The sequence below is a fragment of the Melanostigma gelatinosum genome (genome assembly GCF_949748355.1).
Source record: "Melanostigma gelatinosum genome assembly, chromosome: 14".
Lineage (NCBI taxonomy): Eukaryota > Metazoa > Chordata > Actinopteri > Perciformes > Zoarcidae > Melanostigma > Melanostigma gelatinosum.
The window spans coordinates 5008824-5073070 of NC_136647.1; the positions used below are offsets into that span (position 1 = coordinate 5008824).

The 64247-nt window shown below is 42.0% G+C and overlaps 4 protein-coding genes across 5 annotated transcripts; 1 reads left to right on the top strand and 3 right to left on the bottom strand.

The window, feature by feature from the left end:
- Window positions 1-10629: 10629 nt before the first annotated feature.
- Window positions 10630-12515, bottom strand: LOC306788185 (cornifelin homolog B-like). The gene is made up of 4 exons (XM_079283585.1): window positions 12466-12515; window positions 11849-11962; window positions 11365-11519; window positions 10630-11142 (listed from the first exon to the last, which is right to left on the bottom strand). The coding sequence occupies exons 2-4, from the start codon at window positions 11952-11954 to the stop codon at window positions 11020-11022; spliced, it is 384 nt and encodes a 127-aa protein (XP_079139711.1). The 5' UTR covers window positions 11955-11962; window positions 12466-12515; the 3' UTR covers window positions 10630-11019.
- An 8485-nt stretch (window positions 12516-21000) lies between these two features.
- pgrmc1 (progesterone receptor membrane component 1) lies at window positions 21001-25283 on the bottom strand. Its single transcript, XM_079283212.1, has 3 exons — window positions 24983-25283; window positions 23507-23662; window positions 21001-22925 (listed from the first exon to the last, which is right to left on the bottom strand). The coding sequence occupies exons 1-3, from the start codon at window positions 25275-25277 to the stop codon at window positions 22828-22830; spliced, it is 549 nt and encodes a 182-aa protein (XP_079139338.1). The 5' UTR covers window positions 25278-25283; the 3' UTR covers window positions 21001-22827.
- Window positions 25284-26656: 1373 nt separating this feature from the next.
- rab24 (RAB24, member RAS oncogene family) lies at window positions 26657-36795 on the top strand. Of its 2 annotated transcripts, none has more exons than XM_079282962.1 (9): window positions 26657-27016; window positions 28110-28231; window positions 29520-29588; window positions 30460-30538; window positions 30876-30943; window positions 31034-31133; window positions 31781-31831; window positions 33170-33229; window positions 33681-36795. In XM_079282962.1, exons 2-9 carry the CDS (start codon window positions 28115-28117, stop codon window positions 33749-33751), a joined length of 615 nt encoding a protein of 204 aa, XP_079139088.1. In that variant the 5' UTR covers window positions 26657-27016; window positions 28110-28114; the 3' UTR covers window positions 33752-36795. The 2 variants fall into 2 exon arrangements, with proteins under 2 accessions (XP_079139088.1, XP_079139089.1); XM_079282963.1 differs by having other exon boundaries at window positions 33684-36795.
- Window positions 36796-37522: 727 nt separating this feature from the next.
- On the bottom strand, window positions 37523-59092 carry nsd1b (nuclear receptor binding SET domain protein 1b). The gene is made up of 24 exons (XM_079283305.1): window positions 58959-59092; window positions 57134-58029; window positions 53334-53475; window positions 52467-52639; window positions 49199-52250; window positions 48306-48418; window positions 47905-48148; window positions 47032-47132; window positions 46277-46319; window positions 45758-45984; window positions 45353-45490; window positions 45123-45246; window positions 44421-44621; window positions 44158-44337; window positions 43640-43796; window positions 42979-43184; window positions 42775-42887; window positions 42417-42563; window positions 41758-41880; window positions 41521-41637; window positions 41203-41344; window positions 40963-41069; window positions 40405-40606; window positions 37523-39756 (listed from the first exon to the last, which is right to left on the bottom strand). Exons 2-24 carry the CDS (start codon window positions 58010-58012, stop codon window positions 38969-38971), a joined length of 7719 nt encoding a protein of 2572 aa, XP_079139431.1. The 5' UTR covers window positions 58013-58029; window positions 58959-59092; the 3' UTR covers window positions 37523-38968.
- Window positions 59093-64247: the final 5155 nt, after the last annotated feature.

Genomic DNA, 64247 nt, shown 5'->3' on the forward strand with positions numbered 1-64247 from the left:
TTACTGGTCTAGTTTATTTTATCACTCTCCCTCTGTGCCTTCTTTGCCAGGTAGAGTTTACACATTTAACATCAATCCGGTTGTTCCACCGCCTGCCATTTCCCCTACCTGGGCATCGCTACTGGAGGCTATTTTGTTGCCTCTTAGCAAAATGCTCTTTGGAGATCAGTGATTTAAGCCTATGTCGAGGGCTTTTATTGTGAAAGGTAAGAACGGAAAGAAGTATAGCTGTAATGCTTTGCCGTTGACCATGTGCGAGGCAATAAAGAGTTTGCCGTCCTGGTTCAGACTACAGGACCTCTGTGTTACTACATTTGTAAGTTTAGACGCGATCCTCTTCATCTTAAATCAAGCCTTTATTTCAGGAGGGAGCAGAAGGGAAGAGGCATGAGATATTGTTATTGTACTTCCCCGTGGTCACCTGTAGAGGCTCACAGGTCACAGATGTATGGTAAAGTTCCTCTCCCTCTTTCATCGCTCTTCCTCTCTCACTGCCTCTCATCTCTTTCCCACGACTCTCTTACCTCATCTTCTCTCCTCTCCTTTGCCCCCTCCTCCTCCTCCTCCTCCTCACTCCAGCTCTTGTCATCTCTCCGTCTCAAATCACCTCTTCTAACCCTCATCCCATTCAGCCTCTGCACCGTCTCTGCTTGCTCATTGTCTTTGATTTAACTACTTTTCCCATAACCAAGAGGAACTTATTCATGTATTTATTTACCTTGTTGTACTGATGGGAGGGCAACACGGCAATCGAGAGATAATGGCCTGAATGAATGTGTGTATGTATGTTTTGGGTTGATTTCCTTGCCGTTTTGTGTCCGATCATCCTCTCACCAGAAAAAAAACATATATAAAAACTCTATCTCAAGTTCTTTAAACTGTTGTCTGTCGCTCTTTCAGATGCTGTAGCCTACGGATTGCAAAAACACATGAATTTTGTGGGAGTGTCTTTGGAGCGAGGCCTGAAGGGACGGGCTGTCAGTGTTGCCGACTAGATTTAGCAACTTTTGGATCTAGTCCTGCTGTCTTTGGAACAGGGTTGGCAACACCGGGCTGGGTTTTTTGGTTGGATGATTTTAAAATGTAACGTTTCTCAACATTACCAACCTTCAGGTTCCTTAGTGGAGTCGTAGTACGTGGACTTCAACACGAGGCCACATTCAACCTACAATAAAGCGGTGTGTCGACAGTCGCCGTGTCAGAAGGTGGCCGGGCATCAGAAGAGGAGAAATAAAAAGGTGAGAAACCCTGTGACAAGTGTGTTTAAAAGAGAAACACACACACACACACACACACACACACACACACACTCCTCTACCTCTATCTATCCCTCTCCCCCCTTCCTCCCCCCTCATGGTTCTCTAACGTCACTCCTGCAGTGCAGATAAGACCGAGCCGGGCTGTCAGCGGACGCCATGTCTGTCACCGTTGACACACACACACACACACACACACACACAGAAAACCTGGCACTGACAGTCAGTTGAGGGTTGGAGTAATATGTCAGTTCATCAATTATGGGTCCGCTCTTGTCCTTTTGATTCGAGTGTAATCCGATATATATCTGAGCAGTCCGGCTGACTATACCCTCAGGATGCACTTAGAAAGGACTGTAGTCTGATTGTCTGAACCACTCTTAACCAAATCAGCTGCAAACCGGAAATGTAATGTGTCTCCAGTACATCCAACTTGGAGGCAGAGTCAGCAGGCAGCTCTTATGTCTTTTCCAGCATATTTTACATGGTAGTAGATATATGAAACTGTTTGGAAATGATGACTTAATGCGACTAATTATCGTTGCCAAACACACTTTGAGGGAAACATTATGTCACCTGGATTCTGTTCAGTAGCAACAACATCGGTTTAGGTGACAAAAGCAGAAAATGATCCACTTTTTATGTGGATGTACAAGCAGTGTTGATGGTTAATGTAGTCGATTGAAGCAATACATTCCTCAGAGCGTGCTATATTGACCCATAAAGAATTTATCCAACCAGAGTATACAGGCGAATTAATGCAGCCGAGAGAGGCCGAGGAAAGAGGCCAGCAGGGACCCTCCAGGCGCCAGAAGCTTGCACGCAATGCATCCTGGTACATGTAGGCACTGCCGGCATTTCCCTGCAAGCAGGAGAACCTCGGCTTTCTCAGTCAATTCAGCACTCATTGAGAAATGTATCGCTTTCATAGACTAAATGTACAACACTGATTGGACAGCAACTTAAAATGTGCTGAATTTTCCGTTTAGAGTGGGGAAAGATCATGGTTTCTTTTAAATGTTTAGACTAAAGACACACATTCACATGCATTAAGTTCATTTTGCTTCTGCAAAACAGAGCCATTTATTTCCATTGATCATACGAGGTCGTTTAAGATCGGCCTATGTTCTTTAATATTGCCTTGCTTTTGCTGCTTTGTAAACTCTGTTTTTAAAGGTGCTTCACAAATAAAGTTATTGTTATTAGTCTTATGTACAGATTGGAGTTTGTGGTTGGTAAATTGTACGCACACAAGTTATTGTATGCATTCCACCAGGACACACACACACAAACACTGGAGTAGAGGAGACATTATACCATTAAGGCGCTCACCAATCATGCCCAACATTTTCCTCCACATGTCTTCATGTGTCTCAACGAAACCCCCCCATTAGTGGGTCACACACACACACACACACACACACACACACACACACACACACACACACACACACACACACACACACACACACACACACACACACACACACACACACACACACACACACACACACACACACACACACACAGCCTTCAAGCATAGCAGCTCTGGACAGTTTAAACTCCTGCTGACTGTGAAAGGTAATTCACAGTCACTCTTACCGTTCTCAGCTGTCTGCAAACATTGCCGTTGCTTTGGGATGTCACGTGTCCACAGAATCTCTTGGGATGTTTCAAAGTCTCGGGTTCGGGTCGACCGACTCGACTTTTGATTTGCATCGTGTTACTTTGCTTTAAACAGAGCAAGGACATCGAGGGCATCTGAGGAGGACGGATGCTACACGCTAAGATCAAGCACTTCTAACGTCATCCTAAATAATGTGGATTTTCTATAGTTATAGTTATAGTTGGCTATAGTTGGTCTAATCATAAATCTGAAAATGTGTATCCAGGACATTTTTTCATCTATTTCTCCCTCTAAAACATTTGCAAGTGTTGACCTTGTCTCATCGTCATCATCTTAATACAACATTCTGACGTATTCGGACCATTTTTACTGTCATATTGAATGAAAGTGTCAGAATAAGAAGGTTTTAGGCTGTCGGGGGTAAAGAAATGTGTACAAGACGATTCAAATGTAAACATTTCAATCCCTTGTGCTGTTTTGATGACTCATCAAAGACTCAGATGAGGAGATTTCAGATTTAAAGACAAAAATATAATCACGAGTTCATTCATCTTTAAATTAAAACATTTGAGTGCTTGAACATCAAAAACAACTGCTGTTAGTTGTTCACAAATGTTTTTTATGGTTTCTTTTTAGGCCACTTCATGTCTGTAAGGTCGCTGTCCGACACAACAGAGGACCGACGACATCCACTCAAGAGTTATCGATCTTATTCACCCTTTCAATGAACCTTGAGATGCACTCAGGGGTTGTTTCCAGCAGCCGTATATCAAGGCTAACAACGGTGGAGATCCTCCTCACAGGAAGCCTGGCATGAGTTTAACCCCCAGTGCTGCCCACTAGTGGAAGAGGAGTTTGGTGTAGCTACACGACGCCTCGCATGGCTCCACCTAAATATACCTAAATATATATAATATGCATGTAGTTTAGGCTTCATTTGACAGTTTCGTTGGTTAATTCATTAATTGTTTAGCCCATAAAATTGCAGAAAAAAATCTTGTTTTCTCAAACTAACAGTCCAAAATCTAAAGATATTAAATTTTAATGATATAAAACAGCAGAAAATCCTCACACTTTTGCAAAGATAAATAAATAGATCAATCGACTGTCAAAATTCTTCTTTATCAACTCGATTTTTTATCATCTTTATGTCGCCCTAAACGTTCTAAGGAGACTGAAACATTACAGTGAGTCAACAACAAAGTAATTGAACGTTGTGACCGGCTTCAGCAGACTTAGGAGACTGTGACATTGCTGAGTTCGCCAAGTGTTCGAGCCCTCTGCTATCTGAATGACAAGGTTCAGCAATCAAAGAATTTGTTGACCCTGCCTCCCCTCCGCTCACCTCTCCTCTGCTGCTACACCTCCCATCCCTCTCCTCCCTCATTTGTCTGCATGTGTCACAGCACGTATAACTGCATAATGCACCACGTCCACAGAGATGCAAATACAATTTTACAAATGAATAACAGTTATGGGGATATGTGAGTCAGACAAGCTTTGTGTTGAATGCCGTGTTTATGTTTTTTAACTGGTTATTCCCTAAAATGTCTCTCTCCTCACCTGTGCAGGGATTTGACTCTGATCTGTCTCTCAAACATATGTCATTACAGTTACACACCCTTGCACATCTTTTCTCTATTATTATACACATGACACTTTAATAATATACTTGTTTTAAATCATGTTTTGTGTTTGCTTGTTTACCATAATATATTGCAAATTTTCATATTTTTCCATTTTTTGATTGACTATTGCATTGTGTTTAATGTTATGCACCATTCATTTAGCCAAATGTATGTGTAACATACTTGGAAATTAACAGTAAACAAACACCCCCACCCTATTTTGGGCTATTTTGCTTTCACTAGTGGAAGGAAAACATCCAATATACACATTCACTGTTTATTTTTTACTACTTTGTCCATTTGTTCTTTAGGTTTCTCTTAAGTTCACCAAAACAGTGCATTAGATACTGCCTCATTTGCATATTGTAACATAAAATCTCAGAGAACTTGTGTTGATATAAGTAACTGGGGAAGTTTGATGGTGATATCTATTAGTTGTTATTTTTACCCCATTCAATAGTTTCTTCAAAATGAATGAAATTAAACAACAAATAGCTTGAACGGCCGTTTTGTTATCCGCTTTAGTAGCACTTACATACTTTTCCAGTCTCAGTCTTATCTATATTCTGAAGGTTATTAAAGAGAGATTTGTTCATATATTAATTAATCAAAGCCTGATTTATTCAACAGTCTTTTCCTAAAAACATGGCAACATTATTTTTTTTGATACATGATCATCTCAGCAGTTCCTACATGTTGCTAAATAAGTGATAAGTTTGGATTGTGCTGGCGAACTCCACAAAGTCATAAATCTAGAGGAATCAGGATGTTCTTCGTGGAACAAGATGTTGCTGTTTGTAGTTTTTCTAATGCAGTTCTCATTCCCATGGTGAGACTATATATATATTTTTTGTAGTTTGAGTAAACTGGCCCTTTAAACGTTTTTATACTTTTTCAACATTTCGATGCAGATGACACACTTTTAGAACAGGGGTGTGAGTTTGTATGACAAACTGTGACGATGTCAAAGACCTGGCTGCTTACGTGGATGTCAGCTCCCCCCACAGGAACCTCAAGGGACACAAAACGTCTCCAATGACTGAAACCAGGGCTGAAATCATTTTCAGTTTTACATCACTTAAAGACTCACAAAGCGTAAAATAAATCACACACACACACACATCACGGAGGGATCAGATAATTCTTGCCCTGCATGCCCTTTTGCCCCAGCCCTCTGCCTCCCCTACACACACACACACACACACACACACACACACGCTGCAACATCACCGACCTCCACCTATCCGTCTCCCGCTATCAGCTGCTCCCTGCTGCCGTTGTTTTGAGAGGTCAGAGCTGTTTGTTTGCCCGGAGGCCTTGCCGTTCTGATAGTGTGTGTGTGTGTCGGACTACGCCTCCCTCCTCAACTTAACCTGAGCTGTTATCAGCCGACTCCCCGGCAACTCCAACCGTGTCTTTTTAAAAGGAACACTTCCCCCTGGAAATTATGGACAGATAGACGGTGTCTCCATCTGTCATGGTGGAAACCTCAGGACAGACAGGATGACACTCGGGCAGATTCCACGTACACCAGGTTCAAATCCATCTCATGACCTCTGATTTACATCTCATAGGATTCACTCGTTAAGATAATCAAGGCTCATCTGCACTTTTTACAATTTCTATGGAAAAATTAGGGCTGGGCGATAAATCGATTTAATCGATTAATTCGAATGTGTGCTTTAAGGCGATGTGTTTTATTGAAAATCGAGAAAATCGCCCCCACCCCTCCCCCCCGTTCGGTTCCCGTAGTAGAGTGCGCGCGCATTGTTTACAAACTAAAACAATGGCTGGCCGCCGCCGCCACCTCACAACAACAACCCAGCATTTTGGAGACATTCACCAACTGTACTCCGCATGCGAAGAAGAGTGCCCGGTGGAAAGCCATCACGGATGCAGTCGCGATGTATATCGCAAAAGATATGGTCCCCATATACACCGTGGAAAAGCCGGGGTTTATTCACCGTCTCAAAGCTTTGGACCCCAGGTACGTGCTACCAAGCCGTAAACATTTTTCTGACGTTGCCTTGCCTCGGCTGTACAATAGTACACGCCAAAGGATCTCTGCGGAGCTGGAGGGGATGTCATTCTACTCCGCAACAACTGACCTGTGGTCCAGCAGGTTGACCCAGACACCGATCCACTTGACTGGTGGAAGCGTCACCAACTTAACTTTCCAAGGCTAAGTACTTTAGCAAAGAAATACCTCTCTGTGCCAGCTACAAGTGCCCCCTCTGAGAGGCTTTTCAGTGTGTGGGGGGGGCATTGTTACATGCCACTGTGCATGCCTGAAGCCAGAGGTAGTAGACAGGCTTGTCTTCCTGGCAAAAAAATTTAGAAAAAACATGCACTACTGTTTAATACTGTTGGTTATGTTGTGAATGCACTTGATTTTGTTTACATGCACTTATTTACTGTGCAAAATATGTTATGTTGATGTTAGATCAGATGTTGCACTTTTGAAAATGTGAATGTTAAAGGGTCACATACATTTTATTTCATGCTGTGTTTGTATCAGTGTATTCAGTTAGAAAAGCTTACTGTAAAAAGTTACATTTGCACAGTTGTTTACAATGGAAGGCTACTATTTAATGCCATTTAATGTTATGTTTAATTTAATTTTATATTTAAATGATTCAGGCAAACAAAAGAGTGACCAAATACTTTTTGTATACTACAGGCACCTTTCTACAATGTTCAGGTTTTGTTTGCACTTTATTTTTATCAACCTACTTGGGAAAATCATCACAAAATAAAAGAAAATTGTTTTCAACAGCTTCTGTCATCTGCAAAAAATTTTGGGGGAAAAAAATCGATTTAAATCGTGAATCGGATTTTTTGTAAAAAAATCGGAGATTTTTTTTTTAGGCCATATCGCCCAGCCCTAGGAAAAAATACATCGATTGTTTCTGAAAGGAGCAGGTTTAAGATGATTGAGTGGACATTTTGCACCCCCGCTTCCTCCACGACCCTGATGAAAGCGAAACGTGATGGTCTACACAATAAAGTTGTTCTCTACACTACAAGTGTCGCTGGAGTTTTGACCTCTTCCCACTCTTTCCCTGCACCCTGGAGGTATACACTTATTTTTCCCCAAACATCTAAAGGTTGCTGTGTTTCCTGCGGACACACTGAGTGGAGTTCATATGGGAGGTCTTGTGGCGAGAACAGATCTGGAAAATCTCTCCTCAATAGAAAACTAGGAGAAAAATAATGAGAAAACCCAAATGAGCTGCAGACATTGAACCTGAATCCCTCTGCTGCGAGTAAACAAGACATGCCAGCGACTCTGTGACGCTCTTCCATATTAGATGATGTGTGTTCTGTGCCGGAGTGCACTTGCGTCATCATCTATGGGACATTTGTGCCAAGTTGTCGCTTAACTTACCCTCATGCAACGGTTTGTATGGTATCTTACGAAACGTTACTCCTCATAATGAATGCGTTTTCCTAAGAATATGTGTATACAGTCTTTTCGACAACTTTGTTCGGTTTAGGCAACAAACTACTTCGTAATGTTTAAGATTGTGGCTTTGGTTAAAATAAGTCATCTCCTGTACAAAAGTCCAAATGATGGGGGGAGTGCCAGCCACCTGATCAAGCAACATGGAGGAAATGAGAGAAGCAAAGGGGTCCATTTTCTTCAGGAGATGGAAGGAAAACCTGAGAAGAAAGAATGGGAGGAGATGACCAAGGAGGGGGGACGGGTTGTAGGTGGGATAAGCGTTGCACATATGTGTGTGTGGGGGGTGTTGGAGGGTGTGCGGGGTTAAAGTCACAGATTTTAAATCAGTTCTTTGGCCTTTAACGGGCGCAACAGAAGCCCACTATGAGAGAGCAGAACAAAGAAGGGCAGCAGTGGCCTCGACCAATTAACATTCCTGCAGCCTTTATGAGCCGCCTGGACCCGCCCCTTCACTCACACCTCCTAAAAGTCACAAACATCAATTCTTGCAAACCATAACTGTCATTATAATCCCATTTAAAAACAACCCACTGAGCAATTTACAGTGAACACCAGGGCCAAGTGTGCCAGCAGAGGGGAGGGATCGCCTCCACCCGAACGCAAGCTGGACTAATGGGGAAGTTTATTGGGAGTAATTTGACAAACTATGACATGATAGTGACTCCATAAGTTCACAGCGCAAACTGAACACAAACTGAGCTCTAATCTCTTATTCGCCGTCCTCTGTGCAAACAGCTGACCACACAGTATTGATGTCATTTAAAGCTGCAGCTGTCAGGTTTTGGCCACTAGGGGGCAGAAATACACTAAATACACAAAAACATAGCCACTACTTTTATAATTGCATATGCAAGTACAATATTTGCTCTCCACGAAGTTCTGATAAAAATGTCTGTCTCTTTAGCGGCTTAATTCCAACTACTCGCTCACTTTGTCTGTTTTTTTCTGCTGGAAACAGATGGCTATAAAAGTTAGGTGTCTGAAACTCTCATGCTGATTTTAAAACAAAACCAAAAAGAGTTGTGAGATTATTCTGTGTGATTTCAGCACAAATGCATATCGTAATATCAGCATGCAACTAAGTAGCATACACCTGAGGCATGCCAACTGGAGTCAGTGTTTCTACTTCATGTATTTTGTTTTCCTTGAGAAAATGAGCTGAGTTAAGTCTGAAGAATATTATAATTGCCACCATACAGAGGGTGGACAAAATAACAGAAACAATCTAATTGAACAGCCCTGTAGCGAAGTTGAAGTCATATCCTGTTGTTTTTGGTTGAGACCTGATTGAGACACGATTCAACTCGTTCCTCAACACTCAACCTGTGATTTAAAAGGGGTGGACAAAATAATAATGGCATCAAAACAATAAAAATGTGGAAGTGAATGAACTGGTAGTGCATTATTTTACATGTGCTGTTATTTTAATGTGAACTATGTCATTTGTTACCAATTCTAGAGGAAACAGGAATTTCCCAAAGAAAAATACGTATCCGTTATTTATTAATTACTGGAAATTGTCCTTCATGTAGATATGGAATTACCGGCCTGTCCACACATTTGAATTTCTTTCTACGCTAGCAAATAATCGTAAGTCACTTCTTCTCTATTTTCCCTTAATAGGAAACTGTGTCACCACTAAATCATAATACAAAGGAAGCTGCTGAGTGCCACTTAGCAGTGTGTGTCAGCTTTAACAGGTCCGAGGGTCCCTCATCGTCATGACGAGGGATTTCAAAGCAGCGCGTGAGCTGAAAACTTACAGAGGCAGAAAGACGACAGATATTCGGCGTCAGTGCTGCTGGAGCGTCAGTCTCTAACACACACACACACACACACACACACACACACACACACACACACACACACACACACACACACACACACACACACACACACACACACACACACACACACACACACACACACACACACACACACACACACACACACACACACACACACACACACACACACACACATTTTGTGATGCAGAGTGCAGAAAAGCTTCATTCGCTGTAAGGTGTTGTTATTTTGTCCTCCTGCCTGGTTGACAGGGCCAGTGAGGTGAGCTGTGACTTAAGATGCTGCACATCACTGGTCTGATGCACTGTGACCCCACATGGCCTCAACCAGCTGATTGTGAAGTGTGTGGCTCCCTCTAGCTGTGTGATGCTTTACATTAGTATTTAAAGTGAACTGAAGGTAATTCAAGTTAAAGGTGGTTTTCTGTACATTTTCCCTGCAGTAATGCCCTTTGTGTGTTATACATTTGTAAATGTATACATATAAACATACACACTTATTTTTACCGTCTCCAAATAAAGGGCTGCGGATATACAAAAAAAACACATTTTATCAATCACTTATTTAAAATGAATCAATAATTAATGAAACTCAACTTGTTAAATGGTGACATGAACAAATTTGCCAAAAAACAGAAAAATATTTAAAAAGTAAACGTTTAAATTGAGATTTATTTCAAATTGCACTTTTGATACATTGTAGCATTGCCAGTTACCAATATTAATGATGGAATAAAGCAATACAAGCTTTTACAACATCTATAAAGCGGGCTGCCTGATAATAAAACAATGCTGTGAAAATGAAACAAAGCACGAGAAAATTGCTTTTGAAACTATCAAAACAGACTTTTATACTGAATCCATGAGAATGCATCAGTTCATCAATGTTCTTCAAGAACCGTTGACTACAAGTCAGAGGACAGTTATAGGATTTTCCTGAATGTAAGAGCTTTATTCTGGAGGTGGAAAAATAAAAACACAAGGGAAAGACTTCAAAAAACTAACACATCTCTTGCAGTTATTTCATGATGCTGGGAGTTATAGCTTAACCTAAGCCAACCTCAATAGATTTGCATTACAGCGCGCACATTTATGGCTAGAGTGTTTCAGTCTTTTTGCGCTTTATTATTGTCTCTCAAAGGTCTTCAGTCTAGAGTGTAGTTATAACATGTTTCAGATAAAGCAGGTTGCGGTGAAACATGCGACAGCCCTGGTTGTGACGACGAGAGGAGAGAGGTCATGTGGTCTTGGCGCTGATTAGAACGATGGGGATTTTTCTTCTGCGCATCTCTCTGGACATCTGACACCAGCTGCAGGACGAACAGCAGGTGGCGTACAAGCAGTCCTTCCACATGGTGTCCTGCAGGAAGAATACAATGAGGTCTGGTGAACAAGTGCATAATCTGATCTACAAGGGGAATTATACACAGCCTGTTGCGTGGGGGAGGGGGGGATGCGTGATGAACCACTGGTTTAAATAAAAAAATTCTCCTTCTGTTCAGTAATTCAGGAATTACAGATGGGGATGGGCTCGAACCCTTCTGCCAACAACAACAACAACGACACAGAGTTGTGGCCTTACTTTGATGCCGTAGCGGTGCCGCATGGAGACCCTCATGGACATGGTGATGGGAGGGATGAGCCCGAACATGTCCAGCAGGGGGAGACAGGTGCACTGGCCGTATTTCTTGGTGGTTTTACAAGCGAAGCAGGGACAGCACCAGAAAGCGAAACAACCTGAACCAGGAGAGACATGAACAGAGAGCCAATCAATAAACGACGAACACGTTGTTTTGAGATACAGATCAAGATATGAGGACGTGAACGGATCACCTGATCGTACTCGTCTTATGTCTTTCCAACACTAATGAGTCATTCTCTCACATCAGATTTGTTGTTATAATCATAAACATGGATTTGAGTCTGTATCATTTTGGAGTTTCTTTCGTGTTCAAATTAACAAAGTAGTTACAGAATGGAATTGGTGAAGAAACCAGTAAATATAATACCATGTGTTTAATATGATAAAATAAGATAAAGTTAACGAAATAAAGATACAAACTTACACTCGGGCACGTCTTGACAGCAGTCACATATCCCAGATCCCCACTCATCAGATCCTTGGGCGTCCATCATAGGCTGAGGCTGCCTGATGACCATCTTGGAAGTCATGATGGCTTCTAAAGGAGGAAACCAGGAGGTAGAGTTCACTTTTACACGTGTTTACTAATCCCACTGGTGTGTGATTTCATGGGAGCTGAATGTCAACTGTGTGTTTGTAGTTTCAGTGCGAAAACCTCTGGAAGTTTTGAGATTTGTTTGTGTTGTGTCGCTTTCCGATGTAGAGGGTCTAACATGAAGACCGAGACAGTCCACACAAGGTGGGAGGCTCACACTAACACAAGACTCTAGTCCAAGAGACCGCTGTTTGGGTCTCATGAAAAACTAAAAGTTAGGCTAAATAGCACACATTAGACTGCCCTATGGACATACGAATAAAAAAAAATCCAAATTCTAATCATATTTCACAGTAAATTGCTTTCAAGCGAATTTCACGAAGTGCTCTACAAAAAATACAAACATAAAATCATTGCATGAAAAAAAAGAATTTGACACAAATATGGACAGGTGTCTGTGTAATATAATGGAGGTGTGCTCCTAAAAAGCACAGGTAATGTCTCACCTGTGTATTTGTGCGCTGAGAAAGCTCCGAGTTTGATGTCTTGTCACAGCTGATATCTGCACTGTTATGCTGTCATTTCCCAGTCTCTTCTCAAATACCTGCAGACAAACTGAACACCTGAGAGAACAAACTGGACGGACCGGTCCGTCCTGTGCTCTTCCAACTTTTCTGTTATTTATTCCAACAAGCAGAGGGTGGGGCCATGACACCAGCGCCGCCCAAACACACGTCATGGCATTGTTTTCCTGCAGCAGAAAGTTCATGATGTGAACTTCTTGTGATTACAGGTCAACATGCAATCGAAGACAACCGGTGAGCAGGGTTTCAGCATATTTTCATTGCTGAGGTTTGTAAGAGGGCCGAGTACGCCCAAAGCCCCACCCTGACCTGCTAAGAGATTATACACCGGTATAAAACCTTCACATGTCTTTTGTATTTTATCTGGCAGGAACAGGCTCTTAAACTCAAAGCTTCGTGGTGAACTTTGGTTTATAAACACGGGGTTGGGGAGCAGCTACATTTATTTTTTATTTCATGATCATCTGAATAATTGAACAGGTGGAAGTGATGCAACTTGTGGTTTTGGAACCTGTTTGTTCTCCATCAGGAAGTCTAGGCAGGAATCACGAACTCAAGAAACCTCTCCCATCCTTTAACAATTAGCGTTAAAAAAAATAAACTTTTAATGACGCACAACAGCAACTGCGAACCACAAACCACAGTAAAAGGCTGTGGCTTTACAAAACCCTCGGGAAGATACAGGCTGTGGTGAACTGAACAAAAGCAGCAACACAAAGATGATGAGAAGTATAGAAGGGCATTCCAGAGCCTGGAAAGATTTAAGAATGTTGCCTCAATACTTCCTGGAAAATGGAATGTCCAACAAACAAAAAGGTAGAGATTCGAATTCACATCAGTTGTCAAAAACAAAAGGTCCTCTCTGTCGACACACGCCCTACCCTGCATTCCTGTTCAGCTGACAAAGAGAGCCGAATGCCTAAGTGATGACCTGCGCAAAATCATTTAAAGTAGAGTGACACATTTAGTGTTTCTCACTGGAGCATTCTGGCAATAGAAATAAAATAGGCGTGGAACCGATATTCCAATAAAAACCAAAGTAGCAGGATGGTCGGAGCGGCGGCCATTTTAATGTGAATTGTATGAGAGGGTTGACTTCCTAAATCGACGTGCAGCAAGTCACGTACTCACTGAGGTTAGGTTTTTGCGGTGACGACTAAAAACAAACTACTTTAACCACACACTCTTGGCACAGCTTGGGAAAGATCAATGCTGTTGCCAAACTGTGTTCAGTAACCAGTGTAGCATTAAAGCGTGGTGGAATTAGCTAGCTAGCTTGTTGGTGACTGTGACAACTTTTTCAAATCACTTGTAGTCGAGAGAGAATGTCTTTGCACAAAGGGTTCAAGCATGAGATCCAATGTGTATTGAACCACACAGAGGCGATGACCCGCTGAAACCTGCTCCTCTGTTGCAAAGAATGCTTGTTGAGTATGTGGTCACTCAATGGAAACGCACACCTTATTAAAGCTCGTTGGCCGTCGGCTAGTTAGTCAATTCCACCGCGCTCCAACGCTACTCTGGTAACAGAACAATCGTGCTGCTGGTCAGCGGCAGCGTTGGGTCTAACGGTCCCTCTAACCTGCCTTGTTAGATTTGTTCTTTTCCAAGGGATTTGTTGACAATAAGACTGTGTGTTCAGCGGCTTTCCCATTACCTTTGACCCAGATCGATGACTACTGTGAGCCAGCATAAACTGAGTGAACTGTACTATGACATGACTTTCACTTGTTCCCTCTGTCGACTTTTTTATTTGAAGAGGTCTATTAATGGAGGGGGAGCCGAGTCAATATGTGAACAGTATCTTTTTTGGTGAAATCCTTAAATAGTTGGAATAAAATAATAATGCCACACATTCAAACATATAGACTAAAGAATATAGCTGAAAAAAAACAAATGGGTGTCTCAGGAAGGAGAGAGGGACCAACTGAGACTAAAGAGGGTTTTTAACAGAGTGCACTGGCACACAGGGTCCATGTGTTTCCAGTGTTGCTGATGAGCTCAGGTGTTTCCACTCTGCTGATGACCCTCTGCCACGCCCACCTCCAACACCTGCAGGGAAAGCAGCCACACCAACGGAGCAACAAGCAGACAGGGTCATCACATAATAATGCTAAAAATAATAACAATAATTAAATCAAATTTAATTTAATTGAATAAATACATTCTCAGCTGTCGTTTAAAAATGTTCACACACAAATGTTCAGCCCGTATATCTGTTATAACTCGGGAAGTATTCCATAATACATTTTTTTTTTTAAGCTGTGTGGCCTGCGTATATAAATGTTGAACCCAAAAACCCCATAAGAGTAAAAAGAAGAACTTAATGCTGCGGAGCTTGAAGTCCTGCAATTGGAAAATGATAATATAGGTGTCCGCTGTGTCATAGAGGGGCCTGACCACGAGGGACTTGTTTGACGTGGAGTTAGATGCCAAAACAAAATGGTCCACGACTAAAATGGGAGACTATCAAGATTGTTTTTCATGTCTAAGGGGAACTTTTAAACACAAGAAAATTGGTGAATGTGACAACTCCTCTCAAATCACTTGTAGTTAAGAGATAATCTCTCTGTACAAGCGTTCCAGCATGGAGTCCATTGTGGACATTGAACACATACAGGCAATGATTTCTGCTTGATGAATATGTGGTCCCTCTAGAGACACGCACACCTTAAACCTTGGTGTCCAACGGTCCCCCTGCTTTGTCCACAGCAGATGAACCAGCTGAACTCAGGAGGTGAAGACCAAAGAGCGAATGTTTGAACAGTGCAAACAGACAGCAGAGCAGCAGCCCCGAAGACTGAGGTCACTGTCCATCCACAGTCAATATAATCTTAATCTTTTGTCCAAAATCCAGGGTTGGCCAAGTTCAGCAATAAACCAGACGAGTGCAGATAAAACAGGAAGATTGCACGATTTTTTTAATTAAAAGCTGCATGTTCAGCAAGCCTGTCTTCTAAGTGTTCTGCTTATTAACAACTAATTTACAACAAATATATTTTAAAGAAACGCAATGGCGCTCTAAATAATATCGGGAACGTTTTCACTGACATTTGTTTTCCCATAATATCCTGTCATGCCAACTTAAGCATTATTCACATTTTGTTTCATGTTTCTGTAGAAGCAACTCAAAGCGCTGAGTTAGTTAAAGGTCTTAACTGAAGATTGAAAATGTCAACATTTACATTTTCAGTATTTTCACTTAAGCCTGCATGTTCGTTTGCCACTAGGGGGCAGTGCAACATGTAAACACTGATCTAGTGGCGAAAATGTTAGCAAACAGTCTTAATTAACCATCAAGTAGCAACATTCATTTAAAATGATGTTTCTGGCCACTTGATGGAGTCTAATGTTAACTATCTTTTAAGCTCTGTTTTGGTCTCCACCAACTCCTGAGAAAAAAAACCATCTGGCTCTTTAGCTGCTGCTCAATGTGAAATACAAAATGTATACAGTATGACATGCATAAAAACAAACACAAATGAAGTAATTTACTGTGGCACTACTACTGTTACACATTTATAGTTGTGCATAAGCCAGTTTCTCTTTATTTCATGTCATTACCGATATCCACCAAAAGGTCAACAATATTTCGAACTGAACTTTGCACCAGTAAAGCTCACTTAAATGGGGAGAGATGGGGGAGAAAGAGAGGGAGGGAGAGAGAGAGAGAGAGAGAGAAGAGAAAGGGCGGGTCAGACAGGGAGCAGTGGTGACTCAGTCAGTCCCGAGAGGAAAGAAGAGACGGCAGAAATGAGGATCTCCCACGGAAATCTGGTATTACCTGAATCTACAGTTGTGTGCCAATTTCTATGAATATTTATATGTCAAAAAAAGAAACTCTAGATGCAGAGACACTGGGGCTGTTTGCATGGTTGCTCCATGCTTTTAGAGAAATCTTTACATCTGCAGATAAGATATCTGCTGACGGTGCACCTCTGAAGCTGGTGTGAGCACATATGTAGCTTAGTTGAAGATTTACACGGGTGATTATTACTTACATGAAGTCAAATATAATGGTTACCACCTCTTTGACTCCTGGAATGTCCTGTTGTGTAATGTGCTTGGCTGAGGTTGTTGGTTTAGCTTTTAGCAACTTTTTGATGCTGCTGAGTCTCAACAATCTCATCAATCCCTCCTGATTACAACAGAGAGGATGAATGAAATTAATCTTTTAGCAATCCTGTTTTTATTTCTCTTTAAGTCGCTTAAAGGCCGGAACAATCTTCTCCACTGTCTGAAAACCTTATTGCAGCGCTTCGCTGAAGCATTTATGATGTTTTCACTGAGTGAACTTGAACTCAAGACTTTTTATTTTAATGGTTGCCCCATTCCATCAAATGGAAATTATTTATTGTGCATAATTTTTTCCCCAAATTGCAGGCTGATAAGATTGGGTATAGTTTGGAAACCTTTGGATCTCAACTATAATTGAAATATTCATCTTCCAGCACCTCTGCAGCCCAGAGCCAGCTAGCACATCCGGCACTTCCTCAGTCTGGTCTCCACAACTGAAGGATTGGACAAATTTGACTCTTGTCCAAACTTCTGCATCAACCGCTTCAGCATCAACAGGTCAGTTTAGCTCGTTTGGTTCATTTACACACTGCAACACGACTAGACACGGATGAAAAGGAGAAAAAGATCTTTCTAGGACTTGGTGCTCTGACACTGACCGCATTGGTTTCTCTTGGAACACTATTTCATGGGACCTCTGCCTCCTCCTAGTGGAGAGCTGATGACAACACAGGGACTGTCTCAGCTGCAACCCTCACCTTGCCTTCTTTTTCTTTTCCTTTTAATCTAAAAATAGCCTCAGGCTCCTACGAGGGTTTTTTAAGAGATGTTACATTTTAATTATTTTGGAGAATTTGGAAAAACATATAATATAATCAACTTTTTGTACCAGAATTGCATTTGTGATCCGTTGCGGGCATTTCGACCCCCATTGAACCAATAGTCGAATCTCATTTAACATTATGTAATCTAATCTAATGTGTTTATGTGATTTGCAGGTGCTTTAGTACCTGCAGGCGTTCCTGAGACTCGGGACATCAGGGGGATGGAGGGCTGCAGTAAGCCAGAGCCTGTGCCTCCTGGCCCGGGTGGGACGTCGGCCATGTCTGGGCCTCTACTCTCAGGCGCCCTGGAGAAGCTGCACCACCAGACGGACTCCGTCCTCACTGCGGCTCGGCTTGTCCGCAGAGGATGGACGGAGGAGGGGAAGAAGACAGGGTGGCAAGTTTCCTATTTCAACTCCTCACGTCAACCCGCTGTCTCCGGGTCAGGTGGAAATCAGGGTGCAAAACGTGCTGAGATATTCCTGAAGGAACCCAGGAGCAGGCGGGTTCCCGTCGTGAACAGTGGGAAGACGGCTGAGGACAGATGGACGGGCTCTGACAAACCGACAGATGAAGCAAAACAGACTGAAGGTTCATTCTCAGCGAACAGACAGACGGGCCTTCGTATCGTGCTGTCTGGCTGTCACACCACATTCAGACAGTCCAGGAGGTTTAAGGCCCCGCTACTACCAGTCATTGCTGAGATGTAGACAAAGGGTGGCCTTTGTTTCTTTCTTGGTTATGATAAGAGTAGAATCTGTGGACTTCATTTAAACTTTGTGTTAAATGAAGGGCTTTGTTAAACATGCAAATATGTACAAATGTAACTGTGGGCTGGTGCTTGATCACAAACCCAATATATACCAAATGTATCCCCTATGCATGTGACACATGCCTCCATTAGGAAATCATACGGCAATAAAGACACATATTCTAATGTTCAGTCATTTAGTGAAGACTATAAAGCTCAGGAACAACCCTCTTAAAACCAAAAGTTTGTCCAGAAGATGGGAGACCTTTTAAAAGTATGCAAAATAAAATTAAAAGTGTCAAACAATCACTTCTATGTGGTCTGTGCTTTGTCAGGAGGTGTAAAAGTAAAGAAATTGGCTTGATCTTGACTTCCTTAATACATTTCTCCTTGCCCGGCTCAGAGACTGCAACAAACTGGGGAGACAAACAAGCAGATAGCAGATATCTGCTCACCTTATTCTTTTCCAGTGGTACCTGAACGCATTAGAACACTGAGTTTCCGTAGTGTAGTGGTTATCACGTTCGCCTCACACGCGAAAGGTCCCCGGTTCGAGACCGGGCGGAAACACTTATTGCTTTTCATTACTAGCTCCGTGTTGAACATATCGGTATTTTAATGCGCTTTATTGAAATAGATGCATATACTATAGACTAAAGGAATAAAAAATAACTTGGAATCACTGATGCGACCGATCTCAGTGACATAGCTCATTTAGGGCGCTTCAATATGCCGGACTCTGTTGAACTCTAATCCCGCCTGTTGAGAAATTATGACATCGCAGATTTCAGTTCCCCAACTCAGCCCTTTTAAAATATATTGAGGTTTAAAGTTCAGCCTAATAACATTAGCATCCACCAGTAGCGAGGAACACAGCGCCACTAAGTTACATTATTCTCTGTAATAAAATAAAATAATCCTTCATTATTACTACCACCTCCAAAGAAGTTGCTCCTTCTCGATTTAAATGTCGCTCATTTTGCAGAAACGTGTCTGAAGATCTGTGTACAGGAAGAATTGGAGCTTTACTGATGGCTTATCTGTCTTTAGTTTTACAGAGAAGAGTCTCTGTCACATGATCAGCTTCTTCTGTCCACCATGTTTCCAGTGTGACCAGTGGATCAGACACTTCTTCACTCTGGTGTCTTGTTCTCACTTTGGTCTAACACCAATCTGTTGAGTTATTGACCTGTACAGCATGTGGGCTCATGGAAGTAGTATAGAACCATACAACTATAGATCTATAGAGCTAGACCAATAGAGATATAGGAAAGAGTTACATTCTCTTGATAGTTGTTTTAAATCGTCTGTGTTTGTTTGAGTCTTATTATAGTAGTTTCTTATTTTCTTGTAGTCGTTTCACATGTTTGTGGGTTTCTCTAACTTTCATGGCAGTTTGAGTCTCTCTGTAGTTGCATTATGTCTCTCTGTAGTCATTTTGTTATCATGAGTCCTTCATGAAGCTGCAGGATGTGTTCAGCTCTGAACCCATTGGTCCATCTGACTGTCAATCAACCGATCAATATCTCTGTGAGCACATCCAGCACCTTCCTGTGTGTTGCTCTGTTGATCTTACATCATGTGTCGTCAGTTTGTTTCTCCTTCACTGAACAGTTTCTAGTGATTTATTACTTCTGATGATTTAGTGGAGTCCTGATTCAAACTGACTCTGTTGTTGCTCTTTATCAAGTTTCTCCTGAGAGAGATGGAAGAAGTACTCACATATTTTACTGCAGTAAAAGTACTAATATGACAGTGTAGAAATACTTTTCATATTCAGAGTACGTGGATGAACTGATGAGGCTCGTACTTGAGGGGTTTGAGGACCCGACTCCATTTGTTGAGTTGAAGACGATCCCCGTCCCCAAGGACCTGTGGTCTACACAATAGCAACAATTCTACTTCAAATAAGATGGTGAGATCATATTGTTGACGGTAAACGTAATTGTAAAATGCAGCTCCATTTTAGCAGAACGGTTACAGTTAAGACATTTGATATTACCGGTGTTGTTACTGTATACAACACAAAGCCGTACTCTCTAAATCTGTGTACTCTACATAACATGACCAAAGTCACGAATAACACACTTAAGGTTGAACAGGGAACATGTGTTAGTAGATAACTGAGTATTTCTCTACTGAGGCAGCGCGAGTGTAACTCTGAGCTGCCGTTACTCAGATGAAGATGACTTGTGTTCTTCACCACAGCTTCTGTTGTGTAAAACTGATTCTATCTGATTTCACAAGAAGCTGCTGACTGATTGCAGATTAATGGACCGTTTCCGTGACAGGCTGAGCTGTTCCTATCAGATGAATGCGGTCAGATATTAGAAGTAGTAATACTACAGCATCCTGCATTCAAAGAACATATATACATAAGTATACAAGTAAAAGTACTCATTATACAGGATGGCCCGTTATTTCATGAATTATATGTCATTACATGTTAAATATTTTAAAAAGGCATTAAAATAGACAGACTGACTTAATTTTGTAGTTTTCTTTATTAAATCAAAATATCATTTCTCAGGATTATGACGTTTAGTTTATGTACATGCATACTGAACATATTCCTTCTTTCAATGTATTTTTCGAAAAGTGGCCATCGACGGAGGCAAAGAAAGAAATATTGTGTAGAGATTATTTAACACATTTAAAACCAACTTCTTCCATATCCATATTCCATTATCAGGATTCAAAAAGTCTTTCCTCACCAACAAAGTTTCTGCAACACTTCACAGACACGTGGAGAATATTGTATTTTTAAATAACAATACTTTGAGAGCATCAGAGGCCTCCCAATAAACGTCAGATTCTTTCCCATCATGGATTTAGTGTCAAAAAGAATGTAAACAAACAGCTGAATAATTGAAATTATGATTTTATTAAATTCAACATTACTGGCAGCAGCTTCTTTCTAGTGTTTACAGGTGAAGCCATTTCTTTTGTACACTTTCCCTCTGCAACAAGTGATGAACGACAAAGATGAGCACAAGAGTGAGGGCTTCATATTTCACCGTTTTCTGCATTTATTTTTGTAAGAAATCATTGCACATTACTTGTTTTATCCGACCTAAAGTCAAAAATCTGAAAGGAATTCAAATTATAGAATTGTGTAAAGCAAAAGAAAAGCAGCAATTTCTTGTATTTGAGGAGCATGAAACCAGAGACGGGTTTATATGTTTTGCTTGATAAATCCCTTAAAATGGTTCATGGGATTATATAATGGGGATCTGGGGCTCTGCAGCAAACAACCAGGATTGTCATTGTTCTACATTCAGAAAATCTGCCAAAAATCTTTTTTCACCAGAAATGAACACTGAATATAAGACAACTGTATTAACAGGAGAGTTTTAAGACGGCGTACTCGGGCCATTGGAGAAAAATTAAAACAATAATTAAAGAGGCGGGGGAGGGGGTTCAAAACAAATCATTTCCCAGATTTAAATGGTAAATTTAGGAGAAAAACATTGCAAAGTGAAGCAATGTAGTTCTTTGTTGGTTTCTTCTTCCTTTAAATTTGAGACTTTTTATTACAAATCACTGACTCTATAATCTCAGAGAATATTCAAGTTTTTATTTTCTTTAATTTGATGACATTTCTTTCCATCATAAATGTATCACTTTGTTTTCTTATTAATCTATAACTTAATTGTCAAAATATTTTCTTGTCTTTTTTCATGATATATTACCCCCCCCCCCCCGGTAATTACTTTGTCTTCTTTTTTTATTTACCTACAATGGCTGTAATACGCCGTCATAGAATTCAGTTCAGCCAAAACATGTGATGGGTTAGCAAGACATCTGTACGTCGTCATCATCATCATCAGGAAACAGTTCACCACTCATATAAAGGTAAATAAAGCCAATGTGGTTAGTACAGTTCATCAAGAAAAAGTCTGTGTTTTATTTTCAGCCTGCGTGTTACGCTCATATTTGTGTTAAAGAAAACATTAAGGTGGGAAATGCAGACCTACTAAAGCTTACCAAATGAACTTCATTTTACAAAAATCATTCCAAACGCTCGTCCTGAGAGTCAAACAGAAAGTAAACGCTGGAATGAGTTCTCTGTGCAGAAATCTACTTTCAGAGGAAACTAACTTTAGGTGTGACTCAAAGATGAGCGTTTTAAATGTTCTCTGGAAAGACATAAACACACATTAAATCTGCCCTCTGGCTCCAGAACCTCAAGATACTTCAGCTAATTTAGAGTGAAACTACTTCCTGAGATAATTCATTTCAATGTGAGCCGAGCCAAACCTCGAATGAAAGGAATGTGTACAACCTGCGACACGTCAGCGGCGATGTTATCAAAGTGTACGACAGAACTGTGGATTATCTCGCAGCCAAAGCTCATCTGCTCCTCCTTCAGTCAGCCGACTACTCCTAACCTCCAGGACACATACTCGTCTGTGGAATTGGTCCAAGTTCTTGATTCTCCACAAAAATCTACGTTTTGACTGATGAAACTCAAACAACACGACAGCTCTACATCAGAATGCAGCATATTTAGCCGTTAGTGCCACAAGATTAACGGAGATGAATGGAACTCAGTGAGGGTTGTGAAAGTCCAAACGTACTAGAATACATACAGAAGATTGGCCCCTAATAAGGAGGCAACAGGCGTCAAAATTACAAACCAACATTAAGGCATCGACCATTTTCTCCCCGTCTAGTTCGCTCTTGACGTCTCTAGTCCGCCTTTTTGTCTTTGCCCTCCTCCTCGTCGTCGGTGTACTCTGTGGGCTCGTCCCCTGGATTCAGCAGCTTGCCGATGTAGTCGTACTTAACTGGAAGACAGGAAAAATTAAAAGAATGAATAACTGCCGACAAATTACCGGAAAGAGATAACTGTATTGTGTTTTGAAGCTTGTTCATTAAACACCATTTATTTTCCCCTGAGTCATGAAGTAAAATATCTCATTGGTTGCCTGATGTTTTAAAGGAAAAAAAGTCCCGAATGTTGTAAAAATGTAATTTATTGGAATTATATAAAAGTAATTATTCTCCTAGTAAACAACAAAGAGCACAGTCCATCACAAAAACTCTCCCTTAAAAATATGCATATATTTTAACAATTTACACTGCAGAGACATCAGAGCATGTATGAAAACGTGTTAAATAAAAGACATTAAAACGTGCAAGAAATGCACAAAAGAAATGTCAATGTGTGCGTCTGTGTTTCCATCTTCTACTGTTGTGCAACCAATGCAGAAGAAGAGGACACGAGATTACGTTATTCTAGTCAAATCTCCTTTGGTGGGAAACCGTAGAAAAGAAATGTGATGCATTGCAGTGAAAAGTATCGTTTCTCGAGATACTTCTCTGCTTCGATAACTGTGGCGTTTAAACGGTCACATCTCGTACTCACCGGTGAACTGAGTCTCCCACTCGGCGAGGCTCTCCTGCTGCATGGCGTTCAGGTCGGACAGGTCGTCGTGTTCGTCTTTCAGGGCCTCCTTCTCCAGGCAGAACGTAGCCAGACCTCTGGACGCATCTCTGCCCGCAAACACTCCATACGGCCCCTCTGTGAGACGTGATACAAACAGTGAGGTGAATGCAGAAGACACAACCAAGAACTGCTGAAAAGTGACCATTTTAAGCTTGTTTTACAAGAGATTTTATCTCTAGCAGCCGGATGTTGAGCTAGATATACATGTATACTCAGACAGAAAGATCTTTGAAATGGAGAGACGGTCATTTGATATATATGCCTGGTGATATTCTGTGTTTCCCATGAAAAGATCATAACCAACAACAATATATTTGTGAGGTGTGTTCAGTTGGAAACAGTGGGCTTAAAGCTGAAGCAGATGTTTGTTTTTGGTCCAAAACTATCAAGCAACACACGGCCCTTGGTGTTTAACATCCTGCAACAGCTGTGAGCGTTATCAAAGTGTCCTTGAGCACCAAGCACTCTCTGTCCACCTACACACTTTAAATCAGCCAAATTCCTTAAATAACAAGGCACAGCAGGACTCCAGGCTGCAGGGCGCGGTGTGCAGCGGACTGAAAAAGGTTTGCATGACTGTGAGATAGCTTGTTGTTGGTCAGAGGTTACAAGCAACAGAGGTTACAATATGAGATTTTAAAAAAAAGTAGGAGGTCTAACTCTGCTTCCGTTTCCAGGCCACAAAAACCACAAGCATGACGGGGCATATTCTAATTTCAGAGAACACGTGGTTTAACTCTGGTAACATCGGTTTAACCTCACTCCTGCAAAGAACAACAGATCTGAGGCCTGCTCTTACACCGATGAATTCATAACATTTATTTATGTCTGTCTTCAATTGAAGACGTTTGTTTTTCTTCTGATAAATCTTCCATCGATTTAGTTTTGGGATACACGTGTGGAAACCTAATTACACAAGGTTTCCACACTATGTAATAACTCAGCATTAAACCAAACATTACAATAGAAAGAAAGGCCCACTGCACTTTGGAAACATGGCGGAGCCCTTTGGAAACATGGCGGCGCCCGGTTTGTTTATGCATTTTCTTTTTATACCAAGGAGTAACGCAACGTCTCCAATAGACGATCTGTGGTTCCAAGGTGTTGTGAAACGGGATCTTCGTATTATTTGCCTGCTCGATAAAGGGGGTGTGACGTTAGCTGCCAGTTAAAAAACTCAATTGAAACTTGTATTTGGTAATAATGTCAGAGAATTGCTATCAAGTGTGCATCAATAAAATGTTACCTCAGCGCCATAGACTGTAGCTCAGCCAGCGGCTAACACACGCGAGCGTCTGTGAGTGGCGTAATGTTCTAAACGTTCGAAACACGAGACGGACGGAAAAGAAAACAGGTTATACCAACTTAATGGAGAGGGGTTAGAGTAATTGTTACCTGGCCCGTAAAACTTCTTCCCTCTGGTCACGTCGAACACTTTCCCGTTGACTGCCATGAGGATCCTCGGGTCCTGAAGTCCATCGTAGGGCTTCAACTCTGCGAAGGTGAAGTCTCTTTTTTTCAGTTTGGGCAGTGGTATTTCCACCTCGCCGAGCTCCGGTGGTTTGTCCCCGCGGAAGATTTTGTACAGGAGGAACAGACAGAGGCTGAGCAGGGTCAGGTTCAGCGGGGAGGTGAAGATCTCCTGAAAAATGCCACCAGAAGTTACCTCGCTTCCTTCTTCTTCGGCCATGTTGGGTCCTCTCTCTGTCCGTGTGTGTGTGTTGGGTGGGAGCCCACGGATTAGCCAATCACAGTGCAGCCTGAGAGGCGTCGGTTAACGGTTTAAACCAATTGGGTTATTCTAACTGTGTGCCATAAAAACCGATCGATAGATAAATGGATATTACATTATATATTCTGAACTGTAGGCTATCACAATGTACTTATATTTCTATAAAAAGTCAATAAATACCAGTAACTGAAAAAGCTTAAACAATTAATCAATCGTCAAAATGGTTGTTCATCAACTAATCCATATCATTATTTAATATCTATATTATTTGTAGGCTATAACAACAAACATAATTAAAAAAGTTTAATTTGATCATTTGTTTGAATTATGTTTTGAACTTTTGATGTTATGGAGAATACATTTGGTGACCACAAAGAGACACAAAACTACAAAGGGATGCAAAACATCAACAAAGGGATGGAAAACAACCACACAGGGACACAAAACATCTCAAAAAAAGTTGGCCTACTGAAATGTACTTTTTGTTCCATTGTCCATTATATAATAATCTTGGATACAGGCTTTTCCTTGAAATGTCCGCAGTTTGTTTTGTTTGTTCTGTCTGAAGTATAGACTTCAGTACCTGTTTACAGTTTCATAGCTCAGCATCTGATAAATGCTCACCAACAGTGCAGCATGGCACTTTATCTTTGACGCGTCGTTAACGGTGCAGTCTGTGCTCCAGATGTGCCAAAGTTATGTTTTATAGCTGCAATGTCTAGGGAGATGGATAGTGTTCATATTTGATTTGACATGGATGGAGGTGTATCATATTTGCTCTTTCACTCTCATGTTATTGCTCCAGTTTATGTTTGCAGCGTCCTGTCAGCTAATGTGGGACACATTTTGGTGCATGATGCTTTGAAAAAGGCCAGTTTATTTATATAGCAAATGTCAGCAACAAGGGAAAGAGCTTTATATAAAACGTCAAAAGACAAAGTGCAAAAAATACATTATTAGCATTGTACTGCTATGGGATTAAAGACGTGTTTATGTTTAGGGTTGCTAAACATATACCGGGATACTTTCTGAGATGGTTATCGTTACAACCCTAGTTGTAAAGATAATGCTGAAAAAATGTGTGGCAAAAGTTGGCAAGTCAGCTAACTACAATCAGAATTAGTATGTATTGTTCATGCTTTTATTTCTTTCTTATCTTCTGCAGTTGTTAGTTTGAATTTGTATTATGCTATTTCAATTTGTGAAATTGTGCATGTGCAACTGTTCAATAATACAAATTAAAAAACACATCAACACATTCGGTAATTGTCTCACGCAATTCGGGCACTTCCGGTTCATGGAAACCACCGCCTCTTTGGTTCCCACCCAAACAAAAAAGCTCCGATGGAGATTTCTACCCTCAGAAACAGCTCTGTCTCCGGCCAGCTAATCAACGTCAGTTAGCTGTGATTGTTATTAAAAAAAAATCGAGCTTCTATTAGCTCGGCTACTATCGCTTTCTGTGACGTCACTGCAACTAACTTGGCTGCCTTGTAATTTCACCCCATTGCGCAACAGTCAGTAACTAGCTATAGCTGCTGCTTTTCAGTCTCCAAACAGCAGCTCTGGAGAGATGACAAGCGGTTTGTCGGTCACCGGCGGCTCTACTTCCAAACAGGTCTGACAGCCCTGGCTCGGATCGGATCGGTTCGGCTTGGCATGTCACGGAGGATTTGTTGAGTCACGCTAGCTACCAGGTGAGTGTTTGTGTGTGAGGCTAGCTTGGTTAGCTAAAGGTTGAGGCTGGTGTTCTGGCTGTGTCTTGTTTGTCTCTATGAGGACAAGTGGTGGAAGAAGTACTCTGATCCTTTACTAAAGTAAAAGTACTTATACCACAGAGTAGAAGCTCTGTTACAAGTAATAGTCCTGCATTGTGATTACAATATTTAACTCGTAATTATCAATGTATTCAGTGTTATTTTGTAATTTGACAAGTAGAAAGCTCAGAGAATGTTATGAAAACGTACTTGAGGTACTTTTACTGAATTTGAATTCATTTTCTGGTTTAAACTACTTTATATATTCTATAAGTTTAAAGATTATAAACAAAACATGATCCGTTCATAAGATATATTATCGTACAGTACATATAGTAAAATGTGCTGTTGCTGTAACGTTAAAATGCTGCTTACGTACTAAAGCATCAGTCATAAAGTTCCAATAATATGATTTATAATGATATAACTTCTGTCCAACAAATACATTAACTTTGAGACTGAAAGTACATTTTGCTGGTAATACCTTCGTACTCTTGTTACTCTTATTTGTAACAAGTGTTTTTACTGAGTGCTACAAGAGTACCTTTTCCACCGATTATCTTTATAAAGTGAATATTTTGGGTTGGTGGAAGAAACTAGAGGTTTAAGACTGGACTCGTTACAAGCATGTGCTCATGTGGTTTTGACATTCTTTAGTGGTAGTCCCACTTCACAATTTGGAGGGCGAGACAAAGTTGTGGCAATTACAGTTTGGTTTCACTTTCATGTTCTCAGCACCATATCTTAATAACTATACATAGAAATACATCAGACACAACAGATGACACGGATAATCAGAAGAACGCAAAATATATGGCAGTAATCCCAGAAAAGTTTTGAATGTGGTTATTCTGGAGTTTTATGACAAATTTGAAATGCATGCAAATAGTTTCTATGATTTAATTAGTATTGCCACTCATTTATTGTCTGTCTTGTCATCACACAGCACACTGAGCATCCTTGTACACTAACCCCTCCCCCTTCCTGTTTCCTCTGCTGCGGTCTCATCCTGGGCTTTTCCTCCACACTCCAGTTACCATGAGTGCGATGCGTGTGGACGCCAAAGTGGTGATGCTGGGAAAGGAGAGCGTGGGGAAGACCAGCCTCGTGGAGCGATACGTTCACCATCGCTTCTTGGTCGGCCCGTACCAGAATGTGAGTGTCTGCTGCTTCGCTTCAATTTCCATGCCCACGATGAAAGACATTATTTTTATATATTTAGCCCCGGGGAGGTTGTGGTAATCAGGCTCAAGTCTGTGATCATCTCAAAGCATAGAAGCACTCACATTAACCGATGCTGCATTAGACAAGCGTATTAAATGTTGGCGCTATGCAGACATGCCTCTCTCGTGTCCTGTTTTTATAACTTCAGTTGCTTGAAGCAACACAGCAGCTTTGGGAGTATTTAGACGAGTGTAACGATACACCAAAGGCACGGTTTGGTGGGAATTCGGAACAGCTATAAAAAAAAAAAAAAAATGCATCAGGATCCGTTTCTATTCTTTCATTATGAACAGACAGTAGTGCAAGTGTCAAAGACGGACATAGTCGTCTTGCTGAGGACTGAAGGAGAATTTTGATCACTGGCAACTTTGGTGAACTATTTAGATTTTTAAAATAAGGGAAATTTTTACACGAAACAAACACTTTCCCAAAAGGCAACAGGCCACAATAGGCTATAAAACCGAAAAGCATCTCTAATGCTATGAAACTGAAATAAAAAATGAATAGAATAAAACATTTCAGTTAGTTCCACCGTCGCAATATACATACCTTCAAAGTAAACAGTTATGTATTGCACTGTATTAATACAGTTATGTGTTGCACTGTATTAATACAGTTATGTGTTGCACTGTATTCAGCAGTACATTGTGAACTAACAGTCCGTCCTCGTCTTACACACAACTCTGTTGCTGTTGCAGCTGACCTTGCACCCACAAGCTGGTATTCCAGCGCCGCTGGTTTTTTGTGTTCGTCATATTGTGACTGATCCGCTTGTTGTGCTAATTTTAGCAGATGTGCTAACTGCATATGGCTTAAAGACTCGCGCTTATGAACTTTGGTTCCGCCTTATGTGTGTCATTCTATATCCCGTGTGTTCTGCATGCACTGAACCGTAACGGCACGATTACACAAACTAACAGCACTCGGACTTCTTCCCTTTTTGCATTATATATTTAATATATAAAGGATTGAATGTTATTGTTTTTGACTGTCAATCTACACGCAATAAGTCGGAATGACAAAAACTAAAATTTCTCAATTACGTAAAACACTCAGCAACCAGGTTAACCCGCACTTCCACCATACAGAAAATGTAAATGTCTTTATTGCAGGATTATGAGCAGAAGCTCCATGTTATCGTTCAGAGTTTCCACAGTCTACAGGAAGTCCAAACATTTCCATCCATGAGTGTCTGATCCCTATTTTCTCTTCCTGACAGACTATCGGTGCTGCTTTCATTGCCAAACCAATCCAGGTGGGAGAGAAAGTGATCACTCTGGGAATATGGGTGAGTTAGAGGCTACGGGATATGAATGTTCGTCTGTTTTCTGCATCAGTCCCACAATTTGGCAACAGATTCAGCGTTGTACTCATAACGTTGTCTGACTCAAGGTGGACGGTTAAAACTAAAAAAGGATCAAAATAAATACAGCAGAACCAGATTTATTGTCTTTGTTTTATACATAATTTCCCCATCAAAACCTGGCGCCTACATTACCCACAATGCAACTCAACCACAGACCGTTTATTTTGAATCCATGGTCTTTTTGTTTATCTCAGTTTTCCAATAAGATGAATGGTATAAATTCAGCATTAGTATTAAAAGTTACTTAATATTTTCAGAGGAAATGTGGCTTTGAGACTTTATGAAAGTAAAAATAAACATGATAAACTTGTAGACTCTTTGAAGAAGTAGTGAAGGTACCTTTTATCATACATATGATGATGAAGAGTAATTCTTCTTCTGTGTTGGATAAATGATAAATGCATGACTTGCATATTACAGTACCTTATCTGTAGATTGATTAGACTTAATAAGCAATTGTCAGTTTTATTAAATAATAACCAAAAGAAACCGTTGAGGTTTAAGTTTTCCCTTTAATTTATTGTCTTATTGTTATTTATTTACATTGTTTTATTTCTAAATGCATTATTTTGTGGAAACTTGTTAATAATGACCGAAATAAATGACTCCTAGGTGATTCCAGAACTTTCAGAGCATTTAGGGTAAATGAGCTTGTAGCTCGTCACACTGGGGCTTACGAGGCATTCATGGGGGTTCTAGGAGACTTACCAGTTATCAGATCTCAGGTGTGAGGGCCGAGACATTACTGGAAGATGGATCTCAGGATTTTTCTTTCTCCGTCTGTCTCACTCAGGACACGGCTGGATCAGAGCGCTACGAAGCCATGAGCAGAATCTACTACAGAGGAGCCCGGGCTGCCATAGTCTGCTACGGTAAACCTGCACTCATCCTCATCATCTTAACGACAGCACTCGGGTGTCAGAACTCTGGGAGCTCTTTTAGTGTTTGGGCCACAGCTGAATGCATTTGTAAATGAACATACAGAACTGAATGCACATGGTTCTTTTATATGTAAATAGATCAGCGTTTACCATCCAGTTGTTTGTGTTAAACCTTTACTTCAGCCTTGAAATTCCTTTTTTACGCGACTCTTCATTGAGAGGAATCAATAGCTGGTGGATGAGTCTTGGCTCCGAGTTGTGGCTTTGCTGTCCTTGTGCGCTTTATGCACGTTTGTGTTTACATACATATCTTACTTCGGACTTTTAGATATGACCGACACCAGCAGCTTCCAGCGAGCTCGGTTCTGGGTGAAGGAGCTGCAGAACTGCGAGGAAGTAAGAGAGCTTTTCTCGTCTAAAGTTAAATGTAACGGAGCTCAACTGTAACTCTGTAACATTATGTTTTGACTGTGTTGTTTCCTCCAGCACTGTAAGATCTACCTGTGTGGCACGAAGAGCGACCTGATTGAGGGAGATCGAAGCCTGCGGCAAATCGACTACCACGATGCTCAGGACTTTGCCGACGGTAAATACCGTGTCCCGGTTATAAACTGGTCACTATACTGGTGCTCTAATCTGTACAGAGCAGTGTGTGATTGATGATGTACAGTACTGTCATGGAGCCTTCATTTAGATGTCTGACCAGCAGAACACAACAGATCGATGTTATTTTAGCTTCATATTTGTACGTGTGCACTAACACGTTGTTTATATATTAGGCATTATAACTTCAACTGTATATTTTGTATCTGATTGCCGGCTTTCAGTAGCGAGGAAGCTCATCGTCTCAGAATATTCAAAATCTGAAATCAACCAGTTTTATTTGGTAAATGCATTTTCTGCCACTTATCTGGGTCCAGGTTGCTTCGATTGCATTAATAATATTCTGAATTTTTTTAATATACTGCTAAGAAGTACTGACTTCTGGGGCCTAATTCTTCCATCATGCTTTCAGACTTCGGCCGGTAAAACTGTGAAAAACAGGTTTTTCTTTTTACCTGGATATTTGAGATTATGTTACTGACCAAACTTGGGAATGAATAGATCACTAAAAGGCTTCTAAACGTCCTGAACGTGGTTAAAGGATATTTAAAAAATGGTTAACCTCTCTTTCAAACGTTTGTGCAGCAGCCCGGCTGACGTTTAACCTCCCTGCTTTGGTTTGCTTCACAGAGATCGGTGCGCTGCTCTTTGAGACCTCCAGTAAAACAGGAAACAACGTGGGTGAGTCACACCTGCAGAACGTATTTAACACGGGCGGTTGGCTGTGATCACAGCTGTATTTATTCACGGTCTGTCAATTGAGGAAGTGAGTTCCCCTCAGAACTCTTAATGTTGACAAATGTTGGCAACTTTTCAAGCACATAAACTCACTTGATTGACGTAACACAACACCCATCCACACAGACAGGAAAAGTCTTTCCTGACTATCTGCTGTTTGGAACATTTCAACTAGAAAGTCTCCATGAAGCAAACTAGTTTTACAATCTGTCAAGATTCTTCAGCACCTCACGGTGAGAGGGAGAAACAGGTTTTTAACCCCTCTTACAACCTCAATAACAACATTACTGCTTCTTCCGTACACTTTCAATTTTCAAGTAAACATCTCTCATCATTCTATGCGTGTGCACTGCGTCACAGAATTATCTAATAAATGATTAAACTGATGATAAAATGTAGTCGTGTCCCTCATGTCTTGATTAAACCATTAAGAAAGACGTCACGGACCGCTATAGGCGTCACTGTTGCACATTCACTGTCCAAAACGAACTGTAGTTGGCCAATCAGACTAATTCAACTGAGCTTTAAAGTCAAAATTCCCCAAGGACAAGTACATCAAACTAAATAACAGAAAGTCTTTGATTGCAAACATTTAAATAATAACGAGGAGGGTAATAGTGACGTGTTTGCTCTTTGGAAATGTGTCCGATTGTGAAAAAGGGAAGTGCATGAATATGTAAGACATGAGTCGAATTGAGACATTGTTCTCTCATAGAGACTATTGTCAAAGTGATTTTCTAACCCTCAGTGGGAACTCTTATCCCAGTCACGTTGTCAGACTTTGACTTCGATGACGGATGCACCACAGAGAGCCGTCAGTGGGACCAAATCCCTGTAATCACAGTGAAAGATAATCAGCTTTTGAACAGCGATCACCACTGAGAGCCTCTTTTCTGTTCAAGCTCGACACTTAACGTGTACGAGCGTCACAGATCAGAAAAGAGAAACAAGCACACGCATGTGAAGATGATATAATACAGTATACCGTGGACCATGAGCTGAAACACAACATCAACATGTGTAAAGTAGTCAAATTCCACTTGAGAGCAACAGTAAAGGCTTGTTTGTTGCTGGCGTAGATAATGTAATGGTGACAGTGTGCTCGGCTTAATGGAGGAAGGGCTTTTGGAGCCTCTCTTATCAAACATGCTGCTTGTTTGAAACTAAATGTGGCACAGTTATTGCTTTTCATAAACCAGGCATTATGAACCCGAGTGGATCTCTTTTTAATCCGGTCTTGATGGAAACTGACGAGCTTCATTCTTTCACCTGCTTTGACAGACGGGTTGTTCCAGAAAGTTGCTGAGGATTACAACACTACTGCCTTCCAGTATATGACGCGTGAGTATTCTCGCCACCAAAACTCAGGAATCCTTCAATGTAATCTTAAAACATACCGACCTCTTTATAAACCAAACGAGCTCTACGCTTCGTAACGTTACTGCAAAACCTCGGTGAGTGAGTCGGTTTGGTTTATAATAAAGTATTTCTACAGTATTGTAAATGTACTATACATACAATACACTTCATCACTATGTTGCCGATCACTCTCATAAAGCTGCACACTAAAGATCAAGCAAGGTGGTTAGCCTAGCTTAGCATGAAGACTGGAAACAAGTAGCCTGGCTCCAGCCAAAGGAAAGAAAAGCAGCTCTAAGGCTCACGGTTATCTTGGTCGTTTAATCCAAAGTGTGAGAACGTTTATCTAAAAGGGGGCAAGTTTTCCTTCACTGATCCCAAAGCTGCTATAAAGACAAGCTTTTCAACATAAAGTCTCTTCCTGTTTTTGCAGCAGAGGAGACGGGAGTGGACTTGGGCCAGAAGAAAGACTCGTATTTCTACTCCTGTTGCCATAATAACTGATGGCGGGGCAGCAGGAAGGGAAACGGAAGCGGTGACCTTCCTTTGGCTGGAGGAAAAACGTGGATAAGATGGATGGATGGAAGAAGTCACAGAAGAAGGAAGAAAAGAAAAAAAAAAATCAAGCCGTTCTGTTAAAAACTTATGTTTGTTTCTTTTGTGCCATAAAGAACTGACTGCTTTGAGACTTCATGGAAGAGGATCTACTGCAGCTGTTACTGGGTAGGATAGAGGGATTCAAACAAACAACACTTCCTCATTTCCCTTTTCTTCTGCAGCTTCTCGACTGTGGACGTAAACGCGTCTCTAAAGCGGTGGCGTTTATCAATCTGCAGTTAAAAAGATGGATCCCACTGAACACGGACTGGCAGAGAAAACTTGATTGATTGAGAAGTGCAGCGCGTCAGGAGGGTGAAGGGTTTGTTTACAGAAGTTCATTTTTACCTGTTTAAACCCGTCTGTCAGTCATCGTCGATGAAGCCGACACAAATGGAGTGAAGCCAAATAGGCTACAAAAAACGTACTGAAAATTAATTTATTTTTGCAAATCTGGTACAACTCATGAATGAATTGATCCCAATGAGCCTTATAAAGGCATGAATACCCCGCAGTGGATGTAAGAGAGCTGGATAGGGCGCTACCACGCTGCTGCTGGTCATGTGTGGTACTGCAATATGTTTTATTCTTGAATATAATTTTTTGGCTTATGTGCTGGGTGAGTGACTTTCCTTCAAATGAATCCAGTTCTTATAATACATCCATACATAAGACGGCACGCACCAAACCTTTCTGTACGTTTGCAGCATCAGCTATGAGTCCGATTTAAACGAGACTATAACAACATCTCTAATTCAACTGCATGGCCTGAGCTCACTGAAAGACTATGATAACAGGACAGTTACTCTTTCTACATTGAGGCTCTAAATGATCCATTTCACCATTTCAAATGCAAAGTACACATGTGGAAATGTGACTTGTCAACCTTTGCTTTCAGTGAAATGTTCCTTCGAAGCTCTGAAAGGTTTTTAAGAAACACTGCTCAAAGTTCCCCTCCTCTGTGGTGAGAAACGGCATATTTCACCAACACGGGAGAAAAACAACACTCAGTGGGTGAATGTTGTAACGCGGCTCAAACTGTCATCTCAATGTCCTCGGAACAATAGTTACAGCTGCATTTAACTCTAATTTATTGTCTTTTAAGTTGTGCTGCCAGGAAGACGTGGGGAAATAAATTGACACAATATGACTTTCCTCCATGTTGCTGCTTTGATGTGTTGACGTTTCACGTGTTGATATTTTGATGCACAATATTTTATATTGAGGGCTGTTTAGGACAGACCGGTGTAAAGTACGAATATGTTGTGTAAGATTAAAAGCGTGTTGAAATCATGTTTAAAAAGCTCTGAAAGATTTTAAAGGGATCAAGCCACACGTTTGTTTGCCTTTGTGTGTAACGTCTGAGCTTTTTAAGCATTTGATTGAAAAATAATGGCAATATACTGTTTTTAAAAGATCTAAAAATGTGTTGCAAATCATCACCAACCTTAACATGAATGCATCACGGCCTACAGAACTCAACCTGTAGCGCAAAGAACTTTTTTTGTATTCAGTTTCCAGCAGCTTATTCCTCTTACAGATGATTTTGCTGGTTTCAAACGTCTCCGTAGTATCATCTCACGTCGTACATCTCCACCCTGAACGAAAACAAACATTTATATAAAAGCTTGTGCCTCAAAAAGGGACGTTACAATAAGCCAAATAAAATCACTTGAAATCAGCAAAACTGTCACTGGAATCGACAAATCGTTGAGCCCATCGCCTGTGCTTTCTACTGTAAAACATAACCTGTATTATAGTGTTTTAAAAGATAAACTGTCCTGTGGTGCATTCAGGGACTTTCTGACATGTCAGAATTGATCATGACCCAAAAAGCATAGATGAGCTACGCCACTGGAAATAAAGAGACAAAGTCTGCAGGTCTTGAAAAGTCTTAAAGCATTAAATTCAGATACCTAAAAAAAAGGCCGTACAAGGTATTAAAGCCTGATATATTATTATTATTTTTTTATTTTTAAATCGGTGAATTCATCCATCAATTTGCTTTGCTTATCAGCAGTGAATTGATGAATTGTATTACTATAAATGTTTGGTGATATACAGCAGAGGTACAGACAAACATGAGATATTAATGTTAAAACTTTATTATAAATAATTGTAGGCCTTACTGTCTCCACTGGTCATTCTTATCATTGAAAAATATTAAATTGCATTGTGGTCCTTACATTAGTTTTGTGAATGCAGAAACCCTGTATTAAAAATGATAAAACAATACATCTAGAAACTTAAACTGTGCATTGGAAAATGTTCTGAAATCGGCGAGTTTGGGTTTTTAAATCAAGGAACATGTCTGCTCCTTTAAACAAGTGGGAAACGAGATCTAAAGAAACCACTGACGTGAAACTCACCTTTATTTTGTTAGTGTGATGTTCAGCCGTGTCATTCTCATCCCCTCCACCTTCACTGTGCTGCAAAAAATAAATAAAAAACAAAACAGTCATTTTCAGTATTTAAAGTTTAAATCAAGTAGAAAAAGTAAAAGAAGAAACATGACTTACTTCTTGACTTGAACCCGATCACTACACAAGCTGATTTACACCGGAGACCTCGTTTACAACGTTCCTGCCGTTATAATATGCCGATTCATTAAAGACGTCATTATTTCTGCAGCGCTGTTTACTGTGAATGTATTGCTACACGTTTACTCTCTTGTACAGCCTGGCCTGTGATTCATCTTCTTTGTAAAACTGAATTTAAATCTTCAAATGCAGCGACACCAGAGTTTCTTCATCTGTTCCCACTTTATCTCTGGTACATTTGATAACTTTAGTTTTTTTAACGCACCTGTGGCTCACCTACACAGATGTTTCTACTTCTTTCAGCTGATTAGACCTCTCTGGCTTCCCCTTCCTACTCCTGGCTGAATCCAAAAGATGTCTCAGACAACACCTACACGTTGTGCAAAGTGAAAAATAAAGTTGACCTCGGCATCTCCATCTCCTGTTTGATTGTCAGATATCTGGTACTGTTCACTTTGACTGCTGTTTCCCTCCGTTAGAGAAACAATGAGTTGAGTTGGCAAAGCACAGGTGTTCCGAATAACACCAACGACTGCTTTGTTCCCCAGTAAGTCATGACAGAGAGCTGACATGCACAAGAACCTGCAACTGAAGCCGCTAAAAGGCCTATTTTACTAATTTGCTACCTTTAGCTAAATCATGGATGTATTGAGAGTTGCTTCTCTGTCTGATCATTTGTCCCATGTGACCACTCACAGTACTGCAACGGTAGACCAAAAAGCATTTCCCCACACAGACCGCCGTCATAAAAGAGACCGTAAAACACTTCAAGCAGCAAATATATGGTCAATTATTACCGTTTGTGTTATGACGATTTAATCCAGTGAGGGTGATTTGTCACTGACGGGCTTGTGTGAGTTATTGTGGTTGATCTTATACGTTTTGAAGCACTTGAGAGGTTACATGATCTTCCTGGAATGCTGAATTGTGATATAATTGAATTAATAACGACTTTAAAGCCACACGTGATTCAAAACGCCTTACTTATGTCATTAAAATAATGTCGAAGATGCTCAGAGTCAAAGATCTATATTTCCTATGCTGCTTCATGTTGAACACAATAAATAAAAAAAAAGAACGAGGCCAGTAAAAAGCTGATTTCATAACTTCTTTTTCTTATATATTTATATATAGCAGTTGTTTTAACAGGTCAATAGTTGAGATCTAACGGGTCATAATTACACTGGAATGAAACACTGCTTGTTGGGCAACTGTAAAAAGGCATTAGTAGGGACACTTGGCTTTCACAGGCTCCAAAACCATTCCTTAAAAATAGCTCCAAAGAAAAACACGCTAAGGCATCGGCAGATAACACACAGACAACACTAAGCTTGAAGACAGAGCGAAAACACACGTGGCAAGAACATATACTGGAGTAAGCGTCACGGCAGGAGTCCGTCGTTTCAAGCGTCCCGTCGAAGACTTTTCCGTTTCCCCGTCACCACTTGTGCCTCACAGAGCAGTTTATAAATAATGACCACAGAGCACAACGCAGTGCAGGACCGCCTGCTGTGATGGATATGAGCTTCTGGAGTGTCCAACCCGTCTCCCTGTGGAGCTACAAGACAGCTTTGGCGGTATAAACTGTATAAAGACTTTCTCCGAGGCATGAAGAGTAATCTCAGGCAAACACTGAATCATCGTCAATTATAGATCCTCTTCTTTTTGTTTTTTTTCCCGCTTCTTTTCGTTGCCAGCGTCGGTCTAAAACCAGCAGCATCGCCTGCCGTGTGAACTCATGTTGAGGCTACGCCAGGCAGCAACTTCATGTGGCACTTTCACACGTTATCGACACTCTGATGTTGAAGCACCATCAAATGATCGGGAGCTGGAGGGGCGCAAATGGAAGCAACGACTCCTGTGTCAAGTATAGTCGTAAAAATAAACGTAACCAATGTCCACAAGGAAAGGAGTTTGGAGCGATGTTCATGTTTGAAAGCAGATGACAGGTTGTCATGTTGGTTTTCTTTTTTTTTTTTAAACGTGGCTACTATTTGATTTCAAATGTAACCAAGTCGAGGTAATTTACGTGGGCCGAAGACTGAAGAGTTCACCCGACCTCGACAGGAAGCTACAGTACAGTGCAGTCTGTTCTAGCACGAAACACCGACAGCATACACACTGGCTCTACGCACGCTCTGCAGGGTCAACTTGCTTGAAATACTACTGAGAACAAATACCAAAAACAAACCAGCAGGTGATATCCGTGAGAGAAAACAAGTATATTGGAGTGAAATATGTTTACAAATGTCAAGTTGTACATTGATGTAGAAGTTGCAGATAATTGTCTTTGTCAGATCTCCCATACGAAGGTGCAGTCAGCGCTAGTGTGTGCAAAGTCACCGAGTCATGAACCGAGCGTGTGACCGATTATTAGGACAAAACTAAATAAATAATAAAAGGAAAGTCTGTGTATAAATATGGTTCTCGACAGTATTTATTCTGTTTATTTATTTATTTATGTGTTGATTTAGTTTTGTCCTAAAATGTCCTCCATACAGTGACAGACTGGGCTACTTGTGATTGGTTTATCTGCTCTGGGGAGGGTTCGCTGCCTGCAGTTGTAATAATAATCCACTGTGCGTCACTCCTCTTCCTCCTCCTCCTCTTCGTCATTGTCGTCGTCGTCCTCCTCCTCGTCCTCCTCCTCGTCGTCATCCTCGTCCTCCTCCTCCTCCTCATCCTCCTCCTCATCCTCCTCATCCTCCTCCTCCTCCTCGTCTTCTTTGATCTCAACATATTCCATCACTGCCTCTCCGTCTTCTTCGTGAGAATCTGACTTCTGCCTCCCCAGCTCGCCCTCTTCCTCCGACTCCTCCTCCTCCTCCACTTCCTCCAGCAGCTCCTCCTCTTCCTCCTCCTCTTCGTCCTCTAAGACATCCCTCTCCTCCTCATACGAGGAGATGGGCGAGTAGTGCGGGAGGTCATACGCTGGAGGGCTGCTGGGAGCATCTGAGCTGCTGCGGGGAGGCGAGGAAGCTGGCGCGGCGACAGGAATCGTGACGGGTACCGGGATGGACAACGCGGGGAGCGACTCGGAGGGACGCGCGCCGCCGCCACTGATCTCCTGCACCTTCCTGCCGGTCGGTTTCGGACTGGTGGTGGTGTTCGAAGCAGCAGAGGGGATGACGGCCATGCCCAGCCCCGAGGTCAGGGCTCTGGGCTCGGCCGTGTACTCCCGGATCTCCCCTGGTTCCAGCGGGTCGGGCCCACAGGGGTCGTGCTCGCTGCAGCACAGCCTGCCGTCCAGCTTGGAGATGAAGAGCAGCCCTTCGCGGTGCTGGTTGCAGTAGGAGCTGGGGCACATCTCGCAGAAGGACGCCGCCTCCTTGTTACATATGTCACACTGGTGCCACGGACACTCCCAACGCCCTACAATGAGTATACAGACAAGAACGTCAAGGAAAGTACAAAAGGAACTTTGTTTCCATGTTTGGGATTTGAGTCGGTTACGTTATTATGCTGTTTAATTAGACTCAAAACCCACTCACATTAAAACCAGGTGCGCACAGAACAATATCTGCAAGCGGAAAACATCCCCACGAGGTTCCACAAGCGATCCCACAAGCTCGGGGCTGTGATAAGCACAAGCTCGACCCTTCCTACGCGCTCACAACTGAATGGAATAAACAGTGGCTGAAGCCTCTGCTCCTCTGATTGGTCACTTTAAACAACCAGAGTCTGATCAATGTTTCTGCTGTGATACACACGCCGTCGTTCAAAGGTTTTCGATCATGAAAATGAAATGCTTTTTGTCTTCTGAGGTTATTTATTTATTTGTCAAAAATGTAAATGCAGGTGTGTGAATCTCTTCCGCTGCTAAAATGGGTCGCAACATATACTTGGACGGCCGTTTATATCGCTCTAATAGCCAACAACTGAAATGTTTTACCGTGTAGTTTTCCAGGGAAAACTCCCCCGACACACACACACACACACACACACACTCACTCACACAGCAGGAAGTGACTGCATTTGCCAAACACCACAGATTTCACCAAAAGAAAATGTGCCACTGACCTGCAGGCCTCTTGGTGAGGTTGAGGCAGTCGGCGTGGTAGACTTTGGGGCAGCCGGGTCTCTTACAGGAGACCATCTGTCCTCCGTCTCCGCAGCTGTAACACTCGTCCTCTCGTTCTTTGGTCACCACCACCTTCTTCTTCCTCTTGCCGTGGCCCCTCCTCTTCATCTTTCGGCCTTTGTCGTCAGATGGAGGGTTGTTCTGGTTTGGAGAGGAGAGAAGCTTTAAACGGGGCTTTTGTTGAGCTGACTCCATGTTTACCTTTCAATTGACTGATTTCAGCATTTAAATAATAATAATGTTAATGCAGCAGTAATATTAATCCAGAAACATCATATATAACAGGAACTAAAAGTACTTTTCGTACATTGTTTTGGCAGGCTACATGATGTTACTTCAGTACGGTTTTGAATGCAGGACTTTTACTTGTGCTGCAGTATTTGAACAGTGTGGTATTTGTACATTTACTTCAGTAAAGGATCTGAATACTTCTTCCACCACTGACCTCAGGTGTTAAAACAACATATGAGCGTTTCAATTTGTGTCGTCGCCCTCACCTTTGGTCTGACGCCCAGGAAGCCGCTGCAGTTTGGTGCCCCGCATTTACAGACCGTCTTCCCGTTCCCCAAACACTCCAGGTTGTAGTTGAAAGTGAGCTCTGTACCTAAACAGAAACACACAAAATACCTCCACATAAGCATTTCCTCATTTGCATTTGTTTTCCCCATTAAACGTGTGTGTGTGTGTGTGTGTGTGATGTCCAATACTCTTGATTGTAGTGGTTTTATTTTATTTACCTGCAGCGACGTCGACGAGAGCGAACAGTCCCACCCGGGTGTCTCCGCTCACCGTCCACTTCTGCGTCTCGCAGTTCGGCTGACAGCAGTGGTTCATGAAGCGAGCCTCGTTCCCCTTGGGCCCGGCGTCGATGATTCGATCCTAAAAACACACATTTGCATACTTTACACCACTTTGAAAAGACACAGATGGTAAATTTATACATAAACATGCAAACATGTATTTCTTGTTTCCCCACTGTCGAAACAGGGTACCACCGACATGAGTATTTAGTGTTAGTACACACTTAAACACACTCTGTGGCTGTGGAGCTGTACCTTGTCCAGAGTCAGCATGTAGAAGTTACAGATGTCGTTCTCCTGGGCGTGTCTGATCCTGGACCTGCACTCCTCCTCGTCAATCACCTCCCCGACATACTCGCTCACAAAGTGACCCTGAAACAAAAAACGGTCAATATCAGTTCGCCTGATGCAATCACTCGAAACAGCAAACCACACTTCCTGATGGTGGTACTGCAGCGCCAGTAGAATTAGTGATAGCAGTACAGTGGTTACCTTCTTGATGTCGTGGCCACAGCGGAGTCCCCAGCCTCGAGACAGCGTCCTGAAGATCTCCACCTGGCTGTACTGACGCTTGCTGAACGCCTGGTTGAGGCAGTGCTCGCCCGCCGGGCAAACCTGCAAACGTTTCAGCCTCTTTGAGCTCAGTGTTTTGGTTTCACAGAGCTTCATAGTGAGCTTCAGCTCATCGTTTATCTGCCCGGACCAAACCTTTTTGTTGTGGTTCACTCTCACTTTAAAAAGCCACTGTACACGATCTGCTAAGCAGCAAACAGCAGACGGACATGAATTTGATAAAGAGGGAAATTGTCATTGTTTTGGATGAAGATAATGTATATTTCTGCTACTCGTACATTTTTTCTGTTGAGTTGAAAAACTTGAAAAGAAAGATTTGAAAAGACAGTTCAGGATTTGATGCAGAGCAGATCATTGATTAGCATTATCGAGACGGATATATTTGTCAACATCATACTTTCCAAAAAGCTAATGAGAAAATAGACCAATCACAGTTCTTGCCTTCGCCGTGCAGCTCCTACATTAAGGTGTAGGTAACTCAGCACCTCGACACACAGCATAGTTTGCTCTTTTTGATCATCATCCATAAATACCTAGAAATCTATTAAAAATGTCGTGTGATGGAGGGGTCTCTGTACCTGCGGGTGACATTCGTACAGCAGCATGCGGTTGATGCACTCAGAGTCCATCCCACATGGACTCTCATCTGTCGCCTTGCAGTTACACCGCGGGATCTCCGACAGGTCGGCCGTGAAGATCTGCACCTTCCCTATTGGTCGATTCACCTGAACGAGTCAAAAAGGTGGAAGGAGACATGAATTCTCTCTCAGCAATTATCTTTCAATCTGTCAAGAGTGATTATATGAAGTAACCTTTCAAGTTTGTCAGACATAAGTAGTATTAAGCATGACTTGTACTAATGCTCAGCACCAGAATAATACATAATTAAGAAATAAACAAAGTAAAATGGGACAAAGAACAAAGTGTCTCCCTGACCTTAATATGTTTGTACGGAGGAGGCTTCCTGTCGTTCTTCCTGTCCTCCTGAAGCTGCCGAAGCTCCTTCTCCGCCTGCAGCTCACGAAACCGAACAGCCGCCTCCTCCAAAGCTGAGGAGGGAGAACAACAGTCAGACACTCAAGTCATCATAGCAGGAACAAAGAGAAGACACAACCAACAACACAAGAACCCACAGGGTACCTTTCTTGTAGGTGGCATCAACACCTTTCCCCATCTTCTCCTTGATGTTGGCGTCCACGTCCATATAAGGGAAGACCCTGGCCTGGTACGTCCAGAGGTAATCGTTGGAGCCGAAGAAGTGAACGGGAAATTCCCCGACATCGTGCTTCATCCGCTGGATGTTCTCCGGGATCGTTTTGGGATGGCTGACCTCCGCTGGCCACCACCTTTACGGAGCAGTAGAGGAAAAAACACAAAAGTTTGTCATTAACACGGTAAAACGAAAGAGTCTAAACATACAGAGTCTAAAAGTACAGCAGCTCTGTGAGGCTGTACTTAACCACATCGGTGCTTTGAGCTAAATGCTAACATCCCCATGCTAACAAACTCATAATGACAATACAGGCAAATATATTTACCATGCAGGTATTTGGTAACAAACCAAAGCATTGGACACATACAATTGTTTAACTGAGGACGGCACCAAATGATAAGTCAGAGGATCACCAAAGTTATAACAGTTCAACCTGAAGGGATCACGAATGTCTGAACCAGATTTCATGCCAATATATTCAATAATTTCACTCAAAAGTACTTATTGTCACCCGCAGGGCAAAACATCCCGAATAACATCATGTTTTAACTTGACAAGACTTTTGTTAAAAATAAAATAAAAACTGACCTGTACCGGCCAACCTTCACCCAGAGGATGTCCTTAAAGCGAGGTTTCTTCCCAGCCTTGCAGTCATTGCAGTACCAGCTGCCTTTAGGCATCTCCATTTTCAGACACTCCCGGTGGAACGCGGCAGGACAGGACTCACAGCACAGCAGACTGCCCCCTAGAGGACATGAGGGGGAACTGCATCAACCGTTGCATGTGAACGTTAGCTAGACCTACATTAAGGTTTCCACTGTTTTCTGGAACAGCTGCTCTTTTAGCTTATAGCGACTTGCTGGTCAATAACGATGCACAAATGAACACGTTGTACAGTGTAAGTGTTAAACCCTTACATTTCCTGGTTGGGACCAGTAAATTCCTTGAGTCTAAGTTGATTTTTGGTCAAGCGGTTCCTGCTACTGCTAAGTTAAGTTAGCCTGCCGAAAGCAAATGAGCGCGTTTCCCAAAATGTAGAATGTTTGCATTAAACTACCGGCTTTGGGGCAGATTCAAGCGGAGGCCACGCGTTTCTAAATCCGTACCTTCGGTGCAGACGAAGCACCAGCTGACGTTGACGTGTTCGTGGTTCTTGACGCCGCGGCGGGGGGCGAAGTGGTTGGGACAGATGATGCTGTTGTTGGAGAGGACGACGCAGCCTGCTGCCATGCAGATGTCTGTAGCGTGATAGGCTACCGGGCAGCGCACACACCGAACCAGACGACCTGCAGAAACAACAAACGTACGGTCAGAGCATTGAAGGTGAAAACCAAACGACTGTAAATCCCCCGAGCGGTCTCTGGTTTACCTTTAGAGACGGACGAGCTGTTGGGGTTTGCGATGAAGCAGGTGAGACAGACGTGGATGGAGCAGCGGAAGCCTCGGTTCACAGGTGCCGTCGGGGCGAAGTTGGCGATACACTCGCCGTGGTAAAACTTCCCACACACGGGAATCATACAGCGGCGCACGTCCTCACTGCGCTTTTTACATACGAAGCAGGTGTGGACACCTGGGGAGAAAAAAAAGGCAAATTATCAACTTTTGTACCTTAAGCAGTGCATTTCCTGACATAAATAAATCTCTTTTTCCTGAGATAAAAATAAAAATACAAATGTAGGCTATACTTTTCTTTGATATTTTCGCAACATTACACCCGATGACATGAGCTGAAGTAAAAATGTTTATAGTTCTTCATTTGTCAATCCTATAATTCAGAAGGTGGAAAACCGTGAAACTTTCCTTTTTCATGTATAGTATAATACGATGTATACAACAATATATACATATAATAAAGTACTATACTACATATAGATAGTACATACTATAAAATATATTGTGGTCATAAAAGTTGGGGTACCGAATCGTAACAAATGTAGTGAGTAAAGATGATTTTTTTTGTTGTTCTTTCACAATCATTAACACAGACCTTTGGCCCCATTGACACTTGGTATCTACTTATTGAATTCATAATTTCATGCGTTTCAGAAAATACCTGTAAACACGGTCGTACCTGATTTGCACTCCGGACAGACAAACTTCCCTTTCGGGGCCTCGGCCAGAGAGATGCAGTGCAGGTGGAAGGCTCCACAGCACTGACCCTCGCAGAGCAGCAGCTCCCCCGTCTTCTCACACACCTGAGGCAAGAAAAACACAACCTGCTTTAAAATACCCGATGCAATGACATGGTTGGGCTTCCATTTCCTGTGTAGTCCGACGGGTTCGGTGTGGTATTAAGCTCACCTGACATATGTTCTCCTTCATGGAGGCAGGACCTCCTCTGTCCCCTATGATCTTCCTGGAGGGTAAAAGTGAATCGTCACACAGCGACAAGTAGTCCTTCATGGACGAGAAGCTGTGATCCAAGCTGGACAGGTCACCCTAAAGAGACAGATTCATACAGCGATAAATCAGAGCTTCCATACTATTTAAAGGTAGTGTATATGCTGTGTGGTCGGGAGTTTCAAATATTACAGTTTCAAATATTTTCCCTGCTGTGAAGTTGCTCTCTTTTGCCCGCCTTTGTCAAAACGGTATCTTTTAATTGTCATCAACATGTCTTTCCTCCCACAGAACATGCTCTTTATCTTTGTTTCAATGCCATCTTCTGGTACTTTCTAACTGGAGTGCTCTTAAACATCGGCTGACCTCTGACTCCGCTGTGTCCCTTTTGTCTTCTGCTTGAGGAGCATCAGCGTCTTCCGATGCCGTCTCCACATGGGCGGGTTGGGGCGGCGCCGGCGCTGGAGAGGAGGGTGCAGGAGAGCCGGGAGGGGGATCTGCAGGCGTAGAGGTGGACGCTTCGATGGGTGTCGCCGTGGAGCTGGAGGCTATAAACTGCTTACTCTTTGATATTAAAGATGGCGGTGCCGAATCTGGGTGAAAGAAAGACGTGTTCAAGGCAGGTTCATCACAACTATTTAAATAAATCACAACACTGCAGGAAAATAGTCCTCCACACTTATTCCATTTGAGATTTTCAATCATTTTCCTCATGAGAAGAATGTTTTCTTGTCTGGAAATTCAACTGGTTAATTTTCTAAATGGGGAATTTGTTTTTCCACTTCTTAAGTACTTTTCACACAAAAAAAAGAAAGAAAAGCAGAAGTTTAACAATGATTATTATATATTGAACAACAGTATAATATACACAGATGATCCACTGACCTGATTGAGGATCAGGATTTGAGTTGTTCTTCACAGTTTTCACCTGTGACAAGAGAACAATTAACAAAACCTTTTCCAGTCAAACTGACGGCAGAAAAAATAAAACCTTCTGAAACTCCCTAATTCATGGTATCAAGGTAAAAAAACAACCTGTAAAGTTTTCCTCTTTTCTCAGCTTCACCGATCTAGAATATTATGTCTGTCCAACATGTTACTCTCTAATTACATGCCGTTTGCATGTTGATGTAGTCTGCGCCTGCATTAGTTTGTTTTGTGGTCAACTGTTGATTCGTTTAATCTAAGGAGGGCTGAAAGCTCATTTCCCAAAAGCCTGTTTAGACGAAAAAGATCATAAAATCTATAATACAAACCTTCTCACACTTAAAAGGTGTTTCCTAAAAAGGATCGTGACTTTAGATACTATTAGTTTAATAGATAGCAGATTAACGAATGCCTCACCAGAGTTGGAAGAAGTAATCAGATATTTTACTGAAGACAAAGGAGCATTACCACAGTGTACAAATATATAAGTAAAAACAAGTTTGAGTAATTATTGATGCATTAGTGTGTTCATCACTTTAATGTTGCAGCTGGTAAATGCTAATGCTAATTCTAACTCCATGGGGACCATAAAGCATCATCTTAACCTATAATAATATTTCATAAAGTAGCAGAAAATGGAAATAGTCAAGTAAAACGCAAGTGTTAGATGTACCACAGATGAACAAATGTACACAATGCAGCTATATATGTACCTTCTTCTTGGGGCCCGTTGAGGCCTCTGCCTCCATGCAATACTCCAGGATCTTCTGAGTGGGTTTCCTCTTCCGCTTCTTCTCCAGCACAGGAACATTCACTGTGAATTAAATGTCACACAAAAAGACTCATTGTTATATATTTAATCAGTGGTTCCCTGACTTTAGGCTATTTAAGTCCCAAGAAGGTATAATTATTGAATATTTCACAAAAACAGCTGACGTAGCTCTGTATTGCACTACATTCCAAGTCAGCAGACTTTTTAGCGGTCTAATCAAATGCATTTTACATAAACGTTTACTTTTACTTGTAATGGAGTATTTCTACAATTTTGTATTGGTATCAAAATACTTATTACACCACTGCAAGTATCTGGATACCCAAAACATTTGGTTTGGTGCTGTTTTTCATGGTTTGCGCACCTCAGTTCCAATAAAGGGAAATCTTAATGCTGCAGCATAAAACATGTTTAAACAACTGTGCGTTTCAGAGACGTTGTCCTGTTTCAACATGACAATGACCGCCTACACACAATCAGTTCCATATGAAATGTTTTTCCCAGTTTGGTGTGGAAGCACTTGACATCAGTGGCCAATCTCATCAATGCTCTTGTGGCTGAATGGGAGCAAATAAAATCCCCAGAGCCAACATACAAAATCTTGTTGAAAGCCTCCCCAAGCTGTTGTTGCAGCGGATTACTGCCTGTGGTTTTGGAAATGCATGTTTTATAGTCACAAATGGATGTAATGTTTGTGTGTCCACATTCTTTTGGCCATTTACCGAGAAGATTTCTTTACTTTGGCTGGCAGAACTGTTTTTGTAACTTAGAAAGAAGGTAAGCAGCAGAGAATGAAACACAAAGACTTCCTCACCGTTGCCTTTGACGATGCCTTCGGACAGCGAGAGGTCAGATTCAGGAGGAGGGGTTAGTGTGTCTACGGAAAGCACCGGTGCATCTTGGCGGGATGTGTTTTCAGTGCTGGGAATTTGTAGTTCAGGGGGCGTTGTTGCAGCGATTTCCTCTGGAGGTGGCGTCTGTATTTCAGGAACCAAGTTCACGGATGGGGGGTCCTGTGTGCTGCTGTCCGATCCCGGGGGTTCGGACATGGCCGTGTCCTGAGAAAACAAACAAGATTTCACTGTCAATCAGTGATACAAGGTTTGTGTGTAGCTGGAAACAAGCGGTATTAGATGCCGAATGCCGTAGTATTATGTATATATAACAACATTCGACTATAAAATTACAACAGATCTTACTTTGTATGAATTTTACCTTTCCAATCAACTGGAGAGGCTTTTTAGTTTTCTTCCTGGTGGAGAAAATCTGATCATACTCTTCAGTCCATTCAATCAGCCTCTTGCTTGGTTTTCTAATTCGTTTATGTCCTGAAAAAGATATACAAGAACAGACACTAGCTTTTTAAAATCCGTTGTTTATGGTGTTACTAGACAGCAGAGTGTATTATCACACTTAAACCATGGCCACTTGCCAAAGGCAAAGAGATTTGAATTTGTCTTAGTTTTGAGTGAGATAGCTTAACTGCTAGCACGTAGCAACTATCGCGGTTTGTTGCTTAATTAATTACAGAAAATACAACAGAGTATTATAGTACTAATCAGGGAAGGACAAATCCTTCTGATAAATCCCAATCAAGAATTGAACGCAGGTGTCTGGGGAATCATTTTCAAAGCTCTCCGTTTCTGCCCATCTGCACTAAAACGCAATCCTGGAGTCTCCAAACTACAATGGCGTCAGCAGCATTTTCAAACTTTTCTGTTTTAGTGGTTCAAAAGTACCATCAGCAGTTTGCTTTTGCAATGCACCCATGGATGTACAAACAACTATGACTAAATTACTTTGGACATTTACAGGCAAGTGTATTTTCCGACGAATTCTAAGCCATATATAGACATTTGATCTCCAATGGACATCTACAGAGTATATCCTCAGACAGTGTGAGTCTCACTGAATTGGAAAATATGTGTATCATGTCTGTGTATTAAGACTTGACAGAATTATGACTGAGAAAGTGCCTTTTCTTGTGACGCAAATTGCACACTAAATCAGTGGGCCAAACTACAACTTGTTTTTCGGAATGCGTCCAGGATTTCGGTCACATTGTGCTTTACTACTTTGGTCAGACTCTTAAATTAGACTGTCCTTACCTTTTGGAGCCTTGTCGCCTTCTCCAGCGTTGTGCATCAAGCTAGTGTTAGTCTCAGTGCAGTCTGCCGCAAGGCCATTTGGCTGTTCCAGACGCAGCGTAGTGTCGCACCCCCTCTGCTCCAAAGGCACCATGTTCTGTAGGTTCTCATTTACTTTGCCCCACCTATCGTCCTCCATCTCTTCCCCAACTACATCTTTACCACCTACAGCTTGCCTCTTCCAGCTGCTGGTCTGTATGCCGAACAGGGACTGGACCCTTGATGAGCAATCTACTCCCGATGAAGAGTCCATTGCTGGCAGGGACTCCAGTCCAGGGAAACCAGGTCCAGACCTGGCAGGACGACAAGGCACTTTGCGGTTGGGTTTCTTTTTCACCCCAGTGGAGCTGCCCCTTCTGTTGTAGGGCCTTTTGGACGTCTGACTTGTGCTCTCCTTGTGTTTGATTTCAATTTGGTCTGGACTTAAACACTGATTTTTATTAACATGTTCAATTTCTCGATCTTGGCCTGCGGGTTTCGCCTCTCCAGGCATCACTAAGGGTTCCTCCTTAACATGTGCACTTGGTGGCCCAATTTCCAGTTCTAAGGGGGTCCCATCTTTCTCTCTCGTGTCATGCAAGTCCTTCAACATCATGAGAAAAGTGCTGAACTTGTAGTTTGTGTCTGGTTTGAAAGAGATGGGTTTACCATCGCCCTCATTTGCCAGGGACTGGAAGGATACCTCATCCAAGTTTTTAAAGGCATTAATAAAAGTAAATGGTGAGGAAGGGGAGGACGAGGAGTGTATGCCAGAGGAATGATCTTCCTTCTTTGCCTTTACCCTAGAAGTCAGAGGTATGAAGTCCATTGGTGGAGTTGAGGATATTGAGAGATCTTCATCTTCGCTCTTGACACCAACATCAAAGTCAACCGAGTCAGAAAACGTAGAAGGGGGGGTGCTACAGCTAGAAAATATGTCCTGATCACACTCGCCATTGGTATTATGAGATTTAAGAGATTTCATTTTAGTGCAAAAGTCCAGTTTGGAATTATGCGCAGAATTACACAAAAGGTCCTCAGCTTTGCTGTGTGGATTCAAGAGTTCTTTCCACTCAGCCGCCTTTCGGGCTTTTTCACGCTTCTTCTGATCTGCCTCCTGCATGGCCTTCAGGGCTCTGGTCATCAAACGACTGCTGGCTGGGAGATGGGCAGGCTGCTCTTGAAGTAGGACTTTACTGACTTCATCAAGAATCTGCTTTGATTTGTGGACAACTTTCTTGGATTTTGCAGAACACAGGCCTTCGGGTACAGGAGCGTTCCTACATACTAACATGCCATGCAGGTGAGAAGGTGGACTAGTTGTATTACAAGTTGTACTAGTAGATGTCATTTTTTGATCTGAACTGCCTAACTGTTCAGAGGACTTGCTTGTTACTTTGGATGCAGGTGTCTTCTTACATTCTGACTGTTCTGATTGGTTAAAGGATGAGTAAGTCCCTTTGCTTGGGCTTACATTTACAGTTTCTGGGTTACCCAACTCATCAGACACATTTGCCACATCTGAGGCAACTATAGTTTTACCTTGACATGATTCTGATGAGAGACGAAGAATACCAGTCCCACCACTTGCTTTTAACTTCTTAACTGAGATCTTTATGGAATCTGAACTGACGGCCTGATCTATGGAGACACTTGCCTTGCTGTCAACCCAATCTGCCTTTTTAGAGGACATTTTAGTCACAGTAGTATCTGGTATTTTTTCATTCTTTGTACATGTAGGTTGGTCATTGGGACTAATGGTCACACTGGAGTTCAGGAACTTCTTACCCTTTATGTCCTTGCGTATCAATTTGACAAAGGGCAGCCTAGACTTAGAAACCAGACTTGTTTGTTTGTCTAGACTTGCTAATGGGTCAGTAGCGTCAACATTTAAAGTGGATGCTGCATTCTTGCTACTTTCTTTTTCTTCAGATTTGTCAGGAATCCGGTCAATTAAATGGACCTCTTTATTAGCCATGAAGTCAGAATGTTGAGTTTGACTGACTCTCTTTACACTCAACCTGGTTTGGTTTATGAAACTTACTGGACTGGGCTCTAAGGCCTTTTTCACATCTGAGCCACCCGATTGGTCTGACGTTGAGCCAGTAACAATGTCGGCTGTATTACTCACTGTGTGTCTACCCTTTGAATAGCCACGCTTGTCAGAGGTCACACCAGTCTCAAAAGAAAGCAGTGACCTCTGCTTGTCTAACAATCCTGACTGGTCAGCGGGACTGCCAGTTGCACCAAAAGGCCTATCAACAACTGGGGGGGTTTTACACTTCAATTGTCCTGAATGTTCAGGCGACAGATTTGTATCAGCAGGTACCGGAGTCTTATGCTTGTCTGACAACCCTGACTGGTCACTGGGCCCACCACTGGAGGACGCACTAGGAATCTGTGACTTTTTACTTACAACAGATGAGTTCTTTTTCTTACAGGGCACTTTACTAAAGAGAGTGCGGTCTGGCACCGGACTGGATGTTTTAGGTCGTCTGTCTTTGCCGGATTTACTGAACCAAAGACCACTCTGAATCTCTGGCTGCTTCTTCACCTCTTTGACAACTGTGACAGATGGTGGAGTCGGAACTGGCTTTGACTGACGTTCAAGTGCTTTTGGACATAAAATCTTAGGGACTGAGTCGAGGTCAGAATATGGGCACTCTCCATTGTCTCTATTCGATTGGTCAGGGCTATTATGCAACGTCTTTTTAGAGTGTTTACTACTCGTGTCCTTGGACGATTTACTTGGTTTCTTCTTGCCAGTAGGTTTCCTTAAAGTGCTTGTCTTTGCTGGAGCTGTAATTGGGGATGAAATGGATCCATTGGTAATCTGCAATGTCTCAGGAAGGGTGGGTGAAGTGGCGGGAGGAAAGGTTGGATGGGCCTTGTTCTTTCTCTTCAGTGTGGAACCGTCATGGAAGGCATCGTCTATCGACGAAGGAATAAAGGAAGCTATTTTGGGTCTCTCTTGGAGAACAGATTCAGCTTCTGCCACACTGGATTTCCAAGAGTCCTGAAAACGCTTCGCAATCTGCAGAAAGATAAAGGTAAACATAACTCAATCTTTGCAGACATAACTTACTTGTTAAGAATAATATCTTACTTGTAACTGAAGTCATTCCTGAACAAGTCTGCAGCCTTTATTTTATTGTCTAACACGACGATCACCCAGCAATGACGATGATTTAGATCAACGTTTTATTAGGGCATGCAAGCAGTGACTCATTATTCTGAAAATAGTAATTACAGTGTATTTGTAGTTCTGCTCCCTTTGCTTCCCCCTTCGGCGAAGTAGGGGGAGCTGTTCAAATTCAAAGCCTCCGTGGAAACTGTGAGTTGCTTTGTCCTCCACCCAGGTGAGCTCCACGGGCTCCCCAAAGGTCCTGACATGGTAGAGCCGACAGGGACGGTCACTCGGCTCTAAGACGACAACAAACATCAGCCTCAATGTCTTGATATGAGATTTAAAACTACATCATCCTGCACAGTAAATACATCTGTGCGTCAGCTACGCAAAGGGAGCTTTTAAATGCAAGAAACCTGGACTCTCTACAACTACAATCAAATGTGCATACTAGTATCAGAATGATTTTTGAGCATGTACTATACATAATTTACAGTGGAAATAAGATTAAACCCACAATACCAGCAGTTTGTGGTATCTAACTCTACCTGCTGAGACATTAGGGTAATCCAGCTTTAGACAATAGTTTTTATGACAAGAATAAAACTGTACGAATCAATGATTGTGAAGGAAAACCATCACATGGGAAAACAAATAAATTTATAGCATAAAAGCACAATACAGTCAGTGTACATGTCAGGGGATGAAAGTGCTTGAAATAACTGCTTTAAAAAGGGATCTATAGTGTCAAATTAGGAGATCCATTGGTGGAATGTATAATGTAGTTTTTGATAGCATAAATAAAAATTACGATCAAATTTAAAGATGTTCTGAAACTTTTCTAGCATCATGGTTCTCTCCGCTTGGTAACATGACCTAATAAGGCAATTTACTGCCAACCAAAACAATCCGTAGAGCAAATCAAACAACTTGAGACAATCCTTGTGCGATGTAGCCAATCACATGAAGTCAGCAATGTCTCAGGCCCACCTTTTACTTTGTGATAGATTCCCTGTGTCGGGTCAACGGTCACCTCACACGGCCACCATGGTCTTCGGTTGAACTTTGCCCAAATAACTTCACCCTCTAAATACTTCACAGGCGGCAAAGACTTTTTCTTGGGGCTGTTCTGCTGTCAACAACATGACAATGAAGAAAGAAAACTGCAATCAGACAACTGAAAAAAAAGACATGTTCTCACCAGATCATAGCTACGGATGTGTTGGTTGCTTGTTACTTTAGCAAGTCCATCGTGACCCCCTGATGTGCATTTGCTCTACTTTCAAAGACATCATCACATACATGTCGCATAATCCATGTGAGGATTCACCAATGACAATTATACATGTCTATGTCTACCTGCTGATCCTCCAAGACTGTGTATTTAAAAAAACATATATATATATATATATATATATATATATATATATATATATATATATATATATATATATATATATATATCACATCTATGAACAGTAACCAAAGAAGTAACTTTAATAGTGTAAAATGCTAAAGGCTATAAAAAGCTGATGCCTATTTTGAAGCTCAGAGTTCAAAATATGAGACTGCAAGTGATTTGTTACCTGTATGATATTTTTTTACCTTGCTTGATGCGTCTAGGCTTTGGGTCTGGGTCTTTGTCTGAACTGTTTTTGGTATGTCTGAAAACGAGGGCTGTCCTCAACCAAAGAAACTCTACGTTAACTAACACTCGATTGAATTGATAAGTTGATTTAAATCGACAGATCTGTAAAACTGAGTTTCTCCACAAAGAATCACACAAAAGCAACACTTAAAATCTCGTGTTTACCATCGATGTGCTCATAAGTTTCTTGGACATAAGTCATTTAGCATGAAAAAAGCATAAAGAACGGCTCGTTGACTCAGCGGGATATCAAGATACTGAGGTTGAGTTTTTTTTTTACGTGTGGGGTTTTGTTTTGCCTTCCTGTCTTGATTTGCTTTGTCGTTACACGTGTGTGTATATATATATATATATACATATATACATACATACATATCACATCTAACACTGCACAGCGAGTCAAAGGTTTCAGCTTCGGACAAACAATTTTCTCGACAGGCTTTAGGATCTAATTTTAGCCTTCCCTTGTACCACAACAGGTTTCAAACCATAGTAGAAGAATATTACAACCTGGTTGTACTTGTGGCTAGTACGGTACATCATTTGTTATTATTAGTCGTGACTGCTCACAGCAGCAGGTTGGGAGGACTGGCGGGGTACATGATCAGGCCCGAGTTATGACCGGCATGCAGCAGGAATTGCCATAGGGCTGATACTGGCTGCTGCTATGATGTAACCATGCATTTTAAAAAGGAAGAGCTCAACATTTTGGGAAACACGCTTATTCGTTTTCTTGCCGAGGGTTTGATGAGAAAGCCAATACCACTCTCCTATCTGCCCGAAGCTACAGCCGGGATACGATTAGCTTAGCTTGTTATCATAAAAGAAAGCGGGGGAAGCAGCTAGCAGGTAGGGGGGTTTATTACATGTGTGAATGAATCATGATCACATAATCTTTGTAGCAAATGGTAGGCTGCTGAGCTACTGAACTTATAATAAGCGATTGTCTAGGTATAGGTTTTTGCTCCCGGGGCTCGATAAAGTTGTATACTCATATTTGAGATCATGTCACAAAGTCAGAGTAAATTACAGCTGTTCACCCTAATTATATATTTTCTTAAATGTTGTTTTCTTTCCGACCAGGCTGTTATTGGTCTCTACATATTTTCATTTATTTGCCCAAAAACTTTCCATTGGACCATGGTCCATTTCGTACGAAAGCCACATAATGACACCATGACCAATGTTTCTTCAGCAGCTAATCAATGTTGAGTTACTGAAAGATTTGGCCCAGTTGCAGCTTATACACAGAAATAACAGCGGTCCTAAAATTGATCTCTGTGGAACACTGGCATTTCTGACCACACGATAAAAGCTAAACTAGTTTGGAGCCAGGCCCTTAAAGAATTGTTTCAAACATTTTGGGAAACACGCCGATTCCCTTTGTTGCTGAGAGTTATACGAGAGGACTCGACACTGCTTTCATATCTGTGCGCAGTCAGCAGCTGGTTAGCTTAGCTTAGCACAAAGTCTGAAAACAGGAAAGAACAGCTAGCCTTGCTCTGTCCAGAGTCCAAACAATCCACCTAACAGCACTTGTAACGCTTACGAATCAACACTTTATATGATATGACAAACCGATATAATATCGGTTTGTTAATTTGCACAAAAACAAAAACGTTGTGATATCTATGGGAACAGTGACTTCCTGGGGTCTCCTCTGGTCACTTGGTCATCTCACATTGCCTTAAATCTCCAGGATTTACCTGTAAAACCATCATTTTTTCCATTCATGCCACGAGCAGAAAATATTATTCGACAAAAGGGGGGCCCTGCAGAAAAGGCTTTTGAATCACTGACTGGGACACGGAGATAGAACGGAGCAATCATTAATGTTATGAGCAACACAAGCTTCAATCATGATGTCGGCTGTGTGTTTAGATTGACTGACCCGGGAGCTCTATTATTTGAATCACCCGTCCTATTCTGTCATTCAGATGATATGTGGTCGTTATCCTGGAGACGGTGAAACGTTGATTCAGAAAAGTTAAACTGAAACGGCTGCTTCAGAGTTACGGACTCTGTCCTCTTTCTTCATATTCAGGATCACATCTTGAGCAGTGCCAAGTTTTAATGAGGAACGTGTCCCCGAAACAGTGCAACACACAAAAAGTTAATTGTCTTACTTCTATTTGGGCGATAATCATGCCATCATTTTTGAAACTACAGCTCACATAATGCTTTGGAGGATGTAATCAGAAAGTATAAAGTCTACAAGCCACCTTCTTATCGCCAATAATTGTTTACATTTTGGCAAATTGGCACGAGGGCTGAACAATCTTAACAAAAATATCGAATTGCGATTACTTTGACCAACTTATTATTCACATTTTCACTGAAAAACTTGATGAACGTGATTTCTGCAGGGATCTGTACGAAATAAAAGATGTTTTCTTCAGTCTGTAGAACGTTATTTGGAGGCCAGGACATCTCTGCAGCACCACAATATTTAATTTGAAATGGTATGTTGACGCAAGTCACACTGAATCTATAAATATATGCATCATGTCATGTGTTCAGATTTGACTACTTTATGACTGAGACAAGGAGTGTGATTTTCGCAATCACACGCTATGGCTTTTTAAGTACCTTAATTGCCTCCATTAGCAGCCTGCAGGCCTTGTAGACGAACAGGCCAAATCAGCATCCAATCCACAACAACTAACTTCCTGTTGGCATACACCTGTCCCTTTCAGCTCACGCAGCATGCTAGCCTCACGTCTGTCCCTCCACGGCCCCCTCTTCAGCTCTCCTCATTTTGAAAACCTCTGGTGAAGCTTGACATTTTTCCTTTAGCTCCTTGTAAATAGAAAACAACCATATTTGTCAACGACAGAGCTGTGCATCATCTGTGCCCAACCACTATTCACAAGGACCGATATTCTGTTACAACAGGAGAAAGGCAGCGCGGGTACTTAGTGTGTCATGCACAAGGTTTGTGTGTGAAAAAGTTATGTAATAACTAAACTATACTGCCCTAGTGAGGGGGAACTCCTTTGACTGAGGACCATTAAGAACTTTTACAATCAAAACCAGAAAGAAAAGTGTTTGTTTACCTAATAGAGGTGTTGCTATTGCTGAAAACACAGAACCTTGAAAAGCTGTTATTTTGTTTACTTGGAGTAATAAGGATAAAACTTGCCAATGAATGCATTGGGGGACAATCCCCGAGCAGGAGCAGCTCGGTGTCGCTCTCCCACTCGTCATCCGAGCCGTCCCAGTATCTCCGACGCTGACCCGAGGACTGGGACCGGGTGACCACTTTGGCTGACGAGACGGTACCATCCTTGGACTCCGAGTTCGAGTGTCCAGGAGTGGACTGGAGAACGTTCCCCGCATTCTCGTGTTTGTCCTGCAAGCCTTCCCCCAGAGGTGACGCATTCTCCTGCTCTTCATCGTTGTCGTCGTCGTCCTCAAACAAGGAGGATTCAAAGTGGAGGAAGCCGTTAGCGAAGGGGCTGTTGCTGTCGAGAGAGAAGGCCGGGCTGGGCGGGCCCGAGAAACAACCTTCCGTCTTTTTCTCACACACGACGGGATCGGCGCGATTGGCTGCGGGCGCGTCCCTACTTCTAGTTTGGACAACGGGTTGTTTTTGTCCAGCAGAAGAGACACCAAAGCTCTCCCCCCTGCTTGTGTTCTGGGTGCCAGAATAATCTCCGCTAGTGCAATCGGTCCAGGAGTCCCTCTCCATCCCCTTCCCCTTCTTACTCCCCCCCCACTCCCAGCTCCTCTCTGGCTCCTTCACCGGCAGGACCAGGTCCGGCTGGCTCACCATGGTGGTGAGATGTTGCAGCCTCCTGAGAGGACTGTAGGTGGAAGGAGAGGAGGAGGAGGATGATGAGTGGTCTCTTTGTGTGAACCCATAGATGGACGCATGCTTGATGGAGGACGCGGCGGCAGACATGGTTAGCCCGATCCTGTGGTCATGGTGTCTGGAGGCGCAGGACAGGTCACGGCTGGGGGTCAACGGGCAGCTGGACTGATGAGTCTCCCTGCCAGGGCCTGGGTAAGGCCCACTCATGCTGGCATGGTTCCTCCCTGAAACATGAAGAGAAAATGATCAGAGGCCACCAAAACAAATCACAAACAAACATTCTGCACATTTGGCCTCGCATCAAGGCTCGTTGGAGTATACCTGTGATTTTGTTTAATTTAATGATGACAATCCTTTAAGAAATTACATTCTAACCATGTTTTTGTTTTGTTTTTTGCACAGCATGTTTCTACAATCTGTCATAACAGTCATAACATCACTGCAGCTTGTCTAAAGTTATCCCAGGCAGCTGGTGGTGAGATGGTTTAAAAAAAAAAAAAAAGTGACACACCTCAGCCATCAAATCCGTGAAATACAACACAAACCTGCCTCCACGTCATGCCAAAATAAAACGTAAACAGACTCACTGACGACGAGCCGATCGACCTATGGTGACATTTTGGGGTTTTTTTGGAAGAGATTCTGCGCAAACATCGCAACCGCCGCTATGAAGCCTTCGAGGGGAATTATCGCGATAAGATACAAATTACATCAAGTAGGATAAGGTCAGCAGCATGTAAACTCACTGCACGCACACACACACACAATAAAGGAAATGAATTACAGCGAGTCATGTTAACGTCAACCGTCATGCACGCCGGCGCTGCAACTGGAAATAAAATGGACCCGTTCGTGCGCGAGCGCGCGTGTGCATAGATGTGTGCCACTGCATGTGTGTGTCTGTTTGTCTGTCTGTGTGTGTGTGTCGCTCGTTGCTTGCATACGTGCACGAGACTAGAGACACAAATCGCAACATAACACGAGACGCCACAAAACAAGTTTACCAACACACACTGACACACAAACACGCGCGAAGACACACACACGCTTGTACGGGCTTCCCTCCCCGACTGATGCAGGCTATGTGTGCATCAAACAACAAAAATCACGGAGAAAACGCCGAATGACACGGGATCTGTCGCGAGAATCTTACCATTCCGGTGTCAGCCACCGCAAACGTGCACCTCAACCCGCTCATTTTGGCGTTTAAATGTGCCAATTTCCGATTTTTTGAAAGCGGATGAGGAGAGTCCCAGCGGCAACACTACTAGGCCTGGATCCTGTGAAACGTACTCACTGACTGCCCCCTCCACCTCCCTCCTCCTCCTCTTCCTCCCTCCTCCCCTCTACATGCGCTAAAGCCTGGTCCAGCGGCCCCTGGAATCGAGATTCAGGCGTGTTGTGCTCCTCCAGCGATACCCCCCCCCCCCCCCCCCCTCTTTCTGCTTTGTGATAATAACTACAACTTTATAATTCGCGCTGTGTGGGTTTCCGCTCTGTTGAAAGGCTATTTCCTGCCTGCCCCTTGAAAGTCAGTCTCTCTGTCTGCCGTGCGCGCTGCCAGTCGTCACCACTGCCTCCCTCCCCAAGCCGGTCCACAGCGTGGAGCACAGAAGGGACCGTAAATCTGTCTTCCAAGAAAAAAAATAAAAATAGTTGACAGCCACCAAAAAAACCCAAGAACGTACAGGACAACCACAAGACAACTCCAACATCGAGCCCCGCCCCTGCCCTTAATTACAAGCCTCAATTATTACCCTAAACCAGGCTGCCATCACCATTGACATGTCACATGCCAAACTTGTGCCAACAAACTGGCCCCTTCTGCCACCACCACCCCCCCACGCCCGACACGCACTTGGGCCAGCACACATGCGCCTGGAGACGGAAGAAAATAAATAAAGAGAAGTAATTTAAAAAAAATGTCCACCACTAACACATCTGAGAAGCAGTGAAATGGTGCAGCAGGCTACCCGGAAAAACAGATGGGTTTCCTTTTTCTGAGACGAGTTGCTGTGTAGGATCTGGCTGCACACCCGGTCCCTTCAAAATGGAGTCCTCCAGCCTTAGAGGAGGAAAAAAAAAATAGAAGCAGGCCACAAAGTGTTAATATATGCTCGATATAGAGTTCACCCAGCCACGGAGAAGCTGAGCCTCAAAGCGCACCTCTTCTGAGCCCTGGATGTGTTGCTGGTGGCTGGTCAGAGTCTTGAATCAGCCATGCCACGACAGGAACATTTTCCCTACATGCAATGCCTTCCAAAGTCAGTCTCGTGAGCGTTTGTGCCACGACAAGGGGGGGACTGAGGACTGTGTGTGTGTGTGTGTGCGTGCGTGTGTGCCAAACGCACGTCTCACTGCTCAAAAATTAAACATTTAATGGCTCTTTACGCGTCGATTGTGCGGTGGGAAGAGGGAGGAACGCACGGGTTCTGTTTGTTTTAATTCCGTCCAGAAACGAAGGGCTGAAAGCTGGAAAACAAACTGCAGCTTCTCGGCCGCTGAGCTGAGCTGCGAGATGTCTGCGTTGGTGTGTTTGATTCTTTATGGACGGGGGGAGAGATTTGGAGATTTTGGAGACGATATGTCAGTGAGGACAGAGAGGGCGATGTAGAAGGGGTGTTTCAGGTGTAAAATAATAATACCCCCTCCACTCTCACACCACTTCACTCTTGTTACCGGGAGGCGACATGGGAAACGGCGGTTATGATCGACACGGCCGCGCCACACAGCAAACCTTCCTCCTCCTCCTCCTCCTCCTCTTCTGCAGATTCAGAATAAAGCTCGGCCGTGTAACTGTTGACAGGGAAAACACGAGACTCTGCAGGACTGTTCATGTGAATATTATGACGTTTTATGAAACCTCTCGGTGAATCTACCAGCTCCTCACTTCACACGGGTTTGAAAAAAAAACTCAGCTGAGAAGGAAACACGGATGATTTGGGATGCGTTTTTGCTTTTCTGCCTCGATCCTAGCAGAAGAGAGGGTTGGGTGAGGACGGGAGAGACAGACGGTTGAGAGAGAGAGACAGGCAGACGGGGACAGGGCCTGCTGCGGGTTTACGCAGCGCAAAACAGCGCCGCGCACCGGCAGCAGCGCGCACCCTCCCGGTGAACCGCCGTCATTAGCAGACAACCGTTTCATTCTCGTTTTACAGGCAAACCGCGTGTCAGAGCAAGGTTCCCTCCGCTGTCGCATCAGACCAGGTTTTGATGAACAGTTTCTAGTGACAGTAATGAGATGTGTGACACTGAACCAAAAATACACTCGTTAATGAACAATGAATACGCCTTTGAGCCTCGATGGGGATATCACAGTGATATGTGTCACACAAGACGTGTAAGCAGTGGTGGAAGAAGTACTCAGTCAGAACGTAGTATATTATTGTTACAAGTAAAAATCCAGAAGTATTAGCATCAATATAAGCATACAAGTAAAAAAGTACGCACACAAGAGGGCCACAATTCGGCTATTATTAGATTCAAATTGACATATTCATATGAATTAAGGGACTATATAATAGAAACTCCTCTTAGTGACACAAACCACAGCCTCCAAACTGACCACAAATGTAACTAAAACTGCCTAAAAAACATGATAATTACCAGCTTCATAAAGGTGTGTATTGCCTTTCATTAGTTTTAGCTAAGTGTACCCAATAAACCGGCAGCTGAGTGAAGATCAATGGTATTCAGATACTTTATTATTGGTACATACAACCATGTCTTTATTATGAGCAGCAGATAAATGAAGTGGAGTTTAAAGTATGATATTTTTTATCTGAAATATAGTGGAGTAATCGTATAAAGTATAGGAAAGGAACTTGAGTTAAGTACAAATACTTAAGTACATGTACTTGTCACCTATACTGTTATGCAGTATAATAACACTATAATGTATGCGTATTTGTGTTGTGCCAGAATGTCACAGAGGTGGAAAATAACTAACACGAGTACTGCTCTTATGTACATTTTATAGGCACTTGTACTTTGCTGAAGTGTTTCTCTGATGGCATTATACTTCTACTGGACTACATCTCAGAGGGGAAGGTTGTACTTTTTAATCCACTGCAGGGATTTTACAGTTGTAGTTATTTTCAAATCAGGATTTTACATAAAAATACATACAACTTGTTTGTCTTGTGACCCCTTAGCCCTTAGCCGTAGTCATTTCACATGTCTATTCGTGTATTCGTTTGTCTATTGGTCCAAAAAACAGTGCTTTTGGTTCATTTAAATACTATTTAGCGACCAAAGAAAATGATCCAACATTTCACGAACAACTAAGATGAGAGAAAAGTAAAGAAAGTGACTACAAATTTGTGTAGCAGATCTTCGTTGATCTTATTTCCTATCAATTAAAATAGTATTCCACCTGAACATTATCAGACTCACAATGGACAGTGATGCAGGAGAACCAGAGATATCATCTGTTTTTATTCCACACATTCTCCTTCCTTGTCAAAACTTGGTGCCTACATTACCCACAATGCAACTCGACCTCCGGCAGTTTAGGTCACAGATTCTGGTGTGTTCTGCTAGTAGTGGCTAATGTAGCCTGGAGCCTCCAGCCTGCTGCAGACATCGAGCTACAGAGGCCTCACTTCCTCCGAACTCCACACCGCCAAGAGTACTTCTCAACTTTACTTGTAGTTTTGAAACGTACTAAAGTGACATCATAATAATACTATCTCCACCGTGAGCAGCTACAACAGTGAAATACTACTGACACAATGAATCAGTGTGTACAATATAATACAAAGTAACATTATATTATCATCTATTAGCCACAGTGGCCATTTTCCTGCTGAGTACTTTTACTTTACAGTAAGTAAGTCCCGCCTCAGCTGCTACTCGCTGCCATTCTTGAGTTTTGAGATCAGTGGTTTCTGTTCAGGTGCCATGAGGTCATGGTCTCTATAGACCTACTTTTCTTTGATAGGCTTTGAACCTGTGTTGTGTAACGATACAGAAGTATCATGCTGCTTCAGGGCTGCTCACTATGAGGTGATCTGGATTCCTGAACAACTGCTGGAAACATCATTTGATGAAGGGAAAGCATGTTGCTGATACAATGCTGTGGAAAAAGTACTTTTGCTTGAGTAAAAGTAGAAACACTCAAAATCTTACTTCATGAAAAGTACAAAAGTATTCGGAGCATTAAACACTGAAAACAGATCTGTTAATCACAACTTGGTTTCTTCTTCTTCTGTCTCCCATTAATCGTCTCACGACCCCTCAGATTGATCTGGTGACCCTAGGTTGGGATCCACTGGACGAAACTTGCTAAAATAGAGTAATTAAAGTATTTCATAGCTCCACCTCGAGCTGCTGACATTCAAATGCTGCCCTAACATTGTTGCATCAGTATTAACAATCCAGTAGATATGATAATATACTGATTATACTTTTGTACTTTTACTTGTAATGGAGATCTGAGTCCCTCTTCCACCATCGCCCTTCTGTTACCAAAGCCCCATTCTCTTGTAAGGACTCATAACGTCCACTAGAGGGCAGCACAGCACATTGAAAGAGCGGGAGGTTCAACACTGACTCAAAGATACCAGAGAGAGATCTTTTTACACGAATAAATTACTTCACAATATTCACTCTGGGTTGGTTTTATGAATACATGAATGAGGTTAAAGTGAATGAACAAAATAAAAGCACCTGGAGGCGACATCATCACATGTTTGAAGTATTTCCACTTTTGCATATCTTTGCATAATTTATATTCAATTTAATATTCATTAACAAGCCCCAGTGGAATCAGTGCTTTGTAGTTGTTGTACGTTTAACTGCCACACTGGTTGTAAGTCCCTCTGTCCAACAGAGAATAGAAAATTACAGAAATAAATATGAAATAAGTAAATAAAAGCTGAACTATTACAGATATAAATAAACAAAACAATAAATGCATGTTGAAATGAATAAATAAGTAAAGAAAGCGAAGTACAACAATTAATACACAAAATAATAAATAAATGCACAAACTAAATAATAAAATACATTTTTTTAATGAAAGCTGAAATACATACATAAATAAATAAAATAATAAATGAATAAATGCTTGAATAAAAACAGAAATAGATCGTTGAATAGATGGTGAATAAAAAAGGGTAAATAAATAGGACATAAATAAATGTCTAAAATATAGTTCTACATTTTAAAAGAAATGATCAAAATGAATTAGAAATAAGTAGTTTCTCTTCTTTTTGTCAGCATATGTCATTTATTGATGAAGAAGTCATTTTTTTGTTCTCGTGGTGGAGCGAAAGCTCGTTAGGCACGTTTAATACGACACCATCACAGCTTCTCTTCTGATGAAGCACACTGGTGCTTCTAGTCTACTTTACCTTTTACCTTTATGGTGAATACTAAAACCAATTGTGAATTGTTTTTGGGTGAGGTGAACTATTCCTTTACTATACCACACGATATA

Coding starts and splice junctions, on each gene's coding strand:
- LOC306788185 (XM_079283585.1), bottom strand. CDS start 11,954: ATGACTTCCAAGATGGTCATCAGGCAGCCTCAGCCTATGATGGACGCC. Junction 11,520..11,848: donor CTGTCAAGACGTGCCCGAGT/GTAAGTTTGTAT, acceptor CTCCTGGTTCAG/GTTGTTTCGCTTTCTGGTGC. Junction 11,143..11,364: donor GGCACCGCTACGGCATCAAA/GTAAGGCCACAA, acceptor TTCTTCCTGCAG/GACACCATGTGGAAGGACTG.
- pgrmc1 (XM_079283212.1), bottom strand. CDS start 25,277: ATGGCCGAAGAAGAAGGAAGCGAGGTAACTTCTGGTGGCATTTTTCAG. Junction 23,663..24,982: donor GAAGAAGTTTTACGGGCCAG/GTAACAATTACT, acceptor CACGTCTCACAG/AGGGGCCGTATGGAGTGTTT. Junction 22,926..23,506: donor GTGGGAGACTCAGTTCACCG/GTGAGTACGAGA, acceptor CCTGTCTTCCAG/TTAAGTACGACTACATCGGC.
- rab24 (XM_079282962.1), top strand. CDS start 28,115: ATGAGTGCGATGCGTGTGGACGCCAAAGTGGTGATGCTGGGAAAGGAG. Junction 30,539..30,875: donor GGCTGCCATAGTCTGCTACG/GTAAACCTGCAC, acceptor TCGGACTTTTAG/ATATGACCGACACCAGCAGC. Junction 33,230..33,680: donor TGCCTTCCAGTATATGACGC/GTGAGTATTCTC, acceptor CTGTTTTTGCAG/CAGAGGAGACGGGAGTGGAC.
- nsd1b (XM_079283305.1), bottom strand. CDS start 58,012: ATGAGTGGGCCTTACCCAGGCCCTGGCAGGGAGACTCATCAGTCCAGC. Junction 41,638..41,757: donor GTGGCCACGACATCAAGAAG/GTAACCACTGTA, acceptor TTTTTGTTTCAG/GGTCACTTTGTGAGCGAGTA. Junction 39,757..40,404: donor CCTCACCAAGAGGCCTGCAG/GTCAGTGGCACA, acceptor TACTCATTGTAG/GGCGTTGGGAGTGTCCGTGG.